The sequence below is a fragment of the Bidens hawaiensis genome, unplaced genomic scaffold, assembly GCF_021521415.1.
Source record: "Bidens hawaiensis isolate Kalapana, Puna unplaced genomic scaffold, B.hawaiensis_p1.1 tig00024831_1, whole genome shotgun sequence".
Taxonomy (NCBI): domain Eukaryota; kingdom Viridiplantae; phylum Streptophyta; class Magnoliopsida; order Asterales; family Asteraceae; genus Bidens; species Bidens hawaiensis.
This window is the reverse complement of record NW_027493936.1, coordinates 121187-193275: the sequence shown is the minus strand read 5'-3', so window position 1 is coordinate 193275 and position 72089 is coordinate 121187. Positions and strand designations below refer to the sequence as shown.

At 36.1% G+C, this 72089-nt stretch overlaps 1 protein-coding gene across 1 annotated transcript; it reads right to left on the bottom strand.

The window, feature by feature from the left end:
- Positions 1 to 37448: 37448 nt before the first annotated feature.
- On the bottom strand, positions 37449 to 57559 carry LOC143570140 (auxin efflux carrier component 5-like). The gene is made up of 5 exons (XM_077055875.1): positions 56793 to 57559; positions 56525 to 56610; positions 56211 to 56368; positions 38414 to 38490; positions 37449 to 37524 (listed from the first exon to the last, which is right to left on the bottom strand). The coding sequence occupies exons 1-5, from the start codon at positions 57449 to 57451 to the stop codon at positions 37449 to 37451; spliced, it is 1056 nt and encodes a 351-aa protein (XP_076911990.1). The 5' UTR covers positions 57452 to 57559.
- Between the last annotated feature and the right edge of the window lie 14530 nt (positions 57560 to 72089).

Here is a 72089-nt window from a genome sequence, read left to right as displayed (position 1 = left end):
GTTGAGTGGTTGTTAGAATGGGCATGGTTATGGTTTAGGTTTGGTAGGAAGTGATTTGGGTTAAGGGCAAGGTTTGGGTTTGGGGTGAGGTTTGGGTTTGAAGTTAGGAAGATGCAGTCATAGGTATGGTAAGTGGTAGGGAAATAGGTGAAGATGTTGTTGGGCTATATTTTGTGGTTTATGCTTGGTATTGTTAAACTTAGATTGGGCTTAGTTGGGCATTTATGTGTAAACCAAAATCTATTGATTTTGCTGGGCTTTACTTTGTTTTGGGCCTAGGTTGGTAGTCTATAGATAGGATGTATGTTTACATTTTGTAGGGTTGCCAGTTGGTTCGTGAGTGGGTCATGAGTTGGGTTGTTCGTTCACTGGAGATTTTGGCCGTCTAAGGGTTATCATAGACGAGCATTGTATTGTTAGTGCTTAAGCACCTGACGTTAATATTAACGTGTGTTTTGAAGCCATTTGTGTGTTTTATGTGTTTGTGTTTGTTAGTGTTCTTGAATAATCTAGCGTTGGATTTCCGCACCAACACCCAGATTGTTGATATCATATTTGTAGTTATCCAGATTCGAGACTTACAATTGGTATCAGAGCCTTAGACCTATTCAGGCTCGTTATTGTATCAAGGATTCAAGATCTTGATTTGTTGGTGGTTTGCTTGTATTTTCGGTGAACAGGTGATCGGAGAAGAAGGAGAGTCAATTTTGGGAAAAGATTGGTTTTGGTTTGGAAACAAAACAAAATCCCAACTTTCTCGGAAGTTTGTTACGTTACAGATTGACTTTTGGTGTGAATCTGTGTTCTCGGCTACGTCCAGTGTTCGACCAAAATTAGTTTTCGGTTACACTCAGTTCTCGGCCAAAAACTTGTTCTCGGCCACAATCAGTTTTCGGTTACACTCAGTTCTCGGCCAAAAACTTGTTCTCGGCCACAATCAGTTTTCGGTTACACTCAGTTCTCGGCCAAAAACTTGTTCTCGGCCACAATCAAAACTTGTTCTCGGCCACACTCAGTTCTCGGCCAAAAACTTGTTCTCAGCCACAATCAGTTCTCGGTCAAGTTTCCTGTGACATTTGAGCCAAAACAAGGTACACCTCAGTACGTATTTACCGATTAACAAACAAACGCCTTTTGCGTAACAAACGAACGATTAATCGAATGGGTCGGGTTATGACCCAGATATCTCGGGGGGGCCATCTATAAGTGATATACGTTTAATACAAGCTAAAACATTAGAAATATGGCCTTAGTTTGATAGCAAACAAGTTAAACAAAAATATGCTCGTTTAACTACCCGCTATAGATTTAAACGCAAAAGATAGTTACAAACCAAGCATTGTATCATCCGTTAAGCCGAAAAAGACTTACCAGACACTTATTTGAAATGTTTTAAGTGATCCATGAAAATATTTTTGATTTTTACAAACATATAGTATGTTTTTATAATTTTACACAAAACTAGCCGAAAAACACTCGTTTTCGCGTTGTTTAACGCACCCGATAAGTTTTTCACGCCAAAAACCGAACCCGAACTAAATTTGGACCGGGCTTTTCGTATTTGGGCTTGAGAAATCAGAAACTTGGGCCAAAATGGGCCCAAGGTGGGCCCATGTGGATCCCGATCGCAACAGTAGAGCCCACCCCCCTTTGGTTCTTTCACATATAAACTAGATCCAAAACCTTTTCAACATTCTTTTCTTGAAAATTCTGGACACAAGTTCTGCTCCAGCTATAAAACCTTCAAACCCTAAGGTAAAGAGCTTAAATAAGTAGCTTTTGAACTTGTTTAAACTTGTTTAATACCATAAAAACATGTCTTGGTTACTAAAAATCATTCCTAACCGTGTAAAAATCCTAAAAATGGTCCATAAACATTTTTTGATCATACACATGGTAAGGAACCTGTTTTGATAGTTTTTTTTGGCCATAAACACGGATTAAAGGGTTGAAACGGCATTTTTACGGTTCAAAAATTCGTTTTTGTGCACTAGCCGAAACCCTAAGTTAAGGGTTGTTATGTTGATGAAATATTGCTTGGTTTGTGATATAGGACTTGTACCTAGCTTTCTTAGAAGCACAAGAACCTGAAAACTTGATTAAAAAGTCGGAAACGAGCCAAACCCGCTAAGGTAATGCCGAAACACACGCTAACGGGCTATTTAGGTTAAGGTTATGATGTGCATATTTTTAGGACTTGAAATTTTTCAGGGACATCAGGGACCATGTCAATAAGTCCCTTTTTAAATTTGGTAATTTTTCGACCATCCGAGAATATTTAGCGAATTTATTACCTAATTGGGACGTTTATTTGGGAAAAATAGCTAAAATACTTCAAAAATTATGAAAATTTTCTGGGAACTTAGATTTGATGTATTTTGATCACATATGAATTTTGGGATTATTTGGAGAAGTTTAAAGGTGTTTTATTTATATGCGTTCGTGTGAATTTTTATAGCCAAATTTAGGCCAAAAAGAATATTGCAAGAACTTTTTACATTCTGGAATTGATACAGGTTGATTTGGGACATGATTTGAGCATTCAGGAATTTTTTTGGAATTTTTGGAAATTGTTTGGGGTAAACGGACGATTTTCAGGCGAAATATAGCTGATAAAATGAATTTTTATAAATTAATAAATCAGTAAATAAATTCCAGAAATATTTTTATAAAAATCTACATATTTTAATTGATAAGTGGTTAAATTTTCATAATTTAATGATTAACGGTTAATTAGTTATGCTAATTTGAATATTAAACAAATTCAATTTTTTATAAAAACCGGCAAGTTTGCGACTAAGAACCTGCGGGAATATCAAAACACCAAGAGTGATCAAAAATCATATTTTTGGACTAATTAAATGAAAATGAACTTTTCTATGAGAAACCTGGATAATCCGGGTGGATTGTGTGCGTTTCTTCTCAAATCAAACTGAATAAACGGAAACGGGCCCCGTGGCTAATCCGGGACCCCGGTATGTGATCCTTCGTTATAACTTAATCATTTTATTAACCAATACATTTACCCAAGCTTATTTTCCCATAACTGTTTTCTGAACGCGTAAACGAACAACTTGGCCCAGCTGAGAAAACGGGGATCTGAGCCAAGTTCGGTTTTAAGTATTAGACATTGAACAACATCACAACCTAAGCCTATTGCCACTTTCTGGGCATTCCAACTATACCCAGATTAGTTATATAGCCTAGTTTAGTATTGAGATTATAATAATATTAAAATATTAATATTATTATAATATTGATTATAGGAACTACTGATAGCGGACTGAACAAACCACGAGCTGATACAGTACTGATTATCTACTAAACCGTGAGTTTCATGACCTCACTTTTAAACTGTTTTACGAACTTTTGGGGTGAAAAGCATGTTTGATTACATATACATACCTGAAACATGTATTGATGTGAATTATCTAAGTGCTAACACACGAAAGTCCCCACGATCACAGTGATTTACTTCGAGCCGGTGGCTTGTGAATAGTACTATGGTTTGACAAACCCAAACGGAATCGGCCTGGTTGCCGTGTCACATAGCGCCGTTTGCACATGACCATATTTATACAAACAGGCTATGTAGTGTTAGACATAGCTACCGGGGCATGTTGTGGGCGGAAAGAGGCCACAGTGGTTGATGGAGCGTGGAAAATAGATGCACGCAGCACTTACAGTCAAGGCTTCACTGTAGCTTAGTATAATTACATCATTTACATATATACATACTTATTTCATGATTACAAGTATTAACTTGTGAATACTCATTACTGTTTTCTTGAAACTCGTGAAACTCACCAACTCTAGTAGTTGACCCGTTTTAAACTGCTTTTCTGGTGTACTTAAATTGGAATGATTTGGTGATCTGTTATTTGCTCAAGGTGTGCGGTTGATGCTATGTGAATAGAGGCAAGGATGTTAGTAGTAAGAACGTCTAGTTAACGAACTAGTTTTGTTTATATCGCCTAGACTGTAAAACAACGATAGAACAATGAGTTATAATATATTGTAAATTAGCTTGTAATGTTTCTTTATAAACAATTTGTTGATACCAGTGGTGTCTGTTACATTCCCGTTTTACGCTTCCGCATTGTGCTAGTCGGGGTGTGACATTTCCAGTGTTCTAGGTTACTTTTCAAGGTTCTCGGCCTTTTGAAAGCATTGGGCTCACCTAGTTGGGCTTTTGATTTTGTTCAAGTGGGCTTCTAATTCGTTGGGCCAGTCATTCGAGTTAAGTTCATGGCCTTCACCACCAACAAATCTTCTAAGGTAAGTTTTCAACCATATTCTCAAGATTGTGTGGATAAAATTAATCTATGCAAACTCCACAATGATAACTTGCTTAGAGATATGGAAAGAGTGAAATCCGAATATTTTAAACTTAAGAAAAATGAAAAAGCCTTCTTAGATAAAATAGAAGCAAATAAAAAGGATTTTTCTAAGCTTAAGTCTGAATTCAGCATAAAATGTTGTCACCACCTAGATGCCAAGCAGGAAATTGCTGAATTAACCGCTAAACTGGAAGCCTCCAAAATAGAAATTTTGAATTTAAATGCTAAATTTGAAAGAGCTGAACTTGATTTCAAAAAATTTGAGGGTTCCAGTAAAATAGTTAGTTCAATGATTGATAATCAGCTATGGTGGAAGAAAAACGAAGGTAGGGGTATAGGTTATAATCAGCTGCCCCCACCTTACAATGATAACTATATTCAACTTCCTGTTACCAAAGAACAAGAATAAAAAGAAAAGTGCATGCAGTATGGTAAGTCAACTGCAAACGACAAGGGTAAGGTTGGTTCAGTCACGGCAACTGAATCAACAATCGGGGGTGAACGATTCGTGTTTACTTCATGTGCAGATGAAGTAATTATTGAGGAATGGACTGATGAGGATGATGATTCATCTGTTTTGAATAACAAAGACATTGACTCTCATGTTTCTTTAAATTTGCCGGTTTTGAACTCTATTACTGCAGATGTCTGTGTGGGCTCCGTTACAAAGAGTAATAAACTTGATGAAATTAAAAATCCAAATAAACTTTTTTCACCTAAGTTTGTTAAAGAAAGATGTTCATGTACTCACCACTGTGAATCCAAAGGAAGACAAACAAGCTCACACAATAGAGCAAGATCGGGAATCGGCCACAACGATTTTTTCGTTAAAAGGCAAACCTGTTTCAACTATGGCATTCCCGGTCACATTGCTAGAAATTGTTCTCGTCTCCCTTATGTTCCATATTACAGACACCATCAGAGGACCATGCCTCAAAATACCTACAAGAACTTTAACTCAAATAAAACGAGGTATTATAAGGCAAGACCGTCTAACGGTGATTGGAGGAGAAACAAGGCTGATAGGTCAAGTTTCCATCAGACCAAACCTATTACGGTTCAAAAGCGGAACGGGAACTCTGTTTCGGCTCTAAGACCAAAGTGGGCCTCAGAATCGAAATCAGTTAGAAAGTCAAAGTCAAATGTGCATTCCGTCCACAAACCGAAAACAAAGCCAATTTTCTGTTCAAAAAACAAAGTTTTAAAACCCAAATACAAATGGTTGCCTAAATCTCTGGTGAACAAGTCATCAAAGTCTTCCTGTTCGATTTTTGATAATCGGGAAGACATGTCATGGCAACCCGTGACACGTTTGAACAAGTCAGGTTTACCCAGAACGACTATGGACTGGGTACCTAAGACTAACTAATCTCGCACATTGTGCACGAACAGCTATGGAGGAATATCATCAGACCATGGTATGTTGATAGTGGTTGTTCCAGGCACATGATATGAGACATATCCCAGCTACACGACATTCAAACTTTTAACGGTGGGTATGTGTCCTTTGCGGGTGGAGAAAAGGGAAAGATCACACAGAAGGGTACTGTAAGTAACGGTGTTTTAAAATTTTAAAACGTAAATTTTGTTCCAGAACTGCAGCACAATTTATTGAGTGTGTCACAAATCTGTGACAAAGGGTTTTCAACTCACTTTACTAAGAAAGAATGTTTGGTTCTAAAACCTGGTATCATTATACCAGAAGACTGGATTCTTGTTCGATCACAACGAAAAGATAATGCTTATGTGATCGACATGAACAAAAATGTTCCTGATGAAATAACATGCTTGTTTTCAAAAGTGTATGAACATAATGTAATGCTTTGGCATCGTCGTCTAGGTCATGCAAATGTGAAAAATCTAAACCAACTTGCTAAAAATGATTTGGTACGTGGATTACCCGTTAAGGATTTTGTTACCATTGAAAAGTGTGTGGCTTGTGCTCTAGGCAAGCATCATCGTAAATTGATTCATTTTATTCGTGACTGTTATGACCAAAAATTGATTCACCTTGAACAAGTTCACACTGATAATAATGTGGCGGACTTATTTACAAAACCGGTCGGAACAGCCAAATTTAATGTGCTTGTGAGTTTTCTTAAAATGCTTCGTTTCGAGGATTGAGTCTTTTTGAGTGAAAAACCGTACATATCTTCTTAATTTGTACAATTTTAGGAGGAGAAAAATCAAAAAGCATATTACTTATATATGTTTGGTCTGGTGATCTACTTGTAGAGTCACAGAGGATAGCCATTTGTCTAAAGACTGAAAGCCTCTGGGGCGATTGTGATATGTTTTGTGTTTTTGAATTCTTTCACTTAAAATTATGTCGGTAACTCTAAGTTGGAAGGACATGTATTTTCATATGTGTTTGGTCCTGTTAACCACTTGTGGACATACGGGGTAGCCATTTTCCTTAAACCTAAGAGTGACCGGGGTGATCGAGTCTCAAACTGTCTTCCGGGAAATGATATTATTATTCAGCTAAAAGCTTTTCAGATAGCTTAAAGTATTTTTTAATTGAAAATTGATCCAACCTTTGAGAAATGATAGATAAATTGATTCTGAGTGCCTAACGTGTGAAGTTATTAGGCTAAAAAGGCTTTTGATTAGTTATTGATGTGTGTGGAAGCTTTTCATGATACGTAAAAGTTGAAGTGATATAAAATAAATCTGCTAAACTTATTGTGGAGAGTCATTTTGAAAATTTTTGCATGTCCCTAGACACATCTCTCCGAATGATAGACTGAAAAGCAATTACCCAGTCATACACGAGCCTGTTAGTATCTTGATCGCCAAAAAGGTTATATTTCTTATTTAAAAAAAATTAATTAAAAATAAAAAAAAAATTATTATTATTTAATTTATCATTAAATTGTTTTTCTAAAATCTTAAAGGGGTTTCAGGGATCTACAGGGGTGAGGCATTCAAGTAAGTCGTAAACACCCTGAATGTAAGGCTTGTAAGTCTGGATGGCATGTAAGTCCAACGTTCAACCTTAAAGCTTAAAATCATTTTGTCTAGAGAAAATTATTTTGATCAAGTACTAGGGGGTTGGAGTCAAATTGGGGTGATCTAGGGAAACCCAAATGCGCCTTGAGAATAGATAAGGGGCATCAGAGGTCCATAAGTGATGTCTATGTAAGTCTTATGCCTAATCGAATCTAATCATATCACTATCGCAATGAAAATCATGAAAATTACCCGCTATCAACCTTTTCACTATGTCACAATAATGCTGAAAATGAATCATTGTGAAAGTGTCTTAATCAATATGATTTCATGTTCGGATCTTTTCATAAAAAGGTGGTTCGTTTTTAAATAGCTGAAATTTGATCCCAATATACGTTGATTTTCTAAAGACCGGATAGGTAAATTTTGTTTTAGTTTAGTTTTTATTCTAATTTTATTTTATTTTTAATTTTTAGTTTTTACCTCATGTTTACTCGTGTCGAAACAAATGTCTTAAGAAATCGTTTTCAAATGAATCGGGATTGTATTTTAGATCATGAAATTTGACGGTTGCAAACAATGTCGTGGGCCATTCAGTTGGGCCGAATGTGTCCATAATATTTGTGTTATTGTTCGAGTCATCTTTGGTCCAAGTTGTTTGTGTTAATGGTGTTCTCGGCTCATCCTGGTTCTCGGCCTAGATGGGTATCTCAGAAGTTCAAAAGGTTTTGTTTGCAGATTTGATTAAGTTTGGAAGGGAGTCAGTGGTTTATTAAGGTCCTTCATCCGTTGGTCATGTTTGGAAGATTTGCTGAGATCGAGGCAGATGTTGATGCTGTTGGTGCAGCTGTAGCTGAGGAACATGTGTTTCCTGCTCAAAGGTACAATAGTCAGTACCTACTGCTGAACAAGTTAAAGAGTTCGAAGCGTTCAAGAAAAAGCTCCAGTTGACTGCATTGAAACCTCCTCAATCAGTCACTGCGACACATGTTGAAGATGATATTGACGAAGACCCAGCCATCGATCTTATTCTACGCAAACAACGAAAGAATGATCCGATACCGGGCGTGTTGGCTAGTGATGTGATACCAACTACTCAACCAACTGTTGCTGAGCTCGTCACTCTTGAAGCTCAGACAGCTCAAGGCCCATCTCATGCTGCTAAACAAACTCAAGAACAAAGTTTTGAAGATATCTTCGAGCACGACTAAAATCAAGCAATAAACCAAGGGGGAGATTGTTGGGCTATATTTTGTGGTTTATGCTTGGTATTGTTAAACTTAGATTGGGCTTAGTTGGGCATTTATGTGTAAACCGAAATCTATTGATTTTGGTGGGCTTTACTTTGTTTTGGGCCTAGGTTGGTAGTCTATATATAGGATGTATGTTTACATTTGTAGGGTTTCCAGTTGGTTCGTGAGTGGGTCATGAGTTGGGTTGTTCGTTCACTGGAGATTTTGGCCGTCTAAGGGTTATAATAGACGAGCATTGTATTGTTAGTGCTTAAGCACCTGACATTAATATTAACGTGTGTTTTGAAGCCACTTGTGTGTTTTACGTGTTTGTGTTTGTTAGTGTTCTTGAATCATCTAGCGTTGGATTTCCGCACCAACACCCAGATTGTTGATTTCATATTTGTAGTGATCTAGATTCGGAACTGACAGATGTAAACGTGGAGGTCCAGAAGATTGTGGTAGGTGGCAAGGTTGAAAAGGAAGGAAAAGAGGGGAAGATTTAGGCACTGTGTGTTGTGGTGAGGTTTCGGGTTGGTCGGGTGAGAATAAGTGGTGGGAAGATGAGGTTTGATGTTTTGGTGAGGCTTTGGTGCTAGGTGTGGGAGAGTCGTGTAGAGTAAGCTTGGAAGTTTCAGGTTAAGGTTCGGTTCTACGGACATTGACTTGTTTCCCTTTCATCGCTTCAATCTGGCGTTTGATGGTGGTGGGTGAGGCAATGTGTGGGTCTCGTTTTGACGGTGTAGGCTCAAGTGTAGATACCTCTATCCTGGGCATCTTTATTCTCATGATTGGGGTCTTCTAAGTGTCCCCAACCTTTCTTATTCTTTTCAATGGTCTCTCATAATGTTTTCTTCTTCATATTGGGAAGAGCTACCAGCAAGAGGTTTGCTAGTAGTCTTCCTCTTCTTTTTTTCGCTTTTCTTTCTCACCTCAACTTTAGATTCGGTCTCATAATCATTAAACTGATCATCACTCTGCTCATCTTCTCCTTCCTCCTCATCAATTGGTTCTGTTTCCTTAAATAGCCCAAACTTGTGTCACTGCACCCTTCCTAAGTAGTGATAACCTCGCTTGACGGCTTCTTCAACAATGAATCAAAAACAGACTCTTCTCCATTATCATCATACTCTGTCTCATAAACCGGCCTTGGTACTTTAGGAATTTTGTCATCGAGAAATAGTTGCACAAATCTAGGATAGAGCGTCCAAGGACTTTCCATTCCAGCACTGGCATGTATACACAGAAATATTAACTTTTAGTAGTTGAACTAAACTTTGTTTATCACGCATTCCATGAAACCAACCCAGTCCATTCTCAGACTGTCAAAACCCCCCTTTCAGATCGAATAGTCAGTGGACAACGATATGAAATAGGTACTTCCAGTAGGGTGGAAAGTACTTCTTGTCACATGTTCCCAAATACGTATCATAACCCATCTTTTCTACAGTCTCAAATACGTCCTCTTTCTTGAACTTTTTGTAGAAGTGGTCCGGGGCATCTTTGATTCTTAATACCTTCCTGATATCATCTTCATCAATTACCAACTACTTATCTGCCACTTTAGTTGAAATGATCAACTTCCCACTCTTGTCTTTAGTTTTCTTAGCATTTTCCCAGAAATCTTATCTCTGGTTAGCAGTGATGGCATAGAAGAGAGCAGATTCTTTCAAACCTTTGATCATGGAGATAAAAGGCTTGTGCTTGGGGTTTGTCGGGATCTCTAAAGGGGAAAACATGTTGTGCTACTGAAATATAATATCAAGAAAAGACATTAAGACCAATATAATTAAAGCATAAAAAATAAAAATAAGATTAAAATTAAAACAGAAAATAAAAACGAAAAATTAAAATTTTTGAAAAATTTTCTATGTATGGGAATCACATTCGCATGACCATCCCAATCGCATTCGCATTGCAACATGCGATTGCGTTTCACATAGAGAATGCGATTGCGATTCCCATTGTGAAGGCGATTGCGATTCACATTTTGATTGCAATTGCAATTCACATTGTGAATACGATTGCGATTTACATTGTGAATGCGGTTGCGGTCCACGAAACTAAATTTTGTTCAAAACTAAATTCCTTTCAGCTCCTTAATCGCATACCCTCAAAATCACTTCTGAACAAGTTTTATTCACAACTACCAACAATAAGAAACCAAATCTGATAGAACAAGGTCCGAAAAGCCCCAAAAATCTAAATCCTATAAAAACTATATAAAAATTCAATTATATTAGTACAACTATCCTTCATGCTGATGATATCAAGAGTCTATGGTCGATTTTATCAAACAACAACATATGATGATCCTTTCGTTTTTAAGACCATTTGGTTTTAGCCGAACTGCCAAGAATTGATTGAATCGATAGAAACCGATGAACTACCTTTGGTGCTGGATAATGTGTAATGTCCGCATTTTTTAGTAATAAATAAAATGAGTTTTATTCATATATATATATATATATATATATATATATATATATATATATATATATATCGTGTGTCATTATTTAATTCTATTAAATAGTAATGGTATGAAAGGATAAGATTAGGATGGTTCGTGGACTTAGGATGATTATGGGCCTAAAGCCATTGGGCCTAGAGTATTTAAAGTCCTTAACCCTCCTTAAACCCTAAAACTCTCATTCTTCCATCTTGCCTCCACACACTCAAAACATGCACAAACACCCTTCTCACATTCTGGCCAGATCTGAACCCTAACCAAAACAAGATTTTTTTAGGTCTTCACCTAAAGAACAAGAAACAAAACACTAGTCACGTATGTGATCAAATCCGATCCCAAACCGGATCCAAGAAGGTACGTTTTAATTAAAACGGTTAAGTGTTTGAGGTTGGTTTAACATGAAACTTGGTAGAATAGTAGATCAGGCGGTAAGATGCAAGAAAAATATAAACTTGATGAGCCTCAAGTTAACGAGTGCAATATGGGACGAATGAGTGACTTTTTGGCTATGTAAAAAGTGAGTAGACAAAGTTGTTACGGCTCAGAACTCATTGCAAGGGTAAAATCGGGTCATAAGGAAAGGTCACTGAGGAAAATGGCTGAAAACTGGTAAAAATGAAGAAAACCCCAAAAGGGATTGCAAACAGAAGAATCGCATCACATAATGCGATGCGATTCGTTTAGGAGATGCGATGCGATTCATTTTCCATGCGACGCAATTCATTTACTTCACGCGATGCGATTCATTGCTCCATGCGATGCGATTCATTTGTTCCATGCGATGCAATCCGTTTGCTCCATGCGATGCGATTCATTTGTTCCATGCGATACGATTCAATTGCTATGCGATGCGATTGGATACTCCATGCGATGCGATTTGATCGTTCATCCGATGCGATTTGATTACATCCCTGCGATGCGATTGGATTGCAATCCATGCGATGCGAATGGATTGCATCCATGCGACTGGTTTTGTAAAAGACTCATTATTCTGATGAATTTAATAAAGGCTTATTAATGAAATTAAAATTTTTCCAAGCTGACTTGGCAACTCGACCCCAGCCAGGGGCTCTGCCTCTTGGACCCTGCTAGGGGTTGCCGCCCCTAGAATCCGCTACCAGGGGTGCTATCCTAGGAACCCCGTTCGTTAGGGACTTTATTAACCCAGAAGTATGATTTGTTTAGAAGTAGTTAATTAATACTTATAATTATTACACAGTTAGTCGTGCATAGTTAAGGAGGGGTGTTACCATTAACTCAGAGAGAAACCGACTACAGGTGAATTCTAGCCCCTTTACTCTGTGACGTTTTTCGGGGCTGTGCGCATACTTGTATGTGATAGTTAATACACGTACTTGAGTGGTAAGTGTAGGATACCTGTATGATTATGTATTGAATGTTATTGTTATAGAATGTTGATATGAATAAATAAATAAATAAATAAATATATATATATATATATATATATATATATATATATATATATATATATATATATATAATCAGAAGATATGTAAAGTATGCAAGTTTGATGTAAGACCCCCAAAAACTAGGAATACTACAGTTGGTCATCATGTCCAAAATTCTCAAAAATTTAAAACCAAACAAGTTCATCTTATTAAAACCAGTTCAGAGTAATAAAAAGCGGAATAATAAGTATCAAAATTCCCAAAAACCGGGAAAAGGTGCCCAAAGTTAAATATAAAATAAAAACCGGGGACATGTGCCCAAAACCAAAAATAAAATAAAATAAAATAATCTTTTTATTTAGAAGTTCTCGACTAGGAACGCCTTCAACTGTCCGAATAGTCTCCAGCACGCCCAAGCGATAATCTCTAGTTCTTAACCTGAAAATCAAACTAACATACACATAAAGTCAGCTTGAGCTGAGTGAGTTCAAGTTTTAAATAAACAACATCCATAAAACATTTTAAAGGTTATAGGTATAAACAGTAGAGATAATAATAGGTAACATAATAAATAAATAAATATTTAAATAATCACTTAATAACATATTCACGGTCGAACATGCGTATGAGTCTCCCCCCACAGGATTTAAGAACCCGCCATGGGATTTAAGAACCCGAGTAGTATAGTTGACCCGCACACGGTACGACATAAGCACATGATACAGGATTTAAGAACCCGCCTCGGGATTTAAGAACCCGAATAATATATCAAGGGACTTAAGAACCCGTTTTAATGATGATTATGCAACACGGACCTCCCCCCACGGGATTTAAGAACCCGCCATGGGATTTAAGAACCCGAATAGTATAGTTGGCCTGGCCACAATCACCATACACACACATGCAACACGGGCCTCCCCCCACGGGATTTAAGAACCCGCCACGAAATTTAGGAACCCGAGTACTATAGTTGGTCCGACCACAGTCACTATGCACACACACATCAATAGGCCTACTCAGATAAATCTTAGTCACAAAAAACTAATTAATATCAACAATAGTAGGCCATAAGGTAGTGTATATATATATATATATATATATATATATATATATATAAGCCATTCCAAAATATCACTACAAAAAAAATGTCATTTAATGGCACACAGTTTTAATGACATTTAGCTTTTGTGCCACTATTTTAAGTTTTAATGACACTTGGAATATGCCACATTTGCTTGCCACACACTTTTAGTAGCATTTAGCATTTGTCCCTCTATTTTTGTGTTTTAATGGCATTTTGTGTATGCCATATTAGTTTAACACACATTTTTAATGGCACACGTGCGCATGTGCCAATCACTGTCCAAAATGATATTTTTAATTGCTTATTTGGCAGTTTACTATTGTCATCAACGAAAACAAAATTCTGGTAAAAACGAAATGATCATCGTTAGTATGGTTAATCTAATGCAGCCTTATAACTAAAAAGTCATAATCTCACACCAACACCAACCCTAAAATACGTAATGCGTTTCCCCAAGAGTATGCCTGTGGTGTCTTTAAGGCATAACACTATCTTAAAAGTTAAAATCATATTTTACATACGATGACAACTAAAGATGTTAAAGCCATATTTGATCGGTTTTCCGGTTGTTTAGGTTCACCCGAACATTGAGATTTTTACCCAATAACCGACCTGCAAACCTTCAATCAGGTTCGGGTTTATCGTTAATTCGGGTTGGTTGTTTTCGGGTTTAGTTAATTCAGGTCTCGGGTCACCTCAATCGGGTTTGGTCTTCAGGTGCAATTAGAAAAACTCGAAGACGGGCCGAATTTGTAACGAGTAGTGATTCGGTCGAAGATGCATCGCATTTGGGGATTAAAATAAATAATAAAATAGCTACTTCCAAACTTTGTAACCAAATTTGTAACGAGAAGTATGTTATGCCATGGTTTCATCTCCTTATAATGTGTGTAATTAATTTTGTTGAAAAATAATTGAGTAGGATAATTTAATTCATCTCCTTACAAATTTGTATTTGTAAATTTCATAGAACAGAAAACAAGAATAAAATAAACAAACCAAGTGATGCAGAGGTTCTATATTAAGAGGCGGAGAGCAAACAATCCAAATGGATCACAAGTCGCAAACTTAATTTTGATGTAACTAATTTATATTTAATATCTGGCACACCCCCGCTAAACCAAATCTTACACCTGATTTTGTAGCACAAACCACCCAAATCAAATGACTTTGAATTCTAATCCTTTTCATCGTATTTGATCTAGCGTACGATTATAGAATTAGGATACGATCTTGTTTCTAATTACACCAATCTTAAACCTAGTTTGATCCTTAATCATTCTCAAGTTGAGTTCTCTTATCAAAATTAGGGATGGTAATAGGTCATGTTTGGAACAGGTTTAGCTATTCTCAAACTCATACCTGATTATTAAAGTCCATCCCAACCCCATCCCCAAAACCTGTCGGGTACTCATCGGGTATCGGGCATACCCGTAAGTTTATTAAAAACACTCATCGGGTATACCCGATCCAAAACTCGTCTTGTATCTGTCGGGTTTTGATAAAATATAAGTAATTAAATAATTAATACGCTGGTAATCAGTGGCGGATCAAGAAAATTTGTTCTATGGGTTCAGGATTTTTCAGTGCTCGACTTTTTTCCGGCGTCAATGTTTTCTGCCTCATTTGGGTCGGGTTAGGTCGGTCATTTGGTGAGATAAGTAAACTTATCACTATAAAAATAAAAATAGGTCAACATTCATTATAGTACAAAGTTATATTAATAATAAAAAAAAGATATTACATACTATAATTCTTTGCTACGTGTTTTCATATTTTGAAAACGATTCATAACATCTTTTATTACGACTTTAAAAAAAATTATTTTCAATATAACAAATGCAAACATCATATATAGTCATCACTCATATGATTATACAAAATCAAATAAAGATTCGTCATGAGTTATGGATCGATTGAAGGTTTAAAGCAATCAAAGAACGAGTCGGCCGGTCGACCATTGTTGTCGACTGGTTGAAGTTTGGCAGGTAAGACGATGGTTGAAGCCTTGAGGTGAACTGGCGAAGTGATGAGCCGATGGTCGTTTGGTCAATAGAAACATAATTTATCGGTCTCTGAAGCGATGAATGCGGCTTTTTGTTCTTTTATTTAATTTTACTTACGTATTATATTTAATAATGTTACTTGGGTTGGGTTTACTGGGAATTTCTGTGAATAATTTGAACTTTTTTATAATCTATATATGAGTTATTATTGGCCCATTTATAATGTTTTTAGCAATTTTTAAAGTTTTGTATATATTATTAAAAAATATTGATTACTAAAAAAAAATTTTAACTAAAATTTTCATAATTAATGGGCTTGAATACTTTCTTTAAATGACACTGGGTTTACCTACCAAAAAATAAACGGTTCACTCGTTGGTTTGATATAAAGTATCGCTAATTACTAGAGAGTATTTGTGTTGAGAGATTGAGAGATATCCTAAAAACCGCTTTCGACCAGATTGAACTTGTAGGTTGCATAGAAAGGTCTAATGCAACCTTTCTCATAAGAAAGTAGCAAAATTTTTATTGAAACCATAAGCTTTTCATTTAAAAGTTTCAAGTTTTACTAAAAATTATAAATTCTTTAATGAAAGATTGAAAAACTCATATCATCCTCAAAATTTATGGGTTCCCTCCATACAATCTCAAAATTTCATTTCCCTCTTCAACTTAGTTCTAAACCCTAACCAAGTCCTTCCCTGTCCATTCACCAAACACTTGCGTCGCTCCTCCAATGGAAACCATAGAATCTTTGTGCAGTGAAGATCGAGACGAGGCAAGTTCTTCCCTTTTTTTGTAGCCAACCGGGCAGCTTGCTACTCAGTCCGGCGTTGATGGTGGTCTGAATGTCTGATCTATTCTTACTTACTTTATCTTATATAATCTTATTCCAACGGACCAACACTAAACCTTTTGTCTCATTTTAGGCTTCCCGAATACAATTCATATTTCAGCATATGATGCATCAAAGTGCTCCTAAGCAAAATCTTCAACCAATTTTTTATTCTTCACTAGATACAAGATTGGGAATTTTGATGTTGAATCAATTATCAATTTTAATCTTGTGTTGACTGGGATTTTGGGGTTTACTTGGAAGGATTGTGTGTATCTTTTTTTTTTTTTTTTTTATGTAATAACGCACACCAAATGCTCGATGAAATGTCTAAGTGAGATTCCTTTGAACAATAACGGTTGAGGTTATGCAGATGTCCTTGTAATTTCTAGACAATTATTTATTGCTAGCATTTGCTACTTAGAGGTTTCTATTAACTAAACTGTTTATGTTAATGTGTATTCAAAATTGTTGTTTGCGAGCTAAGGGAACGCACATGTCTAAAAAAATGCACACAGCCGGCCAAAAATGATTTCAAGAATTCGTGATGAGTTGGTAATATGCCTTATTTTGATAGTGATATGTAATTTTTACTATTCAAGCTGTTGATTTTTTTTTTAATAATATATGATGTCATGAATATTGAATACAGAGAAATGAAGACCCAAGCATAACCAAAGTATTTGAATGTACACGTAAGAGGACCAAAGAGCATGGATATCTTGATACATATGATGACACCGCGTAAAAATTGTAAATTCTATCTACTTTTTCGTTAAAGTATGTTATACATTTAAATAAAACATTAAAGTAGTAACATAAAGATTCTGTTTAGAAAACTAAATATCTTCAGTAAGTGGCTAAATAATTGAATAAATAGATGGTTTAAAAAGATAGGGTAAAAGTCGGTTGGACAGGTGAATTTGAGTGAATGAACGGGCTACCAAGAAGAAGATAAGCTTGAATGTAACGCCCGTAAAATTTCGTTGAGAAAGGAAAATGATGCTTATGCATTGTATGATTCTATTTTGTTACCGGGACTCGTCTTGAATCTTCGGGGGGCCTCCTAGACGAGCCCATTAGTTGAATTACTTAAGTTTCATTCAAGTGTCGCAACTTTCAACTTGGAAGGGCTAGAACGTAACATTTTATATTATAATCAAAAAAACCCAAAACCCTAGCCTCCATGTTTTGCGATCGGCAGCTGCAAGGCTCCCATACCATCCGATTTTCTTTTTTTCCAGCCAATATTAGGGTGTAAAAATCTAATTCAAGGTTAGTCTCATGTCCCCTCTAGTCTTTTACACCTTAAACCATCCTTATACATCGCGTATTGGTCGTTAAGGTTGAGTTTTGATGATAACAGATTGCCGACAGATTCGTATACGTTTATTGTAGGGTCTGTAACTCGATGAAAATATATTGTTTTTGATCGATTCTTGTTTCTATGATATTCTAATTTGAGTCTAGTTTCCAGAAAGGTATAATACGTAATATTTGGACGAGATTTGAATGGTTTTTATGAATTTATAAAATCGAGTGTCAAAGCTGATGCGGGATGACGGATTCTGGTCTGTCTTCCCGACGTCATAACCTTTTTTCGACAAGTCCAAATTGTTTGGTTCCACTTCTGGAAGTTATTGTTTTGAGTTAGGAACCAAACCTAAGTGGAATCGTTTAATTTGGTTTGGTAATGAATGTTATAAAAATGAAACCATTTTGTTGCACGCTGAAATAGCTGCACATACCTTTCTGTGTTGGAAGAATTTTAATGAGTTTTGGGTCCAATAGAAAAATATAATAAAAATATTTTTATAAACCTAAGACATTTATTAAAGTCTGGTAAAAATTTAATAATTTAATTCAAAGGTTATCCTATGTAATTAAATGCATCTTCGCATGCTAAAATCTGCACGTTTTACTCGTTATTAATCAACAGGTTCGTTTTAGACTTAACCGGTGGTTTTGGTTAGTTGAAAGGTTTTAGAGGCCTTGGGCCAAGTGGTTGGGCCTTGGGCCAAGTTGTTGGGCTTTGGGCCAAGTTGTTGGGCCTTGGGCCAAAGTGTTGGGTTTGGGCGGCCCATTAGGCAAGTGTGTCCTTGCGGTCTAGATTAGTAACGCGTTGTGTATAATTTACAGGCCCTTACTTGTGAGTGTGCACTTAGGGATTTCCTAGCTCGTTGCAGGTGTTCGATCGATTCCAGGTGAGTTCATGATGCCCTTTTTACTCTTTTACGTTTTGGGCTAGCATACACACTGAAATACAATTTTAAACGATTTTACTCGTTACAATGATTTGAATAGTTTTACATGGTCTCACTCGTGATGGTGCATTTTGACTGCTATATTTGAATTATTTTATATGCCTTCGGATATTTTAGACTCGTTCATGGTCTTGTGTCCTTAAGGTTACATACACTATTGATGGTCTAGACTCGAGGACGTTAGTAGACTTGGTAGTAATTGAATATGAGTAGACCTATCTACTTAGTTCCCGTATGGGATGATATATATATATATATATATATATATGTATGTATGTATGTATGTATGTATGTATGTATGTATGTATGTATGTATGTATGTATGTATGTATGTAGGAATATATATGTATGTATATATGGAGGTATGTATGTACGTATGAGGATGTGTTACCTTATAGCCTACGATTGTGTAATGATATTTTGTTCCTCGTGACTAAGAATGATGTATGTAGGCTTATTGATATGTGTGTGCATGGTGATTCACGGCCGGGTCAAATATATTACTCGGGTTGTACCCGTGGTGGAGAGGCTCGTGTGACGTGATCATCATTTTGGCGGGTCAAATATATTACATGGGTTTTAAAATCCCGTGGTGAAGAGGCCCGTTGATGTTGAGCTGTGATCTGGTCAAATATATTACTTGAGGAAGACCCGGGGTGAGGAGGCCCGTATCACGTGCTTGGATGTATGAGCCGGGATCGGGTCAAATATATTACTTGGGGAAGACCCGGGGTGAGGAGGCCCGTATCTCGTGCTTGGATGTATAAGCTGTGACCGAGTCAAATATATTACTCGGGTTTGACTCGTGGTGGAGAGGCTCGTGTCGCATGCTTAGGTCTTACCGCGTCCGGGTCAAATATATTACTCAAGTCTTGACTCGTGGTGGAGAGGCCCGTGTACGTGTGTTCGACGATGATTGTATTACTTGGTGAATTATATATAATTTATTTTATTTATACCTTCTCTATTGTTTATAACTATAGCTTTGAAATAAAGTATGAATTATTGTTTATGAAAACTTGAACTCACTCAGCTCAAGCTGACTTTGTGTGTATGTTAGATTGACTTTCAGGTTGAGGATTAGAGATTTCCGCTTGGACATGCTAGAGACTACTCGGACGATTGAAGGCACATCTAGTCGAAGAATTAATAACGCAAACTGTTTCTTTTAAATTATTATCATAAGTATTTAAATTTTGATTTTGGTCACTTTCCCGGGTTTTGGGAATTTTGATGTTATCTATTCCGCTGTTTACAACTCTGAAACGATTTTAATGAGATGAAGATTTCAAATAAAATGAATATTTTATTTACAATTGATTTTGGACACCTGTACCCGCGTTTTGGGATTTTTAATACTTAAACTTTTCCGCTGTTATTTACTCTGAACTGGTTTTAAACACAAAGTGAATTGTTTGGTTTTTAATTTTTGTGAATTTGTGGACGTGATTACCAACTGTAGGATTCCCAGGATTCGGGATCTTACATTGAATTGTAAGGTTTTTTGGACTCAAATCGTTTTTTTTTTCTCTCTGCTAACTGATTGAACTTGGGCTTCAGAAAGAAGCAAACTATTGTGAATTACCTTTGATCACAATTCATAACTGTTATAAGTAGATCCATACGAATAGTTTAGAATGCTTGTCCATAGTGCCACAACTGTTGAAAATCATTGTGTTTGTGAATAATAGCTTATGACAGGCATATAAGCTATGATTATTTTGAATTACAAGCATTTTTCTTGAGAAAATAGTACCACACTTAGTAAATCACAGCTGTTGTATCATAAACTTGGTTCAGCAGTTAGCCGGTTAGCATTGATCTATACCCATTTTGTCTATATTTTTAACATGCCAAAAATGGGTAGGTTTTTTTAGTTCGGGTTATAGACAATCTTTTCTCTGTTTATTTTAACATAATCACAATAATAATCTACTTTTTAAGTGGGATGATAGTCATTTTAATTCAATATTATAGATTTTCTTTATCTTGTGATCTCCCTTAGTTGTAATTTATGATCATCATTTAGAGTGGCTGGTTTAGACTTATTCACAGCTTTTTACTATAAGTGTACATGACCTTTTGGTTTATTTGGTTTATTGTTGGTTGCTCTATTTTGTACAATATTTTCTTATTCCCAAAACAAATCAAGAAATACATACTTACAGAAGATGGAAGTGCTTTGGTCGATCCTTTTACAGTTGTAGTGAACAGGAGCGTGATGGCTATATTATAAAAAATGGATGGTGCTGAGGAATTTCACGTGATTCCAAGGGCTTGTGGAATTATTCATAGCGAACCTGGAAGTTAAAAAAACTCAATTAATTGAAATGTGAAAAGAAGTTGAGAGGGGCCACGTAGGAAAATAGAAAAAAAAGACGGGCTAGAAGCTACAAAGAAAGATTTTGGCAGCCATGAGCAAACTTTTAAATCATGACGTAGAATATTATGAGAAAGCTGCCTATTAGAATATTTCAGATCTTTAAGATAAATTGATAGTTTTCATTACAAACAATATTATTTACAATTTTTTTTATTATGTTTTTTGAGTTTGGACATATGTTGAATGATGCTATACTATTATATATTGTATTCACGTTATAATATTACGTTTACAATTTTATAGAAAGTTTGTTTTATATCTTATATTGTAAATTTTGTGATTTATGTGGCAAATTATGTCACGAAAGTTTTTTTTTTAAATTGTGGCAAAAAAAAGTATCACTAAAACTAGTATTATAATAACTAGGACTACTTTTTAATAGCATAAAATTTGTGTCACAAAATTCTATTTTTATATTGTGGCAAAAAAATAAAGTGCCACTAAAAACCCAAAAACCTTGTGCGGCATATTGAAAAAGTGCCACTAAAAGGCTTTAGCGTCGCCGCTTCTAGTGACACTTATTATGTGTGCCACACATTCTTATTTGGGTCTTTAGTGGCACATTTTTTGTTTTTAAGTGGCATTTTTTGTATGTCACTATATGGCATTTGTTTTGTAGTGTATGAACTAATACAAGTAGGTCTACTCGTATTCAATTAACACCAAGACTAATAACATCCTCGAGCCTAGACCATAAGCAATATGTATAACCTTAAGGAATTTAAGATAAGTCTAAAATATCCTAAGACATAGAATATAATCCACACCTGGTTTCATAAATGTACAAATAATAACAAGGCCATCCAATGCCATTCAAATCGTTATAAACAAGTAAAATTGTAATAGAGTGTGTAGGCCAACCCAAAACATAAAAAGAGTTAAAAAGGGCATCATGAAATCACATGACACGAGCCACACAAATACCAACGAGTTAGAGCACCTCTAAGCCAATATACAAATCACAAGCCTGTCGGATTGCACACAAAAATTACTAAATAAACCGTAATGACTCGTTTATCCTACGAGGCGTTCTAACATGATTTTTGATGGGCCTAAAGCCTCAACCATACAAATTACAATTACATCAGCCCCCGGAGCCTCACAATTACCAAAATCATCCATAGTTAATTCCGGAGAAAAAGGATTTCCAAACTACACCCGAAAGTTGTTAATTCTATCGAATACGCGCGCTAAAGAGTTGCTTATGCACGTAGCAAACAACTCAGCCCCGTGTGGACCAAATTTCATATAATTACAGCCAACAAGTCCACACGAAACTACACGATTTGAATGGGTCAACAATTCACTTGAACAACGCACAAACTACCAATTAAACGCGAATTTGCGTTGTACCGACCCGTTTGAGAAACCGACAACCAATTCAGCCCCATTAACATAAAAATTAAGTTTTTTGCAGCCCGTATAACATAATGAGGCTACACAATCTGAATTGGTTGTTAATCCCCTCAAACAACGCGCTAAACGCAACAATCAACAAACTAGACAACCGAAATCCTAGTTTTCAATCTATCGACGCTTGACTAACCAAACGAGCTTCATTGCTCACGATACTAAAGTATGATACATATGACGTACCTAGGAAGATGATGGAGCAAAATCCGCACTTTAAACAGCCCTAAAAAGACCACAATTGGACAGCCACTGGTTAAGCCTAAAACGAAGGTTTCGATCAACAATGAGTCTAATATGCAGATTTTAGCATGCAAAGATGTATCTTAATTCATAGGAAAATCATATAAATAAATTATGAAATTTTATCCAGAGTTGTTTAAATGTACTAGGTTTCTAAAAATATTTTTTTTATAATTTTCCAGTGCACACAAAAAGCATAAAAATTCCTCCAACACAGAAAGGTACGTGCATCTATTTCAGTGCGCAACAAAATGGTTTTATTTGTTCGAAACTCATTACCAAACCAAATTAAACGATTATAATTGGGTTGTAATCCTAAATAAAAATATGAAGTTCCAAAAGTGGAACCAACCAATTTAAACTTGTCAAAAAAGAGTTATGATGTCAGGAAGACAGACCGGATTTCGACTCACTGCATCAGCTTTGACACACGTTTTTATAAAATCATCAAAACTATTCAAATCTCGTACCAAAATTACAAATTATACCTTTTTGGAAACTAGACTCAAAGTAGAACATCGTGAAAAAAGAATCGATAAAAAACAATCAATTTTAATTGAGTTACAGACCAAAAAATAAACAAGTACGAATCTATCAGAAACTGTTAAAAGCAAAAGTCAAACCCTAATATGTTTGTAACATTTCTAGGGTTCAATAAAGGGTTTAATGGTGAAAAAGACCTTCATGACATAATACTAACCTTGAATTAGATGGGAGATGGATGGAACATTGCCGAAGCTGCACGAAATCGAGGTGGTGATGGCCACAAGGTTGCGATCGGCCAGGCTAAGGGAAGAGGAGACTAGTTAGGGTTTTGTTATAACAATGTTACACTCAGGCCCTTTAACTTGTAAAACGTGATGTCTTGCGCCAAAGGTTAGATAACACGGCTTTCGGGAGTGGGTAGGAGGTCCCTTAAGGACGCCAACTCGGTCTCGGTTAAAAAAGTACGAAATCTACAACGCTTGGTTCTTCTTTAACTAAAAATTACAAAATTTAATGGGCGTTACATGTCCACCCTCCTTATAATGGGATTCGTCCCCGAATCCCGTCACAATAGGAACAGAGACGGATAGAGATGAAACCTAATCATCTAATCACACAAGAGGATGGTAGAGGCAAAATCCTACTGTTACCCGAGTCAAACAGGACCGAAGCTTGCAGCTCGACAAGTAAAAAGGAGACTTAGAGTGATAGCATACTACGCCTCAGCTGAACAATTACGCATAAAGCGTTCGGAAGGATGAGAAATGAACGGGAGAATTTAAGGAATGAGATGAACTTTAACACTGACGACACGAACATTAGCCATATCCTACCCTGCAAAGACAGAACCCTAACACAGCCAAGCACAAGTAGTATTTACAACATAGAAGGCAAGGGTAAACTGTTAATAATATTGATCAAGTGTTATTAATCGTTTACTTTACTCGGCCGTCCTAAGCACCACCTGTCCCTAACCATGTTAGCATCCCATCTGGCACTTAAACAAATATGCACATACGGAACCCTAATGCTTATAAGGATAATTAAACAAATAAAATTACCTCTGGGCGTACAGCTACTCGCAGTTGGCATTTATTGCCCTTCCTTTAACGGTTTGAGTCCAAGCATCAAAGGATGCCCAGATCCCTCGAACCTTGGCTCTGATACCAACTTGTAAGTCCCCGAAAACCCGGGAATTCTACAGTTGGTCATCATGTCCAAAATTCTCAAAAATTTAAAACCAAACAAGTTCATCTCATTAAAAACAGTTCAGAGTAATAAACAATGGAATAATAAGTATCCAAATTCCCAAACACTGGCAAAAGGTGCCCAAAGTTAAATATAAAATAAAAATACTCATTTCATTAAAAACGGTATAGAGTAACCAGCAGCGGAAAATGTAAAGTAGTAAAAACCTCAAAACCAGAGACATGTGCCCAAAACCAAATATAAAATAAAATAAAATATTCTTTTTATTTAGAAGTTCTCGACTAAGAACGCCTTCAACCGTCCGAGTAGTCTCCAGCAAGCCCAAGCGATAATCTCTAGTCCTTAACCTAAAAATCAAACTAACATACACATAAAGTCAGCTTAAGCTGAGTGAGTTCAAGTTTTAAATAAACAACATTTATAAAACATTTTAAAGGTTATAGGTATAAAATTATAGATAATAATCGTTAAATAATAAATAAATAATTTAATAAATAAATAAATATTTAAATAATCACTTAATAACATATTCACGATCGAACATGTGTACGAGTCCCCCCCCCCCCCCACGGGATTTAAGAACCCACCACGGGATTTAAGAACCCGAGTAGTATAGTTGACCCGCACACAGTAAGACATAAGCACATGATACAGGATTTAAGAACCCGCTTCGGGATTTAAGAACCCGAGTAATATATCAATGGATTTAAGAAACCGTTTTAATAATGATTATGCAAACACGAACCTCCCCACACGGGATTTAAGAACCCGAGTAGTATAGTTGGCCCGGGCACAATCACCACGCACACACATGAAGTACGGGCCTCCCCCCATGAGATTTAAGAACCCGCCACGGGATTTAAGAACCCGAGTAGTATAGTTGGCCCGGCCACAATCACCATGCACACACATGCAACACGGGCCTCCCCACATGATTTAAGAACCCGCCACGTCATTTAAGAACCGATTAATATAGTTGGTCTGACCACATTCACTATGCACACACACATCAACAGACCTACTCACATAAATCTTAGTCACAAAGAACTAATTAATATCAACAATAGTAGGCCATAAGGTAGTGTATATATATATATATATATAAGCCAGTCAAAAATATGAACTAATATAAGTAGGTCTACTCATACTCAATTAACACCTGGCCTAATAACATCCTCAAGCCTAGACCATAAGAAATATGTATAACCTTAAGGAATTTAAGATGAGTCTAAATTATGCTAAGGCATAGAATATAATCAACACCTGGTTGCATAAATGTACAAATAATAACAAGGCTATCCAATGCCATTCAAATCGTTTAAAACAAGTAAAATCAAGTAAAATTGTAATAGAGTGTGTATGCCAGCCCAAATCATAAAAAGAGTTAAAAAGGGCATCATGAACTCACACGACATGAGCCACGCAAATACCAACGAGTTAGAGCACCTCTAAGCCAATATACAAATCACAAGCCTGCCGAATTGCACACAAAGATTACTAACTAAACTGTACCGACTCGTTTATCCTACGAGGCGTTCTAACATAATTTGATGGGCCTAAAGCCTAAACCATACCAATTCCAATTACATCATCCCCCGGGGCCTCACAATTACCAAAACCATCCATAGTTAATTCCGGGGCCAAAGGATTTCCAAACTACACCCGAAAGTTATTAATTTTATCGAATACGCGCGTTAAGGAGTTGCTTATGCACTTAGCAACCAACTCAGCCCCGTGTGGACCAAATTTCATATAATTACCGCCAACAAGTCCATACGAAACTACACGATTTGAAGGGGTCAGCAATTCGCTTGAACAACGCACAAACTACCAATTAAACGCGAATTTGCTTTGTACCGACCCGTTTGAGCAACCGATAACCAATTCTACCCCATTAACATAAACATTAAATTTTTCACAGCCCGTATAACATAACGAGGCTACACAATCTGAATTGGTTGTTAATCCCCTCAAACAATGCGCAAAACGCAACAATCAACAAACTAGACAACCGAAATCCTAGTTTTCAATCTATCAACGCTTGACTAACCAAACGAGCTTCATTGCTCAAGATACTAAAGTATGATACAAATGACATACCTAGGAAGATGACGGAGCAAAAGCCACACTTTAAACAGCCCTAAAAAGAACACAATTGCACAGCCACCGGTTAAGCCTAAAACGAAGGTTTCGATCAACAATGAGTCTAATGTGCAGATTTTAGCATGCAAATATGTATCTTAATTCGTAGGAAAATCATAGAAATAAATTATTAACTTTTCACCAGAGTTGTATAAATGTATTAGGTTCTAAAAATATTTTTGTTATATTTTTTCAGTGCACACAAAAATCATTAAAATTCCTCCAACACAGAAAGGTACGTACAACTATTTCAATGCGCAACAAAATGGTTTTATTTGTTTGAAAATCATTACCAAACCAAATTCAAAAATTATAATTGGGTTGTAATCCTCACTCAAAATATGAAGTTCCAGAAGTAGAACCAATCACATTGGACTTGTCAAAAAAGAGTTATGATGTCGGGAAAGCAGACCAGAATCCGACTCCCTGCATCAGCTTTGACACACGATTTTATAAAATCATCAAAACTATTCAAATCTTGTCCCAAAATTACAAATTATACCTTTATGGAAACTAGACTCAAAGCAGAAAATCATGAAAAAAAGAATCGATCAAAAATAATCAATTTTCATCGAGTTAGAGACCAACAATAAACGAGTACGAATCTGTCATAAACTGTAATAATCAAAAGTCAAACCCTAACATATTTATAACATCTCTAGGGTTCAATAAAGGGTTTAATGGTGAAACAGACATTCATTAACATAATACTAACCTTGAATTAGATGGGAGATGGGTGGAACATTGCCGGAGCTACACGAAAATCGAGGTGGTGATGGCTGCAAGGTTGCGATCGGCCAGACTAAGGGAGGAGGAGACTAGTTAGGGTTTTGTTATAACAATGTTATATTTAGGCCCCTTTAAGTTGTAAAACGTAATGTCTTGCGTCAAAGGTTAGATAACACGGCTTTTGGGAATGGCTAGGAGGTCCCTTAAGGACGCCACCTCGGTCTCGGTTAAAAAAATACAAAATCTACAACGCTTGGTTCTTCTTTAACGAGAATTACAAAATTTAACGGGCGTTACAAAGCCACCCTCCTTGTAATGGGATTCGAACCCGTATCCCGTAGCAATAGGAACGGACAGGGATAGAGATGAAACCAGATCATCTAATCACGCAAAAGGGTGGTAGAGGCAAAATCTTACTGGTACCCGAGTCAAACAGGACCGAAGCCTGCAGCTCGACAAGTAAAAAGGAGACTTAAAGTGATAGCATGCTACGCCTCAGCTGAACAATTTCGCATAAAGCATTCGGAAGGATGAGAGATGAACAGGAGAATTTAAGGAATGAGAGGAACTTTAACACTGACGACACGAGCATTAGCCATATCCTAACCCTACAAAGACAGAACCCAAACACAGCCAAGCACAAGTAGTATTTAGAACGTGGAAGGCAAGGGTAAACTGTTAATAACGGTGATCAATTGTTATTAATCGTTTACTTTACCGGGCCGTCCTAAGCACCCCCTGCCCCTAACCATGTTAGCATCCCATATAGCACTTAAATAAATATGCACATACGGAACCCTAATGCTTATAAGGATAATTAAACAAATTAAATTACCTCTTGGCGTACAGCTACTCGCAGTTGGCATTTATAGTCCTTCCTTTAACGGTTCGAGTCCAAGCATCAAATGATGCCCGGATCCCTCGAACCTTGGGTCTGATTCCAACTTGTAGGAGCCCGAAAACCCGGGAATCCTACAGTTGGTCATAATGTCCAAAATTCTCAAAAATTTAAAACCAAACAAGTTCAACTTATTAAAAACAGTTCAGATTAATAAATAGCGGAATAATAAGTATCCAAATTCCCAAACACCGGTAAAAGGTGCCCAAAGTTAAATATAAAATAAAAATATTCATTTCATTAAAAACGGTTTAGAGTAACTAGCAGCGGAAAATGTGAAGTAGTAAAAACCTCAAAACCGGGGACATGTGCTCAAAACCAAATATAAAATATAATAAAATATTCTATTTATTTAGAAGTTCTCGACTAGGAACGCCTTCAACCATCCGAGTAGTCTCCAGCAAGCCCAAGCAATAATCTCTAATCCTTAACCTGAAAATCAAACTAACATACACATAAAGTCAGCTTGAGCTGAGTGAGTTCAAGTTTTAAATACACAACATTCATAAAACATTTTAAAGGTTATAGGTATAAACAGTATAGATAATAATAGGTAAAATAATAAATAAATAATTTAATAAATAAATAAATATTTAAATAATCACTTAATAACATATTCACGGTCAAACACGCGTACGAGTCTCCCCCCATGGGATTTAAGAACCCGCCACGAGATTTAAGAACCCGAGTAGTATAGTTGACCCGCACACGGTACGACATAAGCACATGATACATGATTTAAGAACCCGCCTCGGGATTTAAGAACCCGAGTAATATATCAATGGATTTAAGAAACTGTTTTAATAATGATTATGCAACACGGACCTCTCCCCACGGGATTTAAGAACCCGAGTAGCATAGTTGGCCAAGGCACAATCACCATACACACACATGAAGTATGGGCCTCCCCCCACGGGATTTAAGAACCCGCCACAGGATTTAAGAACCCGAGTAGTATAGTTGGCCCGACCACAATCACCATGCACACACATGCAACACGGGCCTCCCCCCACGAGATTTAAGAACCCGCCATGGCATTTAAGAACCCGAGTACTATAGTTGGTCCGGCCACAGTCACTATGCACACACACATCAATAGGACTACCCAGATAAATCTTTGTCATAAAAAACTAATTAGTATCAACATTAGTAGGCCATAAGGTAGTGTATATATATATATATATATATATATATATATATATATATATATATATATATATATATATATATATATATATATATATATATATATATATATATATAAGCCATTCCATAATATGAATTAATATTAGTAGGTCAACTCGTAATCAATTAACACCCGGCCTAATAACATCCTCGAGCCTAGACCATAAGCAATATGTATAACCTTAAGGAATTTAAGACGAGTCTGAAATATCCTAAGGCATAGAATATAATCCACACCTGGTTTCATAAATTTACAAATAATAACAAGGCTATGCAATGCCATTCAAATCGTTTTAAACAAGTAAAATCAAGTAAAATTGTAATAGAGTGTGTATGCCAGCCCAAAACATAAAAAGAGTTAAAAAGGGTATCATGAACTCACATGACATGAGCCACGCAAATACCAACGAGTTAGAGCACCTCTATGCCAATATACAAATCACAAGCCTGTCGGATTGCACACAAAGATTACTAACTAAACCTTACCGACTCGTTTATCCTACGAGGTGTTCTAACATGATTTGATGGGCCTAAAGCCTAAACCATACCAATTCCAATTACATCATCCCCCGGGGCCTCAAAATTACCAAAACTATTCATAGTTAATTCCGGGGAGAAAGGATTTCCAAACTACACCCGAAAGTTGTTAATTCTATCGAATACGCGCGTTAAGGAGTTGCTTATGCATTTAGCAACCAACTCAGCCCCGTGTGGACCAAATTTCATATAATTACATCCAACAAGTCCACACAAAACTACACGATTTGAATGGGTCAGCAATTCTCTTGAACAAGGCACAAACAACCAAGTAAACGTGAATTTGCGTTGTGTCGGCCCGTTTGAGCAACCGACAACCAATTCAGCCGCATTAACATAAAAATTACGTTTTTCACAGCCCGTATAACATAGCAAGGCTACACAATCTGAATTGGTTGTTAATCCCCTCAAAGAGCGTGCTAAACGCAACAATCAACAAACTAGACAACCGAAATCCTAGTTTTCAATCTATCGACGCTTGACTAACCAAACGAGCATCATTGCTCACGATACTAAAGTATGATACATATGACGTACCTAGGAAGATGACGGAGCAAAATCCACAGCCCTAAAAAGAACACAATTGGACAGCCACTGGTTAAGCCTAAAACGAAGGTTTCGATCAACAATGAGTCTAATTTGCAGATTTTATCATGCAAAGATGTATCTTAATTAACAGGAAAATCATAGAAATAAATTATGAAATTTTTGTTATATTTTTCCAGTACACACAAAAATAATAAAAATTCCTCCAACACAGAAACATACGTGCAGCTATTTTAGTGCACAACAAAATAGTTTAATTTGTTTGAAAATCATTACCAAACCAAATTAAACGATTATAATTGAGTTGTAATCCTAACTCAAAATATGAAGTTCCAGAAGTGGAACTAACCAATTTGGACTTTTCAAAAATGAGTTATGATGTCGGGAATACACACCAGAATCCGACTTCCTGCATCAGCTTTGACACACGTTTTTATAAAATCATAAAAACTATTCAAATCTCTTCCCAAAATTACAAATTATACCTTTCTAGAAACTAGACTCAAAGTTGAACTGGCTGAAACATTGCCGGAGCTGCACGAAAATCGAGATGGTGATGGCTGCAAGGTTGCGATCGGCCAGGTTAAGGGAGGAGGAGACTTGTTAGGGTTTTGTTATAACAATATTACACTTAGGCCCTTTAACTTGTAAAACGTGATGTCTTGCGCCAAAGGTTAGATAACACGGCTTTCAGGAATGGCTAGGAGGTCCCTTAAGGATGCCAACTCGGTCTCGGTTAAAAAAATACAAAATCTACAACGCTTGGTTCTTCTTTAACAAGAATTCAAAAATTTAACGGGCGTTACAAGTCCACCCTCCTTGTAATGGGATTCGTCCCCGAATCCCGTCGCAATAGGAACGGACACGAATAGAGATGAAACCTAATCATCTAATCACACAAGAGGATGGTAGAGGAAAAATCCTACTGGTACCCGAGTCAAACAGGACAGAAGCCTGCAGCTCGACAAGTAAAAAGGAAACTTAGTGTGATAGCATTCTATGCCTCAGCTGAACAATTACGCGTAAAGAGTTCGGAAGGATGAGAGATGAACGACAGAATTTAAGGAATGAGAAGAACTTTAACACTAACGACACGAGCATTAGCCATATCCTAACCCATAAAGACAAAACCCTAACACAGCCAAGCACAAGTAGTATTTAGAACATGGAAGGCAAGGGTAAACAGTTAATAACGTTGATCAGGTGTTATTAATCGATTACTTTACCCGGCCGTCCTAAGCACCCCTTGCCCCTAACCATGTTAGCACCCCATCTAGCACTTAAACAAATATGCACATACGGAACCCTAATGCTTATAAGGATAATTAAATAAATAAAATTACCTCTTGGCGTACAACTATTCGCGGTTAGCATTTATAGTCCTTCCTTTAACGGTTCGAGTCCAAGCATCAAAGAATGCCCGGATCCCTCAAACCTTGGCTCTGATACTAACTTGTAAGACCCCTAAAACCCGGGAATCCTACAGTTGGTCATCATGTCCAAAATTCTCAAAAATTTAAAACCAAACAAGTTCTTATTATTAAAACCAGTTCAGAGTAATAAACAGCGGAATAATAAGTATCAAATTTCCCAAAATCCGGGAAAAGGTGCCCAAAGTTAAATATAAAATAAAAATATTCATTTCATTAAAGACGGTTTAGAGTAACCAGCAGCGGAAAATGTCAAGTAGTAAAAACCCCAAAACCGGGACATGTGCCCAAAACCAAAAATAAAATAAAATAAAATAAAATAAAATAAAATATTCTTTTTATTTAGAAGTTCTCGACTAGGAGCGCATTCAACCGTCCGAGTAGTCTCCAGCACGTCAAGGCGATAATCTCTAGTCCTTAACCTGAAAATCAAACTAACATACACACAAAGTTAGCTTGAATTGAGTGAGTTCAAGTTTTAAATAAACAACATTCATAAAACATTTCAAAGGTTATCGGTATAAACAGTATAGATATTAATAGGCAAATGTATAAATAAATAATTTAATAAATAAATAAATATTTTAATAATCACTTAATAACATATTCACGGTCGAACACGCGTACGATTCTTCGCCCACAAGATTTAAGAACCCGAAAAGTATGGTTGACCCGCACACGGTACAACATAAGCACATGAAACGGGATTTAAGAACCCGCCTCAGGATTTAAGAACCCGAGTAATATATAACGGGATTTAAGAACCCATTTTAATGATGATTGTGCAACACAGACCTCCCCCCACAGGATTTAAGAACTCACCACGGGATTTAAGAACCCGAGTAGTATAGTTGACCCGACCACAATCACCATGCACACACATGCAACACGGGCCTCCCCCCATGGGATTTAAGAACCCGAGTAGTATAGTTGGCCCGGCCACAATCACCATACACACACATGCAACACGGGCCTCCCCCCACGGGATTTAAGACACGAGTAGTATAGTTGGCCCGACCAGAATCACTATGCACACACATAAATAGGCCTACTCATATAAATCTTAGTCACAAAGAACAAATTAATACCTACAATCGTAGGCCATAAGGTAGTATATATATAAGTCAGCCCAAAATATGAACTAATACAAGTAGGTCTACTCGTGTTCAATTAACTTCTGGCCTAATAACATCCTCGAGCCTAGACCATAAGCAATATGTATAACCTTAAGGAATTTAAAATGAGTCTAAAATATCCTAAGGCATAGAATATAATCCACATCAGGTTTCATAAATGTACAAATAATAAAAAGGCTATGCAATGGCATTCAAATCGTTTTAAACAAGTAAAATCAAGTAAAATTGTAATAGAATGGATATGCCAGCTCAAAACATAAAAAGAGTTAAAAATGGCATCATGAAATCACATGACACGAGCCACGCAAATACCAACGAGTTAGAGCACCTCTAAGCCAATATACTAATCACAAGCCTGTCGAATTGCACACAAAGATTACTAACTAAACCGTACCGACTCGTTTATCCTATGAGGCGTTCTAACATGATTTGATGGGCCTAAAGCCTCAACCATACCAATTCCAATTACATCAGCCCCCGGGGCCTCACAATTACCAAAACCATCCTTAGTTAATTCCGGGGACAAAGGATTTCCAAACTACACCCGAAAGTTGTTAATTGTATCGAATACACGCGCTAACGAGTTTCTTATGCACTTAGCAACCAAATCAACCCCGTGTGGTTGAAATTTAGTATAATTGCAGCCAAAAAGTACACATGACACTACACGAGTTTAATGGGTTAGCAATTCGCTTGAACAACGCATAAATTACCAATTAAATGCGAATTTGCGTTGTAACGACCCGTTTGAGTAACTGACAACCAATTCAGCCCCATTAACATAAAAATTAAGGTTTTCACAGTCCATATAACAAAAAGAGGCTACACAATCTGAATTGGTTGTTAATCCCCTCAAACATCGCGCTAAACGCAACAATCAAAAAATTAGACAACCGAAATCGTAGCTTTCTATCTAGCGACACTTGATTAACCAAACGAGCTTCATTGCTCACGATACTAAAGTATGATACATATGACATACCTATGAAGATGATGTAGAAAAAGCCTCACTTTAAACAGCCCCGAAAGGAAAACAATTGGACAGCCACCGGTTAAGCCTGAAACGAAGGTTTCAATCAACAACGAGTGTAATATGCAGATTTTAGCATGCAAAGATGTATCTTAATCATAGGAAAATCATAAAAATAAATTATGAAATTTTTTCCAGAGTTGTATAAATGTCTTAGGTTTCTAAATATATTTTTGTTATATTTTTCCAGTGCACACAAAAATCATAAAAATTCCACCAACATAGAAAGGTACGTGCAACTATTTCAGTGCGCAACAAAATGGTTTTATTTGTTTAAAAATCATTACCAAACCAAATTAAACGATTCTAATTCCTAACTCAAAATATGAAGTTCTAGAAATGGAGCCAACCAATTTGGACTTGTCAAAAAAGAGTTATGATGTCGGGAAGACAGACCAGAATCCGACTCCCTGCGTCAGCTTTGACACACGTTTTTATAAAATCATAAAACTATTCAAATTTCATCCAAAAATTACAAATTATACCTTTCTGGAAACTAGACTCAAAGTTTTTATAAAATCATAAAACTATTCACCCGCCTCCTTTCACCACCATTAATAAGAGAATTATCCCATTCATCTACCCTTTGAAGATCGAGGAGATTAAACTCTTGGAAGAAGTCATTAGCATCAAAGATTAGTCATCCAAATTGGTTAGATTATTCTAATTTGATCATGTTTGTATCTATTACTTTGATGTATAACATTATGCTTACTATTGACTAAACTTTCATAACATCATCAATCTTAATTGAAGTTTAATAATATTAGTTAAATATGTGATTTGTTTATAAAAAGTAAAGGTTATGTTGTAATTATCACTTGATGAGTAATGCTAAAAATTTACACCAAGTGACGAGCTTGACGATAATCCGGGGAATTACGAATTTTGTGAGGCTTTAGTTAATAAATATATGAACCTTAAAAGAGATACCAAATGCCGAGCTTGACGATAAGCTGAGAAATTACCACTCTTGTTAGGCCTTAGTTGACAAACTATAAATGTTTAAAAGACACTATGTACCGAGCTTGATGATAAGCCGGGGAACTACCATTCTTGTAAGGGCTTGATTAAATAACATGAATCCTAATTTGAGCATGGACCAAATGAAGTATTAGTAGTAATTGATCATCTTAAAATGGGAATGTTGACAATGTTGTGAAAGCGGATTGTTGATATTCATCCACTCAAATCAGTTAATTACTTATCAAGTGAGCGTGCAACATAACCTATTTCAAACAACACTTGGATGGTTATTACAAAAGTTCTATAATTGCCCAAGATTTGTGTGGGTTAATAGTTGGTAATTCAAGGATAATCCTTACAACTTAACTAATCTTAATTGGTATTTTAAGTATAATAAAAAAGTTATTTTTACTAAAATATCAATGACAATTCACTTAGTAATTTAAGGGATTGTCTCATCTTTAGAGTAAGTTGCCTTATAAATACTTATATAACCACTTGTTTACATAAAATGACGTTTTAGTGGAGGTCATGAAGTTATGCATATCTCTTTCTTTACTTATCATGGAATAAAATTACTTAAAAATAAGGTGTTATTCCCACATTTAATCATCATAGAAAACTTATATCACATGTTTATCAATTAATTGTTAAATCAAATTAAGAGGAGTTTTAACCAAATTAAGAGGAGTTTTAACCAAGATGATACACAATGTTATTATTAACTAACAATATTAATTCCCAAAATCGTATAAATAATATGGACAGGAATACCCTTGTGTATTATAGTTAATCCAATTGTCAAGATCTTTTCCTACTACTTTAACAAAATTTTGTTTTTTTATCCTAACATTCCTCTATAATTATGATATATATGTATAACGATTTACTATATATGAACTATTTGTCATATATTTATATGACTTTTTTGTGTCGTATAAAGGATTTTAGCAATAAGATCAATATTTAGATTTCAATATTTTCTTTCATACGTTATACTAAAATGCTTCAGAAACATATATTTTATGACTTGATTTATACTTTTTTATATATTTAAATATATTAATTTAATATACCTCGTAAGAAAAATTATTTAATTAAAATCATTCAAAATTTTAAACCAAAAAATCTGTTTCAATCCCATCTCATTATTTTCGCTTTCCAAAAATCATTTAGAATATTGAAATCTAGAATATCATTTACATCAGTTATTTGTATAATTTCAATATTATATTAACTTATTAATTTTATTTTTATACAAATACAAGGAATTGGTGTTATTTTAGTGTTACTTGTTAGTTGGTATATAATTAAAGTGTTTATTATGGTTTATATTTAACATAATAAAGCTATACACAATATATATATATATATATATTTTTAAAATACTGTTGTTACAATATTATTAAAATGTGTTATAAAAATTTTATTAAGATTCACACCTTAATTATAATGTAACTTAATAGAAATATTTATTATTTTTATTTTTTTTATTATTTTTAAACTTAATCATGCTCCTTAATACACGTGATTAGTATTCAAAATTTAAATACTCCTTATCCAATAGACCAATACTTTCAACTATTATAAATAAAAATCACTACATTCACTTTATGCAACTTTAAATATTCTAATATTCTGCTAACTTAGAATAATCATTATTATTTGAACAATAGTGTTAAGGTTAGTATGTCTTTGTCATTTTCATGACAATTTCATTCATATGAAATGAAACAAGTCATTTTGTTATATTTTAATTTTCGGTTTATATTTTGCCTAATTATACAATTGTTTATTGTAAAATATAAAATCAGTTAAAGTATTGTCATACACAGAATATTAATGACAACAAATTTATCATGATCAATCAATTTCAAATTTTAAAGATTCTTAAGATGATTATATCATCGAAGTTCAGGTAATCTGGTTTTTGAGATAATCATTTTTTTGAATAAACAAAAGCACATGATCTCAAATGACATCATATTAATTGATTAAAAGGTATGATATTTTATGTGTATTAATATATTTTTTGTTAGTTTTATGGATATATTATCATTTTTTTGATATATACTTGAAAGAACCTTATTTATCACACGGACAACTATACGTGGCTATATCAAGAGTTACAAGTAGACCTATATGTTACTTTATCAAAAGTTACAAGCAAACATGGATTAAAGATTTTGATTTTTGATAAACAATGAATACCGACCAATACAATTACAAATGTATTGTACAAGGAAGTTTTTACTTATTTGTAACATATTTGTGTAATCTTAGTTACGTAATTTTACTTAACGTAAACTGTAATTGTATTGATAATATATGATCATTTTGTTAGCTGCATTTCACTTAATAGTTAAAGCTTAAAATTTTCATCAATTATCCGTGTAATACACATGCCTCAAACTAATATAATATAATATATTCATTCTTACAACTGAAATGCATATATTCATGTACTAATTATGAGTGGATAAACATAAGTGAGCATATTCATTGCCAAAACATACATAATGATTATCATCCATGTAAAAAGTCCAGAACAGCATAATATGCAACAAGCACCGGTATGGACACAATTGTGCCAAAAATGACCCTGAAAATAGAAAATAATTATAATAGTACAAACAATTCCAAACAGACCTGGGAGGCTGGGATAATATGTGTATGGACTTCTAATTGTCTAAACATTATAATTTATATATATATGTAGGTAAATGGAAAAAAAAAACATTATAATTTATACCCATGACCTAACGGTCTAGTTGGTATTATGACTACCCTTCTAAAATGAAAATGGTTGGTTTAAATTCTTACAAATGCAAGATAAGAAGGTTTATTTAGTTAGAAAGAAATTTGCTTTTCTAAAAAAGATATAGTAAATCAAGTTTTTCGAGTGTAATTTACTAAACTTAGTTAAAGTATTCTTTTTGTTTTTCTAAAACCAATCAAGTTTTATTATAAATCTCAATCTTGTTAATTTTGTGTAAATATTGATTTTTTAAGATTTAAGTGGAACATATATGAACAATTATAATTATTAGTCGTTATTTTTTCTAATTCCACAAACAATTATAAAACTTGATCATTATTTAGTGACGTTTGTTTTCTTTACTATCACCTTCTACTTCAATTTAATTTGAAAAAAATATTATCACTCAGTGGTAACTTTGATTCATATAAGTTTCATTTACTGAAACTCAGAGTGACTTTATAGAAAGAAAATTTGAGTAAGTGAAATACTTTAGGATCTTAGGGGTGTTTGGGATTGCTTATTTTAAGCAATTTATCACTTATTAACTTTTAAAAAAGTTAAATGATGTGTTTGGTATTGTGTGTTACCGTGAGAAGATAAGCTAATAAGTTAAAAGTTGTACTATTAACGTATGGGAAAAGTTATAAGGAGTTAAAATAAGGAATCCCAAGCACCCCTACTTTATGAATTTCAAAAGCAATACCAAAATTGATGGGAAGTAAGATCTTACGCGGTACTAACGACGTTTACATGTAGACCGTATTCCTTTGCGTATATGAAAGAAGAAATCGCTTGCGGTAGAGCAGCCTATAAACCAAATATACAATTAACAGTTAGCACAAACAACTATAGGAAGCTCATATCTATGCATTTGAACCAGTCCAAATACAAACCTAACATATGTTTTATGTGTTATATGACATAGATTTACGTTACACGTACGTGGCATGGATTAATGCCATATATAATCATCCGGCTTTGCGATTTGCTCCTCAGGTAAGCTCTCTATTCGTCTAATTTGTGTATTGGCTATAATTCTTTCCTAGTGTTGACCCTAAGTGGCTAAGTTGATAATTAAGTTATAATTTGATTTAGTTAATGTTCCTAAGTTGTCTTTGAGTTGTTGGCTTTATTAAGTGTTTGGTGCCTTTGTTTCTTTTAATTGTTTTAGTTAATTAGTTTAAGACAATGGCTAGAAAAATAGACACGTGAATCACATTGGTTAAAAATTTAGTTTCGGTTCAATTTTGTTGGTTATGTTGAGTTTCAGTGCTTGATTCAAAATATTACTTTGTGTTGTGTTGTTCACTTCTTCCATAGAATATATTAATTTATCTTTTTATAATATCCATGATTGCATCCAACCAAAATCAAATAAAAAAATATATTATATAACGACAAACAACCAACTCCAAATATTACCGACCCAAAAAGAAATTTTTGTAACCTTTTAGTGGAGTGGTTTTTTTATTCAAGTAGGGTGTGAAGAAATATTATTTACTAAAATAGGTTTTTTCAAAACTATTTAGCAAAATAGGTATACATATCCATCTATTCTAAATAAAGTAAAATAAATATGGACACTTGTTATGTGTTGGTTAATTCTTATAATTTTTTCCCTTCAAAACTAATATACCTTAATATATGTAATAAATCAAGAATTATTCACTTTTCTTTTATACTGTATTTATATAATATCTATATATTTTTATAAATATAAATATTAACATATTATTTTACTATATATTCAAAATACTTGGTGAATTCTAAAACTCAACAACAAATCATGTTTTACAAATGAAAATTGTTTCGGGTTTATTAGTGGAACTTAAATTTGATTTTAAGGGTCAAAAGTTGGTAAATAGATTGTTTGGTACAAGTTAACTACATTTTGGTCAAAATTTGTTAGGGTCAAAAATGAAAATTTTGAGTATTTTTAAAAGTTTGAGAATGCAAAATAGATTTATCGTCAAATTTGTTATGCGTTCAAAGTGTTGACTTTAAAATGTCAAAAGTATGAAAGTTAAAATTTTAAATTTGATTCGGGTTTCAAATTTATTTTTAAGGGCATTTTTTGAAATAATCAAAAGGTTCGGTATTTGACAAACTGACTATTTCCCTTGAACTATTAAAATTTAAGAAAACATTGCGAACACTTTCGACATGTCACCCCCATGCCTATCAATGCTTAACTTTTATCAAATTTGAAATATTTATGTCAACATTAATTTTTCTTTCAATGGTGATCAAAGCATTGTATGGGAAACATGACATGTTAAACTATGTTCAAATGAAACAAAATATTCACAAAATTGAATGGGTTAACATGTTTTTTATGTTGTCATTATGACAAAGTCAAGAAGCCCTCTGAAACTTATCAAAATATTTTTCATTGTGTAGCTCAGAAAAACATAGTTCTTGAAAAACATCCATTGTTACAATTTAATGTTCTACTTTCCTTTAATTGGTGGTAAATTGATAAATATATCAATAAATGTAACGCTCTTTTTGTATTTAGGCTGAGTGGTTAGAACTGCTATCGTATAAGAAGTCTTATTTCCGAAATTAGTTCATAACCAAAATTCTTTCAATTATACATATACGACACCGAGAATGAATTTTTCAATAGAAAGAAACATTCTCGGGTACGTTTTTGCACGGACATTTTTTAATTTTTTTATTAAGTTCATTTAAAAAAATCATTTTGTGATATAAATAAAATCAATTTATGTGCACATTGTATAGATACAAGCATAGATGTAATACATTTTTTTTTCATATATGCTATGTAATTATTTGTTTTACTTATAATTTTATAATTTGAATTATCCCTGTGTGACACGGGCTCTAAAACTAGTTATGTATAATAATAAATAAAATAAATAAAGCAGTCATCTATGTTCATCATCCTAGTTATTTATTTTGTTTTATTTTGTTCGTTACAACAAGAAATTATAAATTATTTATTTCATTTTGTTCGTTACAACAAGAAATTATAAATTATAATTGTATGTCCTTAATTTCACTCCAATTAGTTAAAACAAGATGCAAAATATGGGGGTGAATAAAAAACTCCGGCTGCGGTGGAGTTAAACCAAAAGTTCGCCTATAAGACATAAGATAATGGTAAAAGACTTGGTTGTTTATTTCTTGATAATGCATTACAATATATAGAGACGATATGCAAACCATAGTCATCTAAGGTGGGCCCATAGGCTCACACTATATAATATAATCCAATACTCCCCCGCAATCAAAGCGGAAGGAAACCGGAAGCTTAGACTGGGAAATTAAAAAACATAAAACAATAATAAGATAAGCACGCTTCCATCGACTAAAAAATCCAAACTTTTTCCAACGAATCCACATTTTGTTGTATCATTCATGGGCTTTAACACAGATCCCGTAACCTTGCAAGTGGCGTCCAATGCAACAGCGCGGTGACAGAGAAGAAATCTAACTAACTAGGAACGAGTTGACGGGTTTGTGGGTAATTGAATTGCGACAAACCCATGATGACGAACCACTGCTCCAAATGAGTACCAAATAAAAAAATCCACAAATATATTATGTAATTTTGTTTGTGTGGATTATTTCTCACCACAAATCCAAAACCAAGTAATTGGAAAAATAAAAAAAAAAACCACTAGTTACTTTTGGTACCATGATGTAAGAATCTTAAAGCGATGATCTACTACATATAAGTAGTACGCTAATGTAATAATGGGTACGTTGAGATGTAAGATCGTCTCGGAAAAGGATTTCGTTGAGAGTAGTGATTGAAATCTTGAATCGGAAAAAAAGAAGCTTTATTCGAACGGAAACAAAGAAAATATGAGAAGAAAATAAATAGAAAATGGGATTAGGACAGGACGACGGCAGCAGTGGCGGCACGCCACCCTGTCTAGGGTTTGAAAACAGTGGCGACAACTAGGGTTTGTTTGTGCGTGGGGTAGCAGAAGTGGTAGTGGTTGGTTGTGATACCATGTAAGATAATGGTAAAGACTTGGCTGTTTATTTCTTGATAATGCATTACAATATATAGAGATGATATGCAAACCCTAATCACATAAAGTGGGTTGTGGGCTCACACTACATAGTAGAATTCAATAGAAGAATCTTCTTTCATTAGCGGCACCTTGTGTGTGTTTGGAGTTTTTGTTGATACAACAGATCACCGGAATATCGATGGTGGCAAGATGGTAAAGGTACTTTTGGTTCCAACCACATCGGGAAATTGATGGTGCCGACGAGGTTTGTTGAGAGCGTCGGAAAAGCACAGGGAGAAATGAATAAAGAATAAAAGAATGAAGAGCGGATAATTTCATTAAACCTAAGCTAGTTCATATCACAATCTCAAATCCATTTATACTTGAAGAAACACTAAGTTACCCCGGGCAGATTACGGATAATCTGGGGGTTAAATAGATGTTTCCCACGAGGGGTTAGATCCGGCAAAGATGGTTCTTCTGATAACCTGCAAAACAGACACCGTGAGCTCGTCACTGAGAAGGGAGAGTACCTCCTTGTGACCACCCTCCGGCGTGAGAATCAGACTAGATTGCTCTTGAATATAAGTGTATATTAAGAGATTGCTAGAGCAGATATCAGGTATAAGATGTAAGATACAAGATAAGATGAGATGATCATACCATTTGGGGTATTTATAGCCGAAGGTAGGTTTCCAAGAGGGTATAGCCGGCTGAATAGTATTCCTGTTCTACCAACTATGGCCTACGCACGTGCCATGCTGGTAGTTGGTGGGTAGGCAGCGGCTGACAGTGACCAGGCCTGCTGTGTACTATTCCTTTTCCATCAACTGCAGGCTATGCACGTGGTATGACAGGAGTTGGTGAGTAGGTAGCGGCTAATAGTGACATACAGTACAAGAGCATGCTGCTCGCCATACTGTTGTCAATGGGCTGTCATATCTCTTGTCAGATCTTTTGCCCATACCTCGTCAGGTACAGTACAAAAGATCTTCCAGTATCGTACGGACTGGCTCATTTGGGCGGGAGTATTCCCCCTCCCGCCTTTGTGCGGGATTGTTCCCGGCTTTGCTCATTCCTTCAGGTGACTACTGAATTATTGAGAGCTAAGTGCCTTGTGCGTGTAGCCTTGCTGCGCGGGTGGCCTTCCCTGATGGCTTGTATCCGCAGCTGTGGGAACAGGCGGAGTACTTCACCACTGGGAGGCATTTCCTGCGGGAACAGCTTGCGTACTGCGCGTAAGGACGTCACGTCTCTGAGCATGGTGGGTCCTGCGGATCCAGTTGGTTTCTGCGCAGACGTCTCTCTTCAAGGTGAGTCCTGTGGGTCCAACTGGGCTCTGCTAGGACCTACCTCTTCAAGTCCCCCTAGTCCAATGTTCTTCTCATGAGTGTTTAATAAGTGAGGTGAACTTTTGGACTTAAGCAAAGGGTTTTTGAAAAGGGTTTAGTTTTAAGGTTTTCCATGGGGATTCTTCCCGCGGAAGTCCTTATGTCACTTGCAGAAATTCCCGACTTTCCTGCTTGATCTTTGGGTATGATGCGGGTAGGTCTGTAATCTCCTCGCAAGTCAGGAGCGTTGAGTCACACTTGTGTGGATTCTCCATGAGGTTTTGGTAGTTTTGAACATAGTGATCAATTATGTTAAACCCACCAATTCCATCTTGAAGCTTCAAACAATGTAGTTCTCGACGTTCCCGCTATGCGGGGATGTTATTCCCGTTTCCGCAAGCATTGCCCAGAAGATCCTTCTTGGTTTCAATTCCTTGCGGAGTGCTAGGTATGTGAAGGGTTTTGCCTTGACACTGTACTCGCACTCGTCTTACGGTTACTTTACTTCCAAGGTATTCCTGGCGTCAATTCCCTGCGGGTGCTAAGTATGTGAAGGGTTTTGCCTTAACACTGTACCCGCACCCGTCTTATAGTTACTTGGTCGCCGAGGTATTCTTGGCTTCAATTCCCTGCAGGTGCTAAGTATGTGAAGGGTTTTGCCTTAACACTGTACTCGCACCTGTCTTACAGTTACTTGGTTGCCAAGGTAAGGGGTATTTTCCCGCTTTTGAATCTTTTTGAATTTTTGAAATTCGAAGAGTTGGTGAAAGGATAAGAACAGTCCAAACTGTTGAAACGTCGTCCGACGGTTTCTTCTGACTGTGTCAGGACGTGCAGGAAGTTATGGTGACGTGACAGTACATGGTCATTCCAGACGCTTTTTCAGGCGCCTGGGCGCGATTTTTCTGGCGCGTGGCCGCGAAATTAATGGCACGCGTTCTTTCAACAGCTGTTGCCAGCTTGCTCTTTGCCACGTGTCATAGTTTCATTGCACCTGCGATTTCTCTCTCTTCCGCATTAAATTCATCGCATTGATTGCGATTAGTATATAAAGGGGGAGAGGGTCCTTTGTGATCCACACTTTCACTTTTCTCTTCATCTTCAAAACGATTTCCGGCGAATACTCACCTTTTCAGTCGAGCATTCTCTTGAAATCGTTCTCTTCTTTCATACCTGCAAGATGTCTTCTGCTCACGATCTTGAGGCTGCAGCCCAGGAGGCTGGGGTGGACGCCGAGAACCCGTCATCCACGTCCGACAAGGATGACAAGAGTACTGCTGGCGAGTGCCAGTGTGCTCTGCCTGTCGATCTATATCAGTACATCGTCAGGAAGTTCATGCTCGAGTCTTTCGAGCCTGAGTTTCCTGAACCTCATCAGACGGTGTATGATGCCCCCAGAGGCAAGATCGGGGTATATGCCGCATTCTTTGTCTATGGGAATCTTAGGTTCCCCTTGACGAAGTTTGTGTACCGTGTTCTGGAGAGGCACGGTGTACACCTGACCGAGGTACACCCGATGGCGATCGCAAAGATTCGCCACTTCGAGTGGGTGTGCCGGATTCTGGGCGTTGAGCCCTTCGTCGACCGCCTGATGACCTTCTACTCTTGGAGGTGCATCCAGGGGTGGTATACTTTGATAACCCGGATCAAGGGTTTGAAGATTTGCGCAACCGAGCGCAGTCTTCGTTCATGGAAGCGGGAGTTCTTTTATATCTCCGCTCGCGCCATCCCCCTTGCAATGAAGTTTAAGAATGGGCAAGCACTCCCCAGCCTTCACGCCTCCAACTACCAGGAGGCGGAATGGTTCTCAAAGATTTCCCGAGTCCAATCTCCGGTTTACCGCTTTGCGGAGTCCGGGATGGTGATGCTCGGGATGAGCCGGGTGTGGAAGGATGCGGAGGCGCAAAAGATCCCGATCGTCCTTGAATACGGTTTGAACTCTGTCCCTTACGGTATGCTCTGTCTTCTTTGTTTATATAGGTTTGTCTTCTAACTGTTTTTTATTTCAGAGGGGAACGACTTGCAGTCGCTCCTGCATCCGCGGGAGGCTGACAGTCCCGCTCGGATGGGTACTCGTGCTCTAGATGAGAACGAGTTGCCCATCCTTGAACAGACGGCGGATCGGTTCGTGGAGGTCTACCCGCCAGGCCACGAGATCCTGAGCGCCAGGCGGCCAGGTAAGGCGTTATTCAACCCTTGACCCCTCAATGCTGAAACCTCTGCTGGAATTCCTTTAATCTTGTGTTCTGATGAGGAATCCGCAGATGGTCCTCCGTTGGTGCGGAAGAAGAAGGCTGCCGGCGGGAAGGGGAAGGCGAAGGTGGCCTCCACTGCCGATCCGGTGCCTCGGTCTGATTCAGAGACCGAGAGCGAGGAGGTGGCGGGGAACCCTGGTGGTGATAAGACCACTGCTCCGGAGGCTGCGACGACTGTCACCTCCGGAGAGCCCAGGATGACGACGGTGAGCGGCGTAAAGAGGCCGGCTCCATCGGGTTCGTCCCCGCCTGTCCGCACTTTTAGGTTCAAGAAAACCCGTAAGTACAAACTTCCTTTATTTTTAACTTCATAGCTTTCCATCATTAATACTTATCTTCCTTGTGCAGGCGTGGATGCTACCGCATTCCAGGGTGGAGCGGGGAGGAGTACCTCCGGACCCATGACGGTAGGCTTGGTCAGCCTACCTGAGGCGACGACCCAGGCGGCTGCGCCTGCTTCAGTTGGTTCAGTTGCTCACCCAGTTGAGCCAACTGTTCCAACTGTGATGACATCACCGCCGGCTGTCAGTGCCGTATTTACTGAATCTTTCACTGAGCCGGCGGTGACTATTTCTGCGGGTAATTCCGCAGCGGCGACCACGGTTGTGAGTTCACCTCCGGTGAGTTCACCTCCGTTGGTTTCTACCGCGGCGGCCTCTATGCCTCCTCCGACGTCGGCAACTGCGGCCGATCCTTCAGGTATGCTTGGGGCTTCTCGCCAACCTCTGCTTCCTTCCCATCTGCCTGACCTCTTGGATGGATTTCCCTTGGGTTCAGGTGATGGGTTTGGCGGCTATCGGCCTGTTGTCGACCCTATAGGTGCGTAGGGTTCTTTTGGCCTTTTTTTTTTTTTTTTTTTTTTTTTATATATCATCTTTTTCCTAACCGCTTTTTGTTTTTTGCAGTGTCGGATTCCAATGAAGTGTATGTTCCACGATGGAACATCCGCCGAGGAACAACCCTTCGCACGCCTGTGGAGTGCGTGGAGTGGGCTCGTCACGCAGCTCCCAGTGGTGCGTTGGGGGAAGCAATGGCTAGCTACCAGGAGGGTAGGCTAACCAACGAGCTTCGGATTCTCCTGGCCCGGATGCAGCCGCGCGTCGAGCTGCTCTGTCATGAAAACGACAAGTTAAAAGCAGCTCGTATTCAAGAAGTAGCTCAGGCGCGGGCTGTCCGGGAGGAGAACAAGAGGCTTACCGCAGTGGCTGCGGAAAAGGAGAAGGCCTTCAAGGCCCTCGAGGTTGAAGTTCAGGCCCGGCTCGAGGCCCGTTCCAAGGCTGCCCAAGCTGTTAACGAACAGCTTCGGCTGGCTAAGGAAACTGCATGGAACGCAACCGAGAGGGCCACCAAGGCTAAAGCTGTTGCTGAGCCTCTACGCCTCGAGAATGAGGAACTTAAAGCCAAACTAGAGGCGCTCCAACAGGCTCATGATGCCTTGGCGATGGAAGACGCCAAGAAGCTCCAAGAGATCTTGGACCAAAGGGGGGTGCTTGACCATACTGAGCGGAAGCTAAAGGGCGTTGAAGAGGCTGCGGCTAAAGAAGTGTTGCTTGCCAACCTCAACAAAAGTGAAGCCGAACGCGCCCGTAACCAAGCTCAAGCTGCCCTCCAGGAGGCTCTGGTTACCAAGGAATGGCTTCTTCTAGAAGCGTTGTCGCAGGTAAGCTTAGCTTCCTAATGTCTTCACGCTTTTCTTTGTAAATAGAAAAGGTTTTGATACTTGTATTTTTTCTTGTAGGTTGTGCATCGAGTCTTCACGGACACATCATACGACAATGCCATGAGCGCAGCCCTCAACGCTTCTCACGAGGATAGGGAAAAGGCCGGCTTCCTGCTTGGTCTAGGGTTCGTTGAGAACGGCATCCCGCCTTCCAACTTCCCTTTATATGATGTTGATACTGAAGCTGTATATGACCAAGCAGTGAATCAGTATGCCGCCTTCCCGCATCCGGTGGTGGAGAAGGTGAACGAAGTTGCTGCTGTTGATGATGGGCTAGCCATTCTAAAGACCTTCCTTGAACCGCCACACTCTACTGATGGTGCTGGTCCAAGTGGAAGTGGTCCTGAAGCTTGATCCTGAAGATCCATTTTCACCATTAGAGTAGATTTTTATTTTTGTATAGCTTCTTTTGTATGCGGGTATGTACCCAGCAATCTTTGTAATATTTGAATTTCAATGGAATAAAGATTATTTGCCAATCCCTTGCCTTGTTTATTTCACGCATATTCTGATTTAACTTAGCAATTTCTTTAGTACTTAGATAATTTAACTTTTCAACGTGATAGATAATAAGTTAAAGTTTTGCGTCCTCTTTCATGATTGTGCGGATAAGACCGTCACTTGCACTTAGTAGGATGGCTAAACTTTACCTATATCTGACCTGTGTGGAAGTTTTCCTCATCTTTTCCTTTGAAATTTTCTAAGTGTTTAGAATAAGTTAACCTTTGAACGTGGTAGATAATAGGTTGAAGTTTTGCTTCCTCGTTCGTGATTGTGCGGGTAAGACCGTCACTTGCACTTAGTAGGATGGCTAAACTTTACCTACATCTAACCTGCGTGGAGGGTTTCCTCATCCTTCTGTTAGAAATTTTCTAAAGTATTTTGAATAAGTTAACCGTTCGACGCGCGGTTGTCAATAGGTTCGGTTTCCTCTCATGATTTGTGCGGTTAAGACCGGCACTTTCATTTAGTGGGATGACCAAAGTTTACCTATGACTGACCTGCGTGAAGGTTTACCGTTTTTTGGGTTTATGCGGGTTTTGCCGCCTTCCTCACGCAACGACTTTCCACGTAATTATGCGGTGAGAACCGGCATATTCGTGTGGAAAGTTCATAAGTATAAATGTAAAATCATCAGCGTCGATGTTCTAAGGAGAATCATTTCCATTAGAAATGGCTCTGGGCCTTTTCTTTACAAATTTGGAATTGATCTACATGCAAACTGTGTAATTGAGCTCCCTTCCATGTTGTTGGGATGGGAGTGCCATCGAGCCGATATGCACCTGGTTCGGGATCTCGTTGTTTACGCAGTATGTAGTCTCCGGCATTGAAGCTGCAATTTTATTCGTGTTTTCCCCAGCTGGGGTTCTACACGCATCAGCCTGCTCAGCGTTCGTTACGCCACGAGGTGTGCGAGCGTCCCATCTCTGACAAATGCTTCGACGATGTCTTTTACGTCTGTGCATTCTTCAGTGTTGTGGCCTTTTGTCCTGTGAAAGTCACAGTATTTGCTCCGATCAGCATTGTGACGATGTCGGATTATTGGAGCCTTTGGCCATGGGAGCTCCTCAGTGGCGAATATCTCGGTGACGCTTTTGGTGAGTGGCGTCCATCTGGAGTTCTGGTTCGACTGTACGTTATCCCTTCCGCCTAACCGATGTTGCAAGCCGGATGAGGTGTCAAAGTTTACCATTGACTGCCAAATGCCTAGCTTCCGCTTTTTGTTTAGTCGGGCGGTAAGGATGTTGTCTTCTCTTATTTTCTGGGTGTAGAGGTTTGTGCTCTGGGGGAGGTCTCTACCCAGTTGCTTCTCCGTTTCCGCAAAGCGTTTAGTTGCTGTCATGATGGCATCCCATGTGGATGGCATGCCATCCTTACCCGTTAAGGTGCGGATGAGCTCTGGGTCGTTCGCGCCCTGGATGAAAGCAGCGCGAACAAGATCTTCGCTAATATTACCCAGACTTAGCTTCTTTGAGTTGAAGCGAGTGATGAAGTTTGGCAAAGATTCATATTCCTCTCGAATGCATTTGAGGATTGTCCATTGCTCTTCGGTATACTTTCTTTGTTGGCTGAAGTGTTGGCTAAATTTCTGCTGGAAGTCTTCCCAATCGTAGATGTGGTGGACCGGTAGACGATCGAACCACGCTCTAGCTGCCCCAACAAGCGTCATTTGGAACATGTAACACCACGTAGGTTCCGTCCAACTACTGACGGTTGCCCCCGCTATGAACCTGTTCAAATGATCGTCTGGATCAGATATACCATCGTAAGTGCCGATGTTGGACATCTGTTTGGCACTTTTCGGGACGATTGCTTCCGCAATGTCCCTTGCAAATTTGGACGTTCCCGCCTTTGCAGCAGTTGGTGTAAATGTTTTGGAGAAGTCACGTGGGTTTCCACCTGCGTTTTTTGGTTTGAAGGCTTCTCCAAAACGCCTTCTCGGTTGGGAGTCCGTTTCCTTACGCTTCCCTTTCGCCCTATGACGAGGGTTTGCGTCACTATCGGATTCCTCCGAATCATTGTCCCAGTACTCTCCGAATTTCTCAGGCTGTTGGAGTGAACGTAAGCGTTCATCCAACTCGGCTTGGAATTCTTTTTGACGTGCTTCCGCCCACGCTTTAACTTCATCGAGTGTTTGGCGGGGGAGCCTCGTTCGTTGTCTCTCTAACTGGGTATCGGTGAATCCCAGTGAGCGATTATTTACTGCACTTGCCCCGGCTTGGGTAACCGGGGTAGTGTTCGTAAAAACTGTGTAGTCGCCGGTATTCCCCTCAGTAGCTGGGGTTGTGGTTACCGGAGTTTCTTTAACCATCTTTCCAGAAGTTTGAAAAAACTGAAAAGAAATGAAGTTCTAGCTTTTATGCACGGATGGCGCCAATGAAGAAACACTAAGTTACCCCGGGCAGATTACGGATAATCTGGGGGTTAAATAGATGTTTCCCACGAGGGGTTAGATCCGGCAAAGATGGTTCTTCTGATAACCTGTAAAACAGACACCGTGAGCTCGTCACTGAGAAGGGGGGGGGGTACCTCCTTGTGACCACCCTCCGGCGTGAGAATCAGACTAGATTGCTCTTGAATATAAGTGTATATTAAGAGATTGCTAGAGCAGATATCAGGTATAAGATGTAAGATACAAGATAAGATGAGATGATCATACCATTTGGGGTATTTATAGCCGAAGGTAAGTTTCCAAGAGGGTATAGCCGGCTGAATAGTATTCCTGTTCTACCAACTGTGGCCTACGCACGTGCCATGCTGGCAGTTGGTGGGTAGGCAGCGGCTGACAGTGACCAAGCCTGCTGTGTACTATTCCTTTTCCACCAACTGCAGGCTATGCACGTGGTATGACAGGAGTTGGTGAGTAGGTAGCGGCTAATAGTGACATACAGTACAAGAGCATGCTGCTCGCCATACTGTTGTCAATGGGCTGTCGTATCTCTGGTCAGATCTTTTGCCCATACCTCGTCAGGTACAGTACAAAAGATCTTCCAGTATCGTACGGACTGGCTCATTTGGGCGGGAGTATTCCCCTTCCCGCCTTTGTGCGGGATTGTTCCCGGCTTTGCTCATTCCTTCAGGTGACTACTGAATTATTGAGAGCTAAGTGCCTTGTGCGTGTAGCCTTGCTGCGCGGGTGGCCTTCCCTGATGGCTTGTATCCGCAGCTGCGGGAACAGGCGGAGTACTTCACCATTGGGAGGCATTTCCTGCGGGAACAGCTTGCGTACTGCGCGTAAGGACGTCACGTCTCTGAGCATGGTGGGTCCTGCGGATCCAGTTGGTTTCTGCGCAGACGTCTCTCTTCAAGGTGAGTCCTGTGGGTCAAACTGGGCTCTGCTAGGACCTACCTCTTCAATACTCATTTCAGTTTATTTCATTAAATCTACATGATTATCGCTTGTCCTCCAATATGGTTTGTAACATTATTTGATTTAACCGGAAAACCGGCGAGAAAGGGGGGATAAAACGATATCCTGAACTCGAGAAGTGGTGATTGCTGGCAACCTGAGCTCTTGTAAAGGAGGAGATTAGTTGGCGAATATGAAGCCCACAAAGAATTAACAAAAGAAATAATAATAAATGAAAAAAATATTTTAATAAATATTTTTTTATATCCCTTATTTTGGTAAATAGTTTTCTCCTACACCTAATTTTTAAAAGAAAAAAAAAACCCCTTTAGTCTTTCACCAGAATAAGGGTAAAAAAGGGAGAATTGTTTTGTAATAAGAGGCAAAGGGGCACACATTCTAGAGGTGTGTTTTTTTAACCGTACCTGAATAACAAACCTGACTCGAATGAACCCGATATCCAAATAACCCGACCCACAATCCATAATCCACAACCTCACATCACACTGATAGCATCAAACAAATCCGTGAAGCACTCTTACTATGCTCTGACTTGGTTCAGTTAAATCTATTTTAAGGTAACACTTTAAATCTTATTAAATTAATCTTCACCATTCAAATCTAAGATCAATGGATTAGATTTCTTCTCACCCTTCTCATTTTTATTGTCCTTTGTATTTTAACTTTACCCACACTTTAAATCTTATTATAGATTAATCTAGTTTGATCTTTGATTTAGTGTTTTCTACAATAGAATTAGAAACGAAGGAGCAAACTTGAAAGTATTTTTACAACGAAGGAGCAAACTTGAAAGTATTTTTACAACCATCACAATGTAGAGTGAAGATTGTTTAGAAGTTTATTTTTATCATCTTTTTATTGTTAATTTTATGTTTTAAACATTTTATTTCTACTAAGTTTTTGGAATTATGAAGATTTTGGATTTTGTTGTTATAGTCGAATATGGTTGTATGTGGAAATTGTCTTGATTATGGTTTCATGAACATTTGAATTATGGTTTTATTTATGATCTTGTTAAAGATGACAAATTTTAATTTGTTAAACCCGAAAGCTGACCCAAATTAACCCGATCCGAACAACCCGACCTTATTTGGGTTGGTTTTTGGGTCAATTTGCTTTGAGCTCAAGCTCGAACAACCCGACCTGAAAATCTAAAACCCGAATAAATAACCCGAAGAACACCCCTAGTACTATCAATGCATCGGCCAATCATATAATGTCATCTTAACCAAATACTCACAAACCATAGTACCTACCCATAAATACCCTAAAACTTTTTATTATTTTTAATTTAAAATAAATTAAACAATTAAATATAATTAAACTAAAAATTTCATCAAAATTAAAAATATACATAGGTGAAAACCGAAAAAAATAAAATATGACAATTTAAACAAAAAAAATAAAATTCAAGATTATTCGGAATCAAAATCGTTCGTCGATTTGAATATCCCGATACCATCGTTTGAGAAATTAGTTATTAAACGTTCGAGTGAATAAAAATAGTGAAGGTTTGAGTGAATAAAAATGATGAAAAATTTGAGTGAATAAAAATAATAAAGGATTGGTGGTATTCTGTGTAATAGTAATGTGCAATTGATATATTATTACTTTATTTTTATGCTTCACCGGTCAAAATTAAAGCTCTTCAATTTGGCAAAGGTTTCCTAAACATACACACATATAACCTACCCAGATGACAGTGATGCTATTATGTGGTTTGAAAGCTATGAATCCTAGCCATGTATGTGCTTTTTCCCCTCTAAGAAAAAGCCACTTAACAACTTTTTATTCAATAATATATAATTTTGTATTTGAAAGTTTCTACTTGTCTATAAAAATATCTATCTGTTTATAGTATATCTATTAAAAAATACATGTTCTGCTGGTTGTTACTCCCATTTAATCATGATAAATTATTTAATTAGTATTCATTCAAGTAATTAAATATGATAATTCATTAATAGTATTTATTTGCCAACCTTTAAATATTGCATCTTTTAAATTCATTATTATTATGACCGGGGGTTTCTCGGCCTCTAGATTCAAGGATTAAATCAAAGAAGTTTGTTTCGATCGGCCCGACTATACACTAGTATGAAATAATTGGGTTGCTAGAAAAGTGTGCATTTTTGCTTGACAGACAGACCTAGATAGGGTCCCGGTGTTATACTTGTTTGCTAAACGTATTATTGTAGTCGGCTTGTTGGATTGTCCGGCGTGTGGTTAAACGGAAGAGACGTCCGAGCATATCATTGTATCATGTGGTTTGGCTCAGGTGATTTAGCAAGCGGTATCACTTTGGTGTAAAGTTGAGAATATTTTTGCGTTTAATATTCATGACATTCTTGATTTGTACAAAGTCTCCAAGGAGAAAGGCAAAGTCGTTCCACGCAGTTTGCCATGTTTCGTTGTGGTGTTTATGGAAGGCGCGGAATGATATGATGTTAATGGTTTGGTAGTTATGATGGAAAGTGTGATAGGGATATAAAAGCTCTATGTTGTCTTTGGTTAAAAATAGATCATGTGGGCTACACTTGTCATGTGAGGATTGATGTAGTTTTAAAGTGTAGCTAGCGTGGTTGTACTCGACTGTGTTGTCTTTTTTTGGTGGTCACCAAGTCGTGGGCTAGTTTTTTGCTAGGCCCAATTTGTTTCTAGCGTTGGTTTTATATAATATACGCTATTGTTAATCATTCAAAAATTATTACATTGCTTAATTTATTATTTCCTAAACTAACTAAACTATATTATTTATACCAGACAATCAAATTATTTAAAAACCATGGATTTTGCAAAATATAATATCGTGTGCACCTACTGCTTTTTACAATATACTAACATTTTTTTGCTACGTTTTTTATTAGCTGTGTATGATAAGTATATTGTTAAATTGTATTTATATTATTTATTAACTATTTTCTTTAAATTAATTATTCGTATAGTACATGGTTTCAAACTAATGGATCTCAAACTACATTAGTTAGCTGTGTATGATAAGTATATTGTTAAATTGTATTTATATTATTTATTAACTATTTTCTTTAAATTAATTATTCGTATACTACATGGTTTCAAACTAATGGATCTCAAACTAGTATTATATATTAAGACTCGTGGTACAAAACCATTTGCTTTTTCCTCCTTATTTCAAAGTCATTCATTATACTATAAATAAATGATATACTCATTTAACTAATTAATTTATTATTAAATTTAATTTTTCTTTTAGTAACTCGCTAACCTTGATGAAAAAGTTTAATACACAATTGTGTTTGATTTTATCCTGGACATTTCAATATAAGCTTCGTAAAAACTTAGATGCATTCACAATAACACATTTTTTAGTATCGTAAGCTATATGAGTATCGGTATCATGACAAACCAAACAGGTTCTGACATGACAAAATTAATAAAGGGGTTCTTTTTTAGAGTTCTCGCAATTGTGTTTAGTTTTTTTTCCTCGATATTCCGGTATAAATTTTGTTTAAAACGGAGTGGTATAAAAAATAAAGTATATTTTGGTACTGTAAGTTATACAAGTGCCGATGTCATACAGATAATGTTACAAATCAGTCTAATTCCAACCAAACATCATTTCCATGATAAGCATTATCGTAACAAACACATGCATTGGTTTTTTGAATTTTGATTGATATAAAATGTGTGTTTCCTTTCAGACATATTACCAATTTATCTTCTTGATTTTCTCTTTCAATTTCAATTGCTACAACAAATTATGACACTATAATAAACCGTGTCAATACCAATCAAATTCTTCATTTTACTTTATTCATCCCTTTGGAAATTTGCTTTTATTGTCTTGTGTATATTTTTGTAGTTGTTTAATCACTCTTTTTTGTCAAAGTTCCACATCAAAATCATGAACAAATGTTAGTGAAATTCACACCCAATGCAAACATAAATGTACACTAAATGCAATGAATCTCAAATACTATTTCTCTAATAATTGACAAGAACTTTTCGTCTCATAGTTTGAGATTAGCAAAGAGTACTTACACTTTTACCCTGACGTCTTTAATCATGTAGACAATAAAAACCCTATAGTTTGCCATATATATTTTAATTTCTGTTCATGAACCAATGATACGATGACAAGTGTCACACTCACACCACCTTTTTTTTTCCTACTATATCTTTTAAAATATAAGGTTTTAAAAAATTCTGGGCATATTGTTACGACATGCTCATGACTACTTGATTCAAATAGCTTGGTTTTAACATGGGCCCAGTACAATTGATTTATGTCGATCCTTGTAAAATAAGATTGTATTTGAACATGGATTTAGGCCCTCAGACCCTGTTCTTGGGCTGTGCAATCCGTGCAATGACACAAGGCCCAAAAATTCAAAAGGGCCCAAAGGTTTTTTCCGGCATGCCGCTGATGATTTAGTATACCAGAAGTATGCCATATGCAGAAGAAAAAAAGAAAATGAGGAAGACAAATGGTTAAAAAGGATAGTATTTATATTTAATATTTTATAGGTTAGATAGGCTTTTTTTAAGACTGGTAGGCTCAATACCCAAAGGCCAGAATAGACATTCTATATATTATTTCTATTTTTTATTAATGCACGTCTTTTCTCTCCTTTTTTTATGTATCAGATTATATTGTTTCTTTATTTTTAATATTGAAATTTGTATATAATACTTATCATTAAGTGTATAAGAAAGTGATTTTGATTTAATTTTAAAAATCATATATTATTTACTTTAGGTTTTATTATTTTTCATAATTGTACGCCGTAGATCTTTTATTATTTTTATGCGTAGATTCTTTTTTTTTTCCTAAAGATACACTGGTTAACAAAAAAAAAGGCTCAAATCAGACATTAGCGATTAATCCTTGATGAAATATATTGAATATTAATAAGCATAACTATACAACAAGAGAAGAAAGAGTTTAGATGTAGCAATTATTGGTAACTCAACTTTACGTATATCAACTACTGATGTACAACGATGAATGTGAAATATTTCTCTAGCTTAAACCAAAACGCTAGGAGAGCCTCGAAATTTGTTCAAATAAGTTCGATCATTTTGATACAGCTACTTTTATTTTGTTTATTTCATAACCATTGTATTCGTATTGTGGTTTTTGATATAACTGATGAGTTTATATTAAAAGGAGGAGGCCCAAACTTTATCTCGCACGAGGCTTAAAATTTTTTTATCATTCTTAGAGACGGCTCTGTAGGCTCTTTCCTTTCTGTCCTTTGTTTTTATTGTTTGTGGCAATTGTTAGTCATTTTATTAAATGATGAGGGCCATAATGTTTTTTTTTTCTTTTTAAACGGCCGCAGTGTATTTGTTATTCGAATACAAAACTTGTATGCTTACTTGAATCACGACAACACGAAGAACATCCCCTCTCAAACCCACGGAAAAAGAACCAACAGCCAACGACGCCGGCGCTGCCACAAATCTCAATACCATCCCAACTATGGTTAGCTTCACACTGCAATGCACTATCTTCTTCTGCAAAGCCATGAATAGTCCTGCATGCACCACTTTTTGTTTCAGATTTCCATGATAAAATACAGGGTCGCGTTTTAACTTGTGTGTATACAATAATAACAATTGAGCGCAAGGAAGAAATGCTTTGGTATAATTAATCTACTTTTCTCATAAAAGAAAGATGCTAAACTTCTCACCAATGCAAAACATGGCAACACCTGCACCGGCTGTTGACATGATCAGTATTGATCCTTCTACGATCCGTGGCATTTTTATGTTCCACCTAAATCAATACAGAACATTACAAGATGTTTTCATTGATCAATGAATATACTTATGATGACTAACCTATATATATATATTCTAACAAAAACTAAATAAATTTTTAATTTTGCATACACCTACATTAATATAAGATTCAACTAGTGAACTAATTTGCATCAGTGAATTGATAATAAAGCATACCTATTTGCAATAAGTGCCCAAGAAAGTCCTAAAATGCATGCATAAGAGTTTGGGTTCTTAGCAACCTTTAGCCCAACTGTTTTCATTACAATCAATATAGATGGTCTTTTACTTGTATCCCTAATGTCATTGCTCTCCATATCCACACCTGAATTGTTGGTAACAACCTCCAACTCCAACGGTTGCTTCGCGTGCTCAAACTCTAGCATCAACAACAAAAACATATTCCATAGCAAGGATTGCAAAATTGAAGACTGAATGACGAGATTTTCACCAAAGCTCCCATACATTGCTCGCAAGAGGGGAACCCCTACGATGAGAGAGTTATTCAAACTAGATAAAGAGAAACTTGTAACTGACCATTGATAGCTGCCTTTAATACTACAGTTAGCCGATAAGGATATTGTTATAAGAATGATGGTTTTAGAGATTGCATCCGCAGCTATGAATCGGTGATTCATTTTGTAGGGATTGATTTTGCTTGTGAAGTCAAATGTGAAAAGAGGCATGATGAAGTAGCAATTGAGCCGGTTTATTGCATCACAATGGTCTGGCTTGAACATGTGCCACCACTTCACCGAGCCATAGCCTAAAACTAGTGCTACATAGAGTGGAAACATTGCAGAAACTAAGTTATAAATGTCTTCCCACCCTATCATTTTACACAGTTTGTATGTGAAATATGTTTGGATGCAACTAAGTGTGTGTTTTTTGAGCTAAAAAGGGATCAGATGCAATATTTATATGCAAAAAACCATGGTTCTAGCTTTTGGATATTGTAACTAAAAGTTGTGTGACCAATGAGCTACGATGGAATAGATGAAAGGAGTTCCATCTTAAAAGTAATATATAAACCTAATATGCTGACTTAGAAGAATTCTATCTTAAAAGTAATACAAACCTAATATGCTGCGTAGACGTAATTAGACCATTCCAAATTGGTGTTACTTTGTTAAGCACCTGGTTTCCGCTCTAGCAGATGTCTTGGGATCGAATCCTGCTTCCTGCCTTAGCTAGCTTCCTGAGTGCCATTTCCCCAGCACAAGCTTTGATTACTTGATACTATTGGTTAGCAAGGTATATATGAGGTCCTTTCCGGTAATGGGTTCTTATAGTTAAAGATAAAAAATCCACTTGAAAGGCTTTCTAAATTACTCATGAGTGAACTTGTTTTTAGGCAAAGCTAATATAGTAATATAATCAAGCATGGTGCATGTCTAATAAAACTACCAACTTTTAGTGGTTTAGATCAGCTAGCAGAAATGTATAAACTTGTTGGCTTTATATGAAGAGACTATTTATTAGTATATAGTGGACCAATTACAATAAAGTGTTTTTAGGTCGCATGTTGCTTTCGTAGATCAATATTGCTGAGGCCTGATGCTTGTCGATTCACAGCCATTTGCAAAACAACAAAAAGTTTATTTCTTCTGCATTTTTTTGTCCTTTTCAACGTGGAGGACATAAATATCATTGAAACACGATTGTACATCATGCCTCTCCCTTTATGATCCAGGTTGGATTTCAACCAAATATTTTCCACGGCATAATTGTGCATCCGCACACACTTTCAAATGAAATCTAAAAAGTGGAAGGTTACATTTTCAGGTTTCAAATACAATTTTGTACTCATTAACCCTAACGCTACTAGAAAAATAGGTACCTTAAAAGTCGAAGACGAAGTAAAAATTCGAGGCCTTTATCGGAAGTCAGAGAGACGAAATGAGAATTTACCATTTCTAATTTTCAAATTACAAGGCTTTTCCAGGTTTGGTATATGAAATTACAAATTTTCAGTTTTTGTTTTAACAAAAGAGTTTGATTTATGCACAATCAAAAGGAACTTAGGAAGATATAAATATTAATTCAAAAGCACCCAACTTTCCCGTGGAACTAAAGAACTGTGCAAAATGAATAGAAAATAAGAATTAAAAGAATCGAACTTGAAGTAAATAAATGAAGAAGGTTGAGGGTTTTATGAAGTGGTGCACATGCATATTAACCACCAGGCCAACGTTAGTCAATGTTAATCAATTATAAGATTTTAATATGCATTTCGGTATATATATATATATATATATATATATATATATAGGGAGATAATTAAGAGAAAACTCATCTTTAGAAAGAAAACTTAAAAACCCTTAAAGAATTATTTTTAATTAAAAATAAACAAATATTTTTAAAATTCTGTTTTTTGCCATTATTCTTATATTTTCTTACCAATCACTCGAAAAAAATAAAACAAAAATAAAAAAAATAGAAAAAATAAAAAAAAAACCCGTTGTAATGCACATACGTATTACTATGCGATACTGTTGTATTAGACATGCGTATTACTATGTATTTTTAAGTTCAATAGTGTTTAATTGCATATGTTCAATATTTTTGTATTGTATATGTGTAGTAGTGTTGTATTATATGAAAAAAAATAATAATAAAATAAAAGTCGAAGTAGTGCACATATGCATTAATGTTGTATTACACATACGTACTAATATGTATTCGATGTGCGTATTAGTCTTATATTGCATATATACAATAGTGTGTATCAAATATGTGCAATAGGGTTGTATTATGTGCAATACAATACTTTTGCATATATGCAATGCACACTATTACACATGTGCGCTACGCTGACGAGGTTACCGATATGTGTTTTTTAATTTTATTTATTTATTTTTTGGAACCAATAACAACATAAGAATAATGGAAAAAAAAGAAACTTTTAAATTTTTTTTTTAAAAAGTTAAAAATAGTTTTTTTGGAGGTTTTAACTTTTCTCTTTAAGAGTAGTTTTCACTTGATCCCACCTCATATATATAGAGAGAGAATCAAGAGAAAACTCGTCCTTAGAGAGAAAACTTAAAAATTCTTTAAAAATTATTTTTAATTAAAAATAAAAAGTATTTTCAAATTTCTGTTTTTGCCATTATTCTTATATTTTGTTACCATTCACTTAAAAAAAAAGACGTAATGCACATACGTATTACTTGAGGAAGCCTGCTTTTAGGATCTAGATCAATGATGACGACGTGATGTTTATGTTATGATTACGATTAGAACAATCACGAAGATTCGATCTACAAGCTCTGATACCACTTGAGGAAGCCTGTCTTTAGGATCTAGATTGATGATGACGACGTGATGTTCATGTTATGATTACGATTAGAACGAGTGTGTTTGTGTGTGTAATCTGAGAGCAATCGGGCAGAGTAACAGTACACAGACAAATCTCAAAAACTTCGTTACATTAGTGATAAATGATAAATGACAAGGGTATATATAGGAAGATGACCACATTCGTTAAGTTAATACTTAACGAATGTGTCATTCGTTAAATTAACCTTAACAAATGAACAGACTCATTCGTTATACATTTACTAAACAAAAGGCCACACATTCGTTTGTCTCATTCGTTAATCTAGGTTATCGAATGTGGCTTATTATGAAGAATGCGACTCATTCGTTACAGGGTAACGAATGGTCTTACAATGGAGCGAATGGGTTATTTACCAAAAATACCCTTACATTAATAAAACATATAATAATATAATAAATACCAAGACACTCAAGTCGTGTATCAACATTACTGTGCGAATACTGTTGTATTACGCATGTGCATTACTATGTATTTTTATGTTTAATAGTGTTTAATTGCATATATTCAATATTTATGTATTGTATATGTGCAGTAGTGTTGTATATATGCAAAGAAATAAGAAATAAAAAATAAAAAAATAAAAATAGATGTAGTGCACATGTGCATTAATGTTGTCTTACACATACGTACTAATGTGTATCCGATGTGTGTAGTAGTCTTATATTGCATATACAGAATAGTGTGTATCATAAACGTGCAATAATGTTGTAGTCTATGCAATACAACACTTTTGCAAATGTGCAATGCACACTATTACACATATGCATTACATCGACGAGGTTGCCGAAGAGGTTATTTTTTATTTTTTATTATATTTTATTTTTGACACTATTAGCATATAAGAATAATGGAAAAAAAAGAAACTACATAAAATTTTTTGAAAAAAAGTCAAAAACAATTTTTTATGAGTTTTTAAGTTTTCTTTTTAATAGGAGTTTTCATTTGATCCCACCTATGTATGTATGTATGTATGTATGTATCATTTCAAATCTCAAAAAAAGTTAATAACTTTTAGAAACTCATAACAACCAAACAGTTTTTTTTAACTTTTTTTCATATATTAACATTGTTTGAAACTGGTTTTTACCATATTTTATATATAAATTTTTTTATTACATATATAAATCACAAGTTTACATATGTTTAAAATTTATTTAATAACAAATTTACATATATGTAAAAAAAATTTTAGATATGTGTAAAAACTAATTTTCATAATTGTAATTGTAAATATAGATATAAAAAGTGATAAAATTACACTCAAATAATATTAACATACAAAAATATTTATAAAAAACAGTTATTAAAAATTCCTTCAAGTTCTTAAATAATTTAATATAACATCTCGGATTTTTCATATTTGTTTAAACCGATTCGAGAAGGTAATTCGGATTTTTTGAACTATTTAAAAATTGTATTTATTGATATTAAACTTGGTTTAACTTATTTTATAATTTCATAACTTTTAATCATGCCAAACAGCCCTTAACAATATTTAAAATCGCTTAAAACGGCTAAAAATCGCATTTTCGGGAACTATAGGGACTAATTTTGCTAATTCTTTCCTATTTTCGATTAAATTAACAAAAATTAAACTCCAAGAAATGTTATTACAGATCCCAAGACGTTTTCTTGTTGTCCAAGTCGAAATCTCTATGTTAATATACCCGATTTTGTCATTTATTTATTATTCAGTATCCTAAAATAACTATTTCCTAATAAACAAGTTTTAACCCTTAATATTTAAACAAGGCATATCATAAAACCCTAAATTATTACTTCAATACCAGCCCCTATACCTGTAATCCATGAAATTCTTCTTCCCCCATTGTCGGTTTCTTCAATTTCTTCAAGTTCATTCAAGCTTTCGTTGACTTTCAATCATCAAGACCCTTTAACTTCGATTATCTTTTATTCCATTCAAGTTTGGACACCTAGATAAGATCTTAGGATTTAATGAAGACAATTATTATTTAATTTATGTTGGATTATATTTACTTATTTGAATTCCTTTGTCATATTTGGATATTGCGCACACTTTTTGAAATAAAATAATTAACTTAATAGATACTGTCAGTTTTTTATTATGATAGTACATTTGAGCTGTGAACACGCCCCGGTATTTCTGCCATAGGTTAGGGTGTGACAGATTGGTATCAAAGCCGAAGGTTTTAAGATGGTTCGTTAAAAATTGTCCTAGTCATATGCCTAGGACCATATACGTGCTTATCTAAGCTGTCTTAAGTGCAATTAAATTGTTTAAAGCGCATTTAAGATAATTGTTTTATTTTATCTTATTTATTTATTGTACACACAAAAATTCCGAGGCTATGCCTCACATTCAAATATTTTTTAAATATTTTATTTTTAGTAGATTATCTTTTTATTTTGGAAAATTCCTTAAGAATTCCCGAGTTTTGTTTTTACTCCCCCTCCTTAGAGAATGGGAGTATGACATGTTCGGTAAGTAACCATAGGGGGTGCGAGAAACTGTGAGTTGGGCCTTGGCAAAACGGTTCCAAGAACCAAAGGTAAGACGCTATTCCTTATCTGAAGGATAACCTGACCACAGTACTCGAGCCTCTAGGCCAAAGCAGAACAAGATGTCATATGACCGGACCCCTAAGCGGTTAAATGTAACCGGTTAAACGATTGCATTCCTTTTATAAAAACCAAATTCACTGTGGTTTGTGGCTAAATTCGGGAAAACTTCCAAATTTGTATTTTTAATTATTTTAAATGCTTAGTTGGGTGAAAAATCCATTGGCACTCCAACTATCCATTTCTCAACCCGTTTTCAATTTGATTTTTGGTCGAAATGTATCGTTCGGGGTGGTTCTCGAGATACTCCAACTACTCATATTTGATTTGGTGATTCGATATTTAATTGGGTCGGTTAAATGCCATGTAACGCTCATGGGCCGACCAACTCCATTGGTTTGATAAATCGTTAATTAGTTGGGTCAGTTAAATGCCATGTATCGATCATGGGCTGACCAACTCAGTTGTTTGTTACTCATTATTTTAATTGGGCCAATAAATTGCCATGGGACGCTCATGGGATGCCCAATTAACAAAATTTATGTAGCTTTATTTAGTTGGGCCATTCAAATTGCCATGGAAAGCTCATGGGAGGTCAACTCATTTGATATGTTTTGTTATTTTAATTGGGATCTCAAGCTACCATGGGAAGCCCATGGAAAGCCCAACCCAACATTATTTTACTATTGGAATTTTTATAAACATTGTTTATTCAATTAAATGCCTCAAAATTATTCACATTATTTTAAATCCCGACTCGTCCTCGAGTCATCACTAGCGCAATTTTAATATACTTCTCTATTATCTCGCATCAACTCATTCGCACAACTTACCCATCATCTTACAAAAAATTCCATTTTTGGTCCCCGCAGAATGTTTTCCCTACTTCATCGTCGTAACAATCGTCGTCCAGCGGCTGCTCATGATCGCCGTTTGGCTGTTAGAATCACTAGAGAGTTTACTGCTACTTTACCCGAGGTTGTGTCCCAGATACAAAGCATCAACTCCAATGGATCCGCTACTTCGGCTACACCGAACAACTTCCACTACAAGAACTTTACGAGTGCTAAACCGCCTCCTTATCTTGGCGAGGAGAATGCTACCAAGCTCCTCTGTTGGTTTGAAAGGATGGAGAATATCTTTATCCACTGTGAATGTCCAAACGACAAACGGACTAGGTTCGCCTCGAGCGTTTTCGAGGAACGAGCTCTCACATGGTGGAACTCTTTTAAGGCCCTCCAAGGTGTTGAGGTTGCTACGACCTTGCCTTGGGAGGAACTCAAGATGCGATGAAGGAGTTTTGTCCCGAGCATGAACTGCAAAGGCTCGAGACAAAGTTTTGGGAGCTTAAACAAATCGATGGAGACAATTCAACCTACTCGAACCGTTTTAAGGAACTGAGCCTGATTGTACCTCACTTGGTGACCCCTATGTCCCGCGGTATTCAAAAGTATATTCATGGATTTCCGACGGTTTTCTGTGATGCTGTGGTTAGTCGAGACCCTCTCTCAATTGAGGAAGCTATTGCTCTTGCTACTTCACTTTCTGATGACCATGTTAGAGATGGAACCCTACCTTGCAAGGACTCTAAACCTACCCTTGACAACTCCAAAACCGAATCCTCAACTGATGCAAAGGCCGAACCTAAACCCACTCCACACAATAGTAACCCTTCTCACCACCAACGTAAATCCAATCACCAAAACTATGCTGTTAACCAAGCCAACCCTCAACCCTCCAACCAAAATGCTTCTAAGAAGAAATCCTATACCAGACCTTTCCCGTTATGCTCCGTTTGTAACTACCATCACCTGGCTTAATCTCCATGTCGCGTATGCACCAACTGCAACCGTTGTGGTCACCTTGCTAACACTTGCCGTGCACCGCCTGTTACTCAAACTACCCCACATGCTCAACCCGGTGTTCCTATCACCCGTGCTTGCTACAATTGTGGAGATCCCAGTTATCTTCGCAATGTGTGCCCTCGACTTATCCATGCACACCAAGCTCAAGCTATACCTGCACCCCACTATACTACCAATGATCATCAAGTCCCAACCTATCAACCATATATCCTTTAAGCTCCTCCCGTCCACCAAGACCCCCCATACTTAACTGAAACCTATCAAACCCCATACTCGCAAGCTCAAGTTTACCAAACTCACTTCAATCAAACCCCACTCATGCAAGCTGTTCAAGTTCAACCTATTCAAGCTATCCCAAATCCATCTACCTCGACTGCTCAAGTTATTATGGATCCAACCACCTCAAGTGCTCCAAGTCAAGTGAATCAAGTCAACCGTAACTGAAGCTTCTTGAAGACTCTGAAGACTTTTGCTGCTTTCGTTATTTCTGTTATCTTATCTTTTATGTTGTATCGACTCTTTAGTTATTTGTGGTGTTGGATGATCTTAATTTGAACTATTTTGAGTGTTTTATCTCATGAATAACATTTCTATTTATCAAGGTTAATTTCTTATGATCTTGTACCCCTATCTTATTCTCTTATTCTTATTCATCACGATCCATTATAGCGTCTATTTCATGAAATCCATTTCTTTCAATCTTCCAAATTCTATTTTTATAGCAAAAGATGTTTTAGAAATTTGTCTAACATTTATTTTTAAGTGTTTCATGCACTGAGTATCTTTTGGATTTATATTAAAGTTATCAAAATGTTTTCCTTCTTGCAAAATTTTAGTTTTCAATGTTTTATAAACCACATGATGGAACGGATTATGCGGACCATCAGACGATAAAAGTAATTATGGTCGGAACATAATTATCCAAGTCCTCGCAGGGAAATCATAATAAATACAATTGTGTGTCATGATCTAGGACCTAAAGTAGTTTGAGTAACAGTATAAATGTTAAGATGATAAGGAGATGGTGGATACGCCGATAGTACATCCTATATATAAGTGCCCTTATCGGATTGTCATTTGGAGTGTTGCTTCAATTATTAGAAGTTCTATGTTATGATAAATTTTAACTTTTATTTAAAACTATTTTCCATAAAATTTATAACATGATTTTGTTTTAGTTTTTCTTAATTTCGGATGAAATTCCCTAAAGTAGGGGAGTCTATAACATCTCGGATTTTTCGTATTTGTTTAAACCGATTCGAGAAGGTAATTCGGATCTTTAGAATTATTTAAAACTTGTATTTATTGATATTAAAATTGGTTTAACTTATTTTATAATTTCATAACTTTTAATCATGCCAAATAGTCAACCTTTTAAAATCGCTTAAAACGGCTAAAGATCACATTTTCGGGAACTACAGGGACTAATTTTTGCCAATTCTTTCCTATTTGTGATTAAATTAAAAAAAGTTAAACTCCAAGAAATGTTGTTACAGATCCCAAGATGTTTTCTTGTTGTCCAAGTCGAAATCTCTATGTTATTATACCCGATTTTGTCATTTATTGATTATTCGGTTTCCTAAAATAGTTATTTCCTAATAAACAAGTCTTAACCCTTAATATTTAAACAAGGCATATCATAAAACCCTAAATTTTTACTTCAATGCTAGACCCCATACCTGTAATCCATGAAATTCTTCTTCCCCCAGTGTCGGTTTCTTCAATTTCTTCAAGCCTTCGTTGACTTTCAAGCTTCAAGACCATTTGAGCTCGATTATCTCTTGTTCCATTCATCGTTTGGGTAAGCTGTCTTCTTCAATATTGTAGATTTTTATTTGTAGAACCAAAGCCCTCAATCAATTTTGCCAATTGAGAGAGTCTCGGTGGTTAATTGGACTCAAACCCGTTTAAGGGCATAATAGTCGAAAAGTTTGACTATTTATTTTCTCATGCTTCTGTTCGGAACCAACTTTCGGTCCAGAAGACTTTTATTTTCGTAAGGATATTTTAAGGCTACTGACCAAAATCCGAATCCTGAATCGCTGTTCGGATTCTGCTTAGTACATGTATAACAAACCATAAAACAATCCAAAAAGAAATAAAATAATTAAAAGAAGAAGTGAATAAATAAGAAGGAAAAAAGATAAGAAATCAAACAAAGGAAGAATGGAGAAATATAAAGTAAGTAAAATTCCATCCCACATTGGTGGAGGAAAGAAAATGGAAGGGTTCCACCATGGTATAAATAGGATTCCTAATTCTTTTCCCACATCGGTAGATTACAAAACTTGTAAGTTCTTTATAAGGAACAGAGCTCACATGATAATATTCTTATATGCCAAATCACACCCAGTGGCACTAGCAGAGGGTTCGAAGCACCTGACGCGCACGGGAACGGGCTCGAGCGAAGTGCGATGGGCGCAATGTGGCGCTTTGATGGCGCACTTTGCACGCTCGCATCGCCGCGAGCCGTTTAAGGGTCGCCTTAGTATTTTTGCTTCTTCACGCAACGTGAAGGAGTTTTCTTAAGAATCTTCACGCGACGCGAAGTTACGACATGGAAGTTACGCAACGGTGACATGTTACCTGACACGTGTCGTGCCACATGGCATAGCTAGGGCTGACTCGACAACCCTACATCAACTTCGCGCGACGCGAAGATGCTCAATTTCAAGTACAAATAGGGAGAAAATCTGGACTTCACAAATCGTCCAGAAAATTCATATTTTCTCTCTTATATTTCTTAAGGCTAGTATTATACCTGAGTAGATGTAACGGTACCTCTTCGATTGAAAGGAATTTATACACGAATCCAAAAACTCTACCCTAACAAGGTAAGACATCGTGCCATCGTGTAAAGTTTCATGTCTCGTGATTATCATTATGATTATGGGTTTATACTAATATAGATATACTACATTGTGTTTAATCTAGGTGCTTAACACTAGAAGGCTTGTTAAATATAAACTTGCAAGGTGAGATATCCGAGTTTTTTGCATAACTCACATTTACGTGAGATAATTGATTTTCAATACTGTCATAATGCTTTTCTAAACCCACTAAACTCATGACAGATAGTCCAAATATTTTCAAATATATTTTCAAAGAATTTAAACTACATTACAGTGATTAAGTCTCTGTAGACTTACGGGATGGTTACTACTGGTATTGTGGGGTTATGTATACAAGGCTTGCCTGTTGGGCTATTACACGTTACTTATTGGACAAGCGTTAGCCAATAAGTAATATGACCACAGTCACAGATATGGTCGAGTGACAAGTATATTTCGGTAATTTGTAAGCAGGCAGATGTAAAAACATCTTAATGCTATAACTAAAATATGTCATTTATAAATGAATGTACTCACCAGTATTTCCTGCTGATCAAATATTTTTAAACATGTTTCAGGTGACTTGTTAGAGACAAAGGAATGATGCCTGCGGGCTTCCAACTTAAATAAGTGGCTTGTCACTAGAATAAAGAAACATGTTTTTGTAAATTAGGATTTATCCCTATAAAACCTATGTTTGTATAAAAATGGGGTTTTTATCTCAGTTTATGAAAGAAGAATTATGGTGTTTTTATAACTCACTTTTCCTAACTACGGTTCTGATGAAATATTCCGCTGCAAATTATTTTAATAAACACCGATACCACCACTCAATGTTCACGGCTCCCCTCCAGGGATATAGAGGTCAGGGGCTGTGACAGCTGAAGTGGTATCAGAGCCACTGGTTTAAGCAATGTATGTATTTTAATAATACCTAATTAAGTGTTAGGAAATGAATGTATTAAACTATGTGTTAACTCTATGGATAAAATCCTAACTAACTAACTATATATATAGGATGTTTCTTATTGCGAGAAGTGCGAGAATAGATTCTAACCAATCACATAATTTCTTTTTTATATTTTGATTATTTATATGCAAAGGTATATTAGTGAAACATAAAGTATTTTATTTTGTAACTCATATTCATTAATGGTTTAATAATTAAATGGTAAGTTACAAACTGTTATTATTATTTTTTATTTCATATAAAATTTGAACCATTGTAATCTATTTGATCTAAAATAATTTTGTTATGTAAATGACTAATTAATGTTATTATTATTATTTTATAAGTAATGTAGATGTAGCTACGTAATGTGTTGTAAGCGCACTTTAAAATGTTGTGTAGTTATATTTAGTGTAATGTAGACATATCTAATGTAGTGTATGAACACTTTTAATGTTGTGTAGTCATAATTAATGTAGAGTTGGCATATCTAATGTAGCGCCGACATATCTAATGTAGTGTAGACAAAACTAATTTTGTGTAGGTAAACTAATATCCTACACATCATATAACATATCCTACACATCATAAAACATATCCTACACATTAAGCAACACATCTTAAACGTCATATAGCATATCCTACACATAAACCTATTTACATCTTTTTTAACAGTTTATCAACAAACAAATCTACATCTTTTTTAATTTCAAAATTTTTATATAAATTATAATACATACACACTTCAAAATACCACCTACACAATCCATAAATGAACCAACACACGATAAAATTACACATACACAATTCAAAGTATCACCTACACAGTACATATATGAACCTACACATTACTTAAATGAACCTACACGTGATAAAAGATACATATACATAATTCAAAAAAACCACATATACAGTACATATATGAACCTACAAAGTACATAAATGAGCCTACACCCGATAAAAATTAGAACAACACTATTCAAAATACCACCTACATAGTACATATATGAACTTACATATTACATAAATGAACCTACACGATAAAAATTACATTTACACAATTCAAAATACCACAAATATAATAAATGTATGAACCTACATAGTACATAAATGACCCTACACACGAAAAAAATACACATACACAATTTGAAATACCACATACACTAACAAAATATATAATGTAACTTTTAACATAATCATTTTTAATTTATGAATTTAATTAGTAAATTAATTAACTGTGAACTAATTAATTCCTAAATAATGTAACTTTAACATATTGTTGGTCAACATTTTTTTATGAACATTGAACAACGTGTTAGCTTGTATAAATTAGAAAACGCATGGTGAAACCCACAAATTTATTTGGTAATAAAAAGTTTTGATAATATAGATTATATGATTTTTTTTTGTAGGATGTGATAACTTTTTGCAAGCTTAAATTATTAGAATATTTTATTTGAGAGATGATGTAGTTAAAATTTAGGAATTTAATAATGAAATGTAAGTTACAAATGTGGCTTCTACAAAGCAAAATACCAACTTACCCTTTTTGTTTGAAACTTCATTAATTTCCATTAAGATGTAGAAACTCATAATTACACTATTACCATTTTGATTGTAGACCATAGATCAATCATCATCAATGGTTATGATTAACTTCTCGCTATAAAATCACTTCTTGCAAGATCCATCCCCATATATATATATATATGATTTTTCTTTTGGAGTTTGTTGTTTTATTGTTTTTGCTTAACAACATGAGTGAGCTTATAGAGGCTTTTGAGAATATATCGGTAAATACGAAAGATATGGAGACAGTAAACCCAGCAACTGAAGAAAAACTAAATGAACCAATGGTGTATACTGCCTAGTCCTCAACCTCCACTCAACCAAAACAAAAAAGAAGAAAAAGGTATATGGATTGGAGAAAGGGAGTGAGAAAACAAAGAAGAAAAGTCATAACTCCAGTACCACAACCACAGCCACAACCTCAACCACGAACTGAACCACAACCCCCTCAAACACAACCCATTGTTGACCTCTCCATGGAAGAAAGGCTAGGCCTATGCCTTGACCAATGTGAATTCTTCCAACCTGTAGTTAATAACGTGGGGGCAGGAACCTCAACCAACCCTACTATACCAACCCAAGAAAACCCACTCCCCCTGATGACCTCATAAACCAATCTCAGTTTGAAGAATGGTGGACAAACGACTGGCAATTTCACACGATGACAACGAATCCGTACGCACCATTCCGGCCTGAAACTGCTAACTACCTCGCGATGACACCAGAAATGACAACACAACTCCGTCATTACGGGGAAGAGCTTGTTGAAACCGCCAACCGACTGAGAGACATCGGGGATAGCATGATATGGAGATTTTTTGATAGAGAACCCTATATATAATATAACTAATATATATATATATATATATATATATATATATATGTTTATTATCGTAATTTCCTTCTTGTAAAAAAAATGGTGTGTATGTATAAAAATATAGTGATCCATATATAGATTAGATATAGAATATAATGATATGTGTGTATATATATATATATATATATATATATATATGTCTGTGTGTGTGTGTGTGTATAAAGAGTAAATGTCGCAAAGCTCGACGATTTTGACATATTCTGTGCCTATGTGTTAACATGTTCTGTGCTTATGTGCTATTAATATCTTGCTTATTTTATTAAAATATTAATATTCCTTTCTTGTTTGGAATTCAGATGTCAAATGAAGTTTCTGTTAACAACCGTGAAAATAATCATGAAAATTTCAATCAAGAAAATACTCTGAATTTGAATGCTATTGACAATATGATAGCTCAGAGAATTACTGAAGCAATCCCACAAATTGCTGCAGCTATTAGACAACCAGTAACTATCATTAGAGATAAGACCGAGAGCAGTAAACAAAAGTTTGACACTGAAGCTAGTAACAGTGTGAAGGGAGGAAATAAAAATAAAATCCCTAAAAAGTTAAAACCTAATGGTTGTACTTACAAGGATTTCTAGGCCTTTAAGCCAACCGAATTTTCTGAAAATGAAGGAGCCATTTCAGCACTACGTTGGTTAGAAAAGACAGAAGCTGTTATAAGAATCAGTAAATGTGCTGAAGAAGATAATATATTGTATGCTTCTAATCTCTTTATCAATGAAGCATTAGAATAGTGGAATACAGTCCTCCAGGAAAAAGGAAACAACATAGTTTACGTTATGACCTGGGGAGAATTTAAAGAAATAGTAGAAAGGAAATTTTGTCCTTCACATAAAAGAGAAAAGATCGCTGCTATGTTTTTGAACCACAAGATAGAAGGTGTGAAATGTCGTGAGTATACGACAAAATTATTTGAATATGCAAGAATCGTACCGGCTTTGGCTTCGCCGGAAACGGTACTAATTTCTCGTTACATTTGGAGATTAGTAAGTGAAATCCGTGATCTGGTAAAATCGGCTAGACCTCCGACTATTGAGGAAGCAGTTGAACTAGCCAATACCATGACGGACGGATTAATCTGCACCCAGGAAGAGAACAAAAAGAAGGATTTAGCCCAGAAAATTTCTCAAGAATTTTGAAAGAAAGGAACAGGGCAATCCTATGCTCAGCCTTTCTGTAAAGTTTGCAGAAAGAGGCTTTCAGGGAGATGCGCTTTTAAAAAGACTAAATTCTGCAACTTTTGCAAGATGGCTGGTCATACAGATGAAAAGTATAGAAGAAAAGAAACTCGTGTTTTGCAAGATGGCTGGTCATACAGTTGATAAAGGTGCCTGACAACAAAGCTAAAAATACAGGTGGACCTAAGAGGAACGCACGAGCTTTTCAGCTTACTGTACAAGAAGCAGCAATGATTCCGGACGTCATTGCACGTCATTGCAGGTACGTTTCTTATTAATGACGTTTATGCTAAAGTATTGTTTGATTATGGAGAAAAT

Bases quoted from the DNA above. Each gene is read 5' to 3' on its own strand.
- LOC143570140 (XM_077055875.1), bottom strand. From the start codon at position 57,451: ATGATAGGGTGGGAAGACATTTATAACTTAGTTTCTGCAATGTTTCCA. The intron at 56,611-56,792 runs GTATGCTTTATT...GTATTGATTTAG, and splicing joins TGGGCACTTATTGCAAATAG to GTGGAACATAAAAATGCCAC. The intron at 38,491-56,210 runs GTAAGCATACAA...TTTGGTTTATAG, and splicing joins TTCGTGTTGTCGTGATTCAA to GCTGCTCTACCGCAAGCGAT.